Raw genomic sequence first — 72,089 nt, forward strand, 5'->3', positions numbered from 1 at the left:
CATTTTGTTGGTTAAATTTAAGGTTATATACCAACAAGTGTTTGACCACAACACACACGGCTTATTCCATCACAAACAGATCGGATGCATCAATTGTATGCCACGTATCGCACACACAACTCTAATTTGATTCGTGCTTGATGTCTCCGACATCGCTCGCACAGTTCATATTATTTGCCACGTATCACTATGCTGGCCTCTACTCGCGTCCCTCGTCAAGCTCTACTCGCCGTTAGGCGCCATAGCGCGCTATGCTCGCCGTTAGGCGCCGCAGCACGCTCTACTCGCCTTTAGGCGCCACGGCGCGCTCTGCTTGCATCCGTCGGCGCGTGATACGTCCCAACGTATCTACAATTTTTTATTGTTTCATGCTATTATATTATCTTTTTTGGATGTTTAATGGGCTTTAATATGCTCTTTTATATTATTTTTTAGACTAACCTATTAACCGGAGGCCTAGTGCCAGTTTCTGTTTTTTTGCCTATTTTAGAGTTTTGCAGAAAAGGAATACCAAACGGAGTCCAAACGAAATGAAACCATCACGATGGTCTTTCTTGGACCGAAAGCAATCCAGAAGAATTGGAGTTGAAGTCAGAAACGCCACGAGGTGTCCAAGAGACAGGAGGGCGCGCCAAGGGGGGTAGGCACGCCCCCACCCTCGTAGGCCCCTCGTAGCTCCACCGACGTACTTCTTTCGCCTAATATACTCTTATACCCTAGAAACATTAGGGGGAGCCATGAAACCACTTTTCCACCGCCGCAACCTTCTATACCAGTGATATCCCATCTTGCAGCCTTTTCCGGCGATCTGCCGGAGGGGGAATTGATCACGGAGGGCTTCCACATCAACACCATTGCCTCTCCGATTAAGCGTGAGTAGTTTACCACAGACCTTCGGGTCCATAGTTATTAGCTAGATGGCTTCTTCTCTCTCTTTGATTCTCAATAAAAAATTCTCCTCGATATTCTTGGAGATCTACTCGATGTAATATTCTTTTGCGGTGTGTTTGCCGAGATCCGATGAATTGTGGATTTATGAACAAGATTATCTATGAATATTATTTGGTTCTTCTCCGAATTCTTATATGCATGATTTGATATCTTTGCAAGTCTCTTTGAATTATCGGTTTAGTTTGGCCTACTAGATAGATCTTTCTTGCAATGGGAGAAGTGCTTAGCTTTGGGTTCAATCTTGCGGTGTCCTTTCCCAGTGACAGTAAGGGCAGCAAGGCAAGTATTGTATTGTTGCCATCGAGGATAAAAGCATGGGGTTTATATCATATTGCTTGAGTTTATCCCTCTACATCATGTCATCTTGCTTAATGCATTACTTCGTTCTTACGAACTTAATGCTCTAGATGCATGCTGGATAGCGGTCGATGTGTGGAGTAATAGTAGTAGATGCAGAATCGTTTTGGTATACTTGACACGGACGTGATGCCTATGTTCATGATCATTGCCTTAGATATCTTCATAATAATGCGCTTTTCTATCAATTGCTCGGCAGTAATTCGTTCACCCACCGTAATACATGCTATATTGAGAGAAGCCACTAGTGAAACCTATAGCCCCCGGATCTCTTTCCTATTATATTACATCTCTTTTCCATTTATATCGCATCTCGTTTACTATTTTGCAATCTTTACTTTCGAATCTATATAACAAAAAATACCAAAAATATTTACTTTACTATCTTTATTAGATCTCACTTTTGCAAGTGACCGTGAAGGGATTGACAACCCCTTTATCGCATGGGTTGCAAGGTTCTTGATTGTTTTTGCACATACTTGGTGACTTGTGTGTCATCTCCTACTGGATTGATACCTTGGTTCTAAAATTAGGGAAATACTTACGCTACTTTGCTGCATCACCCTTTCCTCTTCAAAGGAAAAACCAACGCAAGCTCAAGAGGTAGCAAGAAGGATTTCTAGCGCCGTTGCCGGGGAGACCTACGCCAAGTCAAGACAATATTTGATCTCCCGTCAACTTGCCGATTTCCGACGCTGTTGCCGGGGAAATCTATGCCAAGTCAAGACATACCAAGTAACCATCATAAACTCTTCTCCCTCGCATTATATTATTTGCCATTCGCCTCTCGTTTTCCACTCCCCCACTTCTAAAATGATTTTCGAAAACCTTTACCTTTTTTGCCCCTCTTCCTTTTGTCTCTTCTCATTTGCTTCTTGCATGCTTGTGTGTTGGTGTGCCTGTTTGCATTGATGGCTTTCCCAAAAATTGTTGATCCTCACCTTAGGAGGTTCGAAGAAATTGAAAACAATGTTAGAAGCATGTCTTTGCAAGTTGAGCAGAATAATTTATTCAAAAATGAGCTTAAAGAACAATTTTTTTATGGAGTACATGAATAGAGAGCTTGATGATATGTCTAAGGAATTTATGGTCTGAAATCTCAGTTTGCTCATCTTCAAAATTTAGTAGGCCAAATTTTGGATAAACAAGCCACCTTAGTTAATAAGATGGCCGCTAAACCAGAAGATCTACATAATAATGATGAAGATCTAAAAGTGATAATGTGACTCCTATTAAATATTTGTTTTCCAATATGAATCTTGATAAAGATGGGACTGGAGATGAGTCAACTTTAGTTAAAAGGTGTCCCAATGATTCGGAGTTTTTAGATCTAGAAGCAAAAGTTGATAAAAGTGGGATTGAGAGGTCAAAACTTTAAGTAGCAATGAACCCACTATTTTGGATTTCAAGGAATTTAATTATGATAATTGCTCCTTGATATATTGTATTTCTTTGTTGCAATCCGTGTTAAATACTCCTCATGCTTATAATCAAAATAAAGCTTTTACTAAAGATATCGTTGATGCTTTGATGCAATCTTATGAGGAAAAGCTTGAATTAGAAGTTTCTATCCCTGGAAAACTTTATGATGAGTGGGAACCTAAAATTAAGATTAAATATTATGAATGCTATGCTTTGTGTTATTTGGGTCCTAGTGTTTCCACGATTCCAAAAACTTTGTGTGATGTCCTAGGTATCCGTGAATTTGATGATTGTTTCTTTAAATTTGCATCTTGCGGATTCCACCATTAAGAAACATATGGGAATGATTAATGATGTTCTTATTATTGCAAATAGGAATTATGTGCCCGTAGATTTTATTGTTCTTGATATATATTGCAATCCTACATGTCATATTGTTCTTGGTAGACCTTTCCTTAGAATGATTGGTGCAATTATTGATATGAAAGAAGGAAAAAATAGATTCCAATTTCTGTTAAGGAAAGGCATGGAACACTTTCCTAGGAATAAAATTAAATTGCCTTATGAATATATTATGAGAGCCACTTATGGATTGCATACCGAAGATGGCAATACCTAGATCTATATCTATTTTTATGCCTAGCTAGGGGCGTTAAACGATAGCGCTTGTTGGGAGGCAACCCAATTTTATTTTTATTCTTTGCTTTTTGCTCCTGTTTAGTAATAAATAATTCATCTAGCCTTTGTTTAGATGTGGTTTTATGTTTTAATTAGTGTTTGTGCCAAGTGGAACCTTTGGGAAGACTTGGGTGAAGTCTTTGCGATCTTTCTGTAAAAAACAGAAACGTTTTCCCTTATGAGAATAGCTCTAATGTTTTACAGAAGAGTGATTTTAGGTTAATTAGTTTTGCAGATGATTAATAGACAAATTCCTCACGTCCAACAATTTATTTCAGAATTGTTAGAGTTACAGAAGTAGTCGAAAGTTACAGATTGCTACAGACTATTTTGTTTTTGACAGATTCTGTTTTTCGTGTGTTTTTTGCTTATTTTGATGATGTATCTTTAATGATATCTTCCAAGTGATGATTTCTCCATTTGGTATCCTTTTCAGTTGGCATTTCTTTGTCTTTTGGTTTCGGGTTTTGAAAGTCTTGAGCATGCATGTTTACTTCATGTATTTCATTTGGCATGCTTTCTTTCTTTGACTCAATATATAGCGGAAACTCCACCTAGTCTCAATTTGGATGAGATGTGCATGAAATTCATTTTCATATCTATATGCACATATTTATGTGGAGTTTGTCCTATGTATTGGTGTTTCTAACTATTTGGCCCCGATGAGTTTGGGTACCGTTTAGTTTGTGTTGTTCTTCTAGGAACATTTGGAGATGCATTGGATGCTCGGCTCACTCACAAGGAAGGTGTTGTCACCATGTGCATATTGGAGTCAAGCTAGGATGATCAATGAACTACTATCTACCTTCAATTGGTATCTACTACATCCTTCCAATGATATGTCGGTAACAAGTATCTATTCATGCTTTCTCCTCTTGCATTCAACCTTGTGTAGGTTGCATCTTGGCATGATATTCATTTCATATCTTGTGATATTTGTTTCCTTTCTCAAAGCATCCCAACGATGATCTCTTGTTGCTAGTTGTGATGCCTTTGATGGATGTGTGTTTGGACTTCATTTATATACAATAAGACCATATCTAGCCAAGTGCTATGCTTTCAAGCAAATATCTTATTGGTATATTTATGACTTCCTTGTGGATATCTTGTTCCTTCGTGTTGTAACTATTTCGGGTGTACATCCTTCTTTGTAGATATATATATCATCATGATTTTGTCTCAATAGAACCTTATACACTTGAGAGAAATTACATCTCTAGTTGATATCCTTTCTTTCACGTCCACCTTGTCTTTCTTATGTTATTTCTTTGGTGGCTCTGTGAAAGCTTTTGCCTTGAGTGCGTGTCCTCTATCGTTGCATCTTGTTGCACTCTTGTGTGGTGAAGATTATTTTCCTCTTTCTTATCTTTATGAGGTTTTTTCCATCTTAATTGGTATCCCTCGTCTTGATGAGCCTCCCCTCGTTTATCTTCACCACGGGTTGTCACAAGCATAGGTTCTCTTTTGCTTATTAGTAAGCTTGTGAACCCATTTGCCAGTTGTGTGTGGGAATGATAGGCCTTCCACCGTGTGCCTCATTCTTTCAAGACTATGTTGATGCTTAATGCTCATCCTAATTTTAGTCTTCTCAACTGCTTCGCCATGACTCACACACATCATTTTGGTTGAGCCTATTCTTAAGTTGCCTCTTTTACATGTTGCTCAACCATGTGCTTGTTGCAAGCGCTAGGCTTTGTTTCCTATATGCTCACTTGCACTGGATGTGAGTTTCTATTGATTCTGGGGGAGCTATGATCCTATTTTGTGCACTTTGTATTCAAATACAAAAATTCTTATGTGTGCACAAATCATGGGGAGCTTGTCTAGTTTCTTTAGAACACTCCTTTGTGCTTTTCATAATATGTTTATTCTTGTGGCATGTAGGATCATTGGTCTAGTTGGTTCAATTGATATCCGTTGATTGCTTGCTTCAATTGGTATCTTCTGATTGCTTGTGTCTCTCTTTGTTATGTCTTTGTGGCATATATTTCTGTTGCAATCTTTGGGCATCAATATAGTTTGTCTTCCTCCAAGTATTGGCAGTTGGATATGTGTATTGCATTCCACTCTCTTGTTGAGAAATACACAATTTATGGAGGACCACAATTTATATTAGCCTTCTAAGCTTTTCGCCCATTTTGGCGATCGATGCCAATGGGGGACAACTTTCAGAGAGTTTTGTGGAGTAGCTTTGGTTTTTGTTTCCTTAGCATTTGCATCTCATTTGCATGCATTATTGGTTGGTGCATTGCATGGTGATACATAATTCCTTGTATAAACTCTCTTGAAAGTGATTGTCATCAATTACCAAAATGGGGGAGATTGAAAGGACATGCGGTGCCCCCATGTGTGGTTTTGGTAATTGATGACAATATCTATGGACTAATGGTTTCCTTGAGTTATATTTGAAGGGTTTGCCCATAGGCTTTTCTTGGAGTCCATTTGTTGGTTTCAATGAGAGTTTGTGATGACCAAGGTGCTATTAAGGAATTATCCAAAGATTGGTCATATGAGTGTTGAGCTTATTGCAAGCATGACTTGAAGAAGAAGGTTGTGTGATCATTCATGTTTACCTTCAAGACATCATCCAAATGAAGAGAGTTGCAAAGATTCAAGGTTGATCAAGACTAAGTCAAGAGTGAATCAAGTTGATCAACTCACAAAGCGTAGAAGATGTACCGAGAGGGATCAAGTGATCCCATGGTATGGTAAGCATTGTCCATTGCACTTTATGTACTAACCCATGGTCTATGTGAGAGCTGTATGTGGGGTTAGGTACGTATCCATGGGCTTGTGTCAAGAGGAAGATATCATACAACCCATGGAAAGGATGACATCAAGTGGTGATCGTCATTAAGATTGTCGTGTGCAAGTTCAAGTGGAGCATCACGAAGAGATCAAGTGCTTGAATCTTGCCATCCATTGTGGTGTCAATGGACTTGTGAAGATGTGCCGAAGAGTGGCTCACCCATAGTGAACTATGGGGGAGCAATCATCTAGTCTTCATCGAGCCAACGCAATCAAGAAAGGTGGTCCAACTTGAGGGAGTCAAGATCGTCTTCATCTAGCTCAAGCGGACCATGTGCAAGGCAAATGTTTGCCCTTGATAGGTTTTCTATTTTACCGGTCTCGTGGTGGTAGTTGAGAGACCGAGTTATAGGATCGTTTGTCGTACTATCAAGGGGGGCTCTCAAGTTGATAGCTTGATCGTATCGTTAGTAGAGAGCTCAAACCATTGCATACTTGCATCATGTTTCTTGGTTCTTGTTTGGTTATCTTTGTGAGTCTTTGAGCTTATGGTCATCTTGATGACAAGCTTGAGTTCATCGAATATGGAGTTCGCATGCGACTTCTATGATGTTTTCGGTGTTGGAGGTTTTACCGGTCTTATCCGATGAAGGGTTCTCACCATTTTCTTATGGGACTTTTCTCATTTTCTTATTCTTGATATTTCTATCAATATTTTGTTAGCCCATGTCGTTAGCTTTCCAACAAACTTGGTTTCGTTGAATTCGGAGTCCGTTTGCAAAAGTTGTGCCTGTTTTGGTAAAGGCTGCAGTGGTACTTCCGTGACTAGAGCGGATGTAATTTTTTACCACCGCTCCAGAGCGGTACTACCGCGGCTCCTGAGCGGTAGTACCGCTCTAGAGCAGTACTACCGTGGCTCCTAAGCGGTAGTACCGCTCCGGACCAAAATCTCGTGTTTTGCTCAGTGGAAGTAGGCACAGAAGTATTTTTCTAGTACCGCTCGCAAGCAGTAGTACCGCTACCATTTGCGGTAGTACCGTGAGGACGAGCGGTAGTACCGCTCCAGCGGTTCTACTGGCCTTTTGCCTCCTCGCTGGTGTTTTTCAAAGGGGTTATACCGCCCTAGCGGTAGTACCACTCCTTGGAGCGGTAGTACCGCTCTGTGCGGGCTGTGAGCATAACGGTTGGATTTTTTCCCACCTATAAAAGGGGGTCTTCTTCCCCATTGAACCTAATCCCTTTGAGCTCGTGTTCTTCCTCCATTGTTGACCTTCTTCGAGCTTGCTAACTCTCAATCCCTCCATGGATTCTTGCTAGTTTTTGAGGGAAAAGAGAGAGGAGATCTAGATCCACGTTTCCACCAATCACTTTCTCGTCTAAGTGAGGGGAACCCCTTGGATCTAGATCTTGGAGTTCTTCGTGTTCTTCTTTCGTTCTTCCTCTCATTTTCCTCCCTAGCATTAGTTGCTTTGGTGGGATTTGGGAGAGAAGGACTTGGGCACTCCGTGTGCCCTTGCCATTGCATTTGGTGCATCGGTTTGAGTTTTCCTCGGTGATACGTGGAAGTGATGTTTGAGAAGCTTATTACTCTTGGGTGTTTGGGCACCCTAGAGCTTGTTCCTCTTGGGTGCCTTGGCGCCCTAGATGGTTGGTGGTGTTCGGAGCTCAATCATTGTGGTGTAAAGCTCCGGGCAAGCGTCGGGGTCTCCAATTAGGTTGTGGAGATCGCCCCGAGCAATTTTACGGGTTCCGGTGACCGCCCCCAAGGGTTTCCGAAGTGTACGGGTTCGGTGACCGGCCCCAAGGGTTGCCATTTGTACGGGTTCGGTGACCGCCCTCAAGGGTCCCTTAGTGGAATCACGGCATCTGGCATTGTGCGAGGGCGTGAGGAGATTACGGTGGCCCTAGTAGCTTCTTGGGGAGCATTGTGCCTCCACACCGCTCCAAATGGAGATTAGCATCCGCAAGGGTGTGAACTTCGGAATACATCATCGTCTCTGCGTGCCTCGATTATCTCTTACTCGAGCCCTTTACTTATGCACTTTACTTGGTGATATCCATATTGTTCTTTGTCGTATATCTTGCTATCTCATAGTTGCTTATCTTGCTTAGCATAAGTTGTTGGTGCACATAGGTGAGCCTAGTTGTTTTAGGTTTTGTGCTTGACAAATTAACCGCTAGGTTTATTCCGCATTTGTTCAAGCCTAAACCGTAATTATTTTAAAGCGCCTATTCACTCCCCCTCTAGGCGACATCCACGATCTTTCATTTGTTTCGATAACTAATAATATTTTGCAATAAGTATGTGAGTTCTTTATGACTAATGTTGAATCCATGGATTATACGCACTCTCACCCTTCCACCATTGCTAGCCTCTCTAGTACCGCACAATTTTCGCTGGTACCATACACCCACCATTACCTTCCTCAAAACAGCCACCATACCTACCTATTATGGCATTTCCATAGCCATTCTGAGATATATTGCCATGCAACTTTCCATCATTCCCTTTATTATGACACGCTCCATCATTGTCATATTGCCTTGCATGATCATGTAGTTGACATCGTATTTGTGGCAAAGCCACCGTTCATAATTTTTCATACATGTCACTCTTGAATCATTGCACATCCCGGTACACCACCGGAGGCATTCACATAGAGTCATATTTCGTTCTAAGTATTGAGTTGTAATTCTTGAGTTGTAAGTAAATAAAAGTGTGATGATCTTCATTATTAGAGAATTGTCCCAATGAGGAAAGGATGATGGAGACTATGATTCCCCACAATTCGGGATGAGACTCCGGACTAAAAAAAAGAGGCCATAAAAAAGAGAAAAGGCCGAAAAAAAGAGAAAGACAAAGAGAGAAGGGGCAATGCTACAATCCTTTTACCACACTTGTGCTTCAAAGTATCACCATAATCTTCATGATAGAGAGTCTCCTATGTTGTCACTTTTATACTAGTGGGAATTTTTCATTATAGAACTTGGGTTGTATATTCTAATGAGGGGCTTCCTCAAAAATTCCCTAGGTCTTCATGAGCAAGCAAGTTGGATGCACACCCACTTAGTTTCTTTTTTATCTTTCATACACTTATAACTCTAGTGCATCCGTTGCATGGCAATCCCTACTCACTCACTTTGATATCTATTGATGGGCATCTTCATAGCCCGTTGATATGCCTAGTTGATGTGAGACTATCTTCCTCCTTTTGTCTTCTCCACAACCACCATTCTGTTCCACCTATAGTGCTATGTCCATGGATCGCGCTCATGTATTGCGTGAAGATTGAAAAAGTTTGAGAACATCAAAAGTATGAAACAATTGCTTGGCTTGTCATCGGGGTTGTGCATGATTAAATACTTTGTGTGATGAAGATAGAACATAACCAGACTATATTTTTTTGTAGGGATAGCCTTCTTTGGCTATGTTATTTAGAGGACATGATTGCTTTGTTAGTATGCTTGAAGTATTATTATTTTTATTTTAATATTAAACTTTTGTCTTGAATCTTTCGGATATGAACATTCATGCCACAATAAAGAAAATTACATTGATAAATATGTTAGGTAGCATTCCACATCAAAAATTCTATTTTTATCATTTACCTACTCGAGGACGAGTAGGAATTAAGCTTGGGGATGCTTGATACATCTCCAACGTATCTATAATTTTTGATTCTTCCATGCTATTACATTGTCTGTTTTGGATGTTTAATGGGATTTAATATGCTCTTTTATGTTATTTTTGGGATTAACCTATTAACTGGAGGCCCATTGCCAGTTTTTTTTGCCTATTTTAGAGTTTTGCTGAAAATGAATACCAAACGGAGTCCAAACGGAATGAAACCTTCGCGATGATCTATCTTGGACCGAAAGCAATCCAGAAGACTTGGAGTTGAAGTCAGAAACGCTATGAGGCGTCCACAAGGCAGGAGGGCGTGCCTAGGGCGGTAGGCGCGCCTCCCACCCTCGTGGGCCCCTCGTAGCTTCATCGACGTACTTCTTTCGCCTATATATACTCTTATACCCTAGAAACATCAGGGGGAGTCACGGAACCACTTTTCCACCGCCGCAACCTTCTGTACCCGTGAGATCTCATCTTTGGGCCTTTTCCGGCAATCTGCTGGAGGGGGAATCAATCATGGAGGGACTCTATCAACACCATTGCCTCTCCAATGAAGCATGAGTAGTTTAACACAGACCTTTGGGTCCATAGTTATTAGCTAGATGGATTCTTTTCTCTCTTTGATTCTCAATACAAAATTCTCCTCGATGTTCATGGAGATCTATTGGATGTAATATTCTTTTGCGGTGTGTTTGCCGAGATATGATGAATTATGGATTTATGAATAAGATTATCTATGAATATTATTTGGTTCTTTTCTGAATTCTTATATGCATGATTTGATATCTTTGCAAGCCTCTTTGAATTATCGGTTTAGTTTGGCCTACTAGAGAGATCTGTCTTGCAATGGGAGAAGTGCTTAGCTTTGGGTTCAATCTTGCGGTGTCCTTTCCCAGTGACAGTAAGGGCAGCAAGGCACGTATTGTATTGTTGCCATCGAGGATAAAAACATGGGGTTTATATCATATTGCTTGAGTTTATCCCTCTACATCATGTCATCTTGCTTAATGCATTACTTCGTTCTTATGAACTTAATACTCTGGATGCATGCTGGATAGCGGTCGATGTGTGGAGTAATAGTAGTAGATGCAGAATTGTTTCGGTCTACTTGACACGGACGTGATGCCTATGTTCATGATCATTGCCTTAGATATCTTCATAATAATGCGCTTTTCTATCAATTGCTCGGCAGTAATTCGTTCACCCATTGTAATACATGATAACTTTAGAGAAGCCACTAGTCAAACCTATGGCCCCCGGGTCTCTTTCCTATTATATTACATCTCTTTTCCATTATATCGCATCTCGTTTACTATTTTGCAATCTTTACTTTCCAATTTATATAACAAAAAATACCAAAAATATTTACTTTACTATATTTATTAGATCTCACTTTTGCGAGTGAGCGTGAAGGGATTGACCGTGAAGGGGTTGCAAGGTTCTTGATTGTTTGTGCAGGTACTAGGTGACGTATGCATCGTCTCCTACTGGATTGATACCTTGGTTCTCAAAACTAAGGGAAATACTTATGCTACTTTGCTGCATCACCCTTTCCTATTCAAGGGAAAAACCAACGCAAGCTCAAGAGGTAACAGCGCGCTCTGCTCGCGTCCGTCGGCGCGCTTGGCTTTTGCTTGCGTGTTCAACTGCGATATGCTTATATATAGTTGTTCGCCATTGAGGCGACCACAGAGCTCTCTGCTCACGTCCCTCCGCACGTGCTCTAAAAGTGGTTGGGCCTACGCAGGATCACGTCGGGGGGCCCATATGCATGCGGTTGTGCCGCACGCGTCACCACACAATGCAGTTACGTGCGGCACAATGGAGTTACGTGTTGCAAATTATAACTGCCATCAGGGTGTGCCGATATTCCAGGTCGTCCGACTTCCCCTTTAATTCCCGCGACCATTATAACCTTAGTCTCTTCAACCTTTCGATCGCGCCCCACAACACAATAAGCACACCCACAACGACACATAGAGAGGGGATGTCTAGCGGCGCTCCAATGGAGTTCGGCGAGCATAAAGTGGAGACCCAAGCGAGTGTGACAGATCTCTCGGTGGTGTACACCATTGACCTAGCTGTGGTGGACGACTACATCAACACCGTTGAGAAGTTGCTTGCTCGAGACAAGTGCAAGGTAGTCGGCATCGACCTCTAGTACACCGCCAGTCATCCCAACAAAGATCAGAAGGTTGTCGTCGCCCAGTTGTGCGTGCTCCATCATGTCCTCATCTACCACTACTGCGTGGCCACAGAGCCTTCTGACCATTTCGCCAAGTTTGTCAACAGCACCGACTACAACTTCACTACGGTGAAAACCACCAATGATGTAAAAGCGCTCAGGGTTACGGCCTTGGCCTGAAAGAACCTTGTCGAAAGCCGTGAGCTATATAGGGTCTAGGGCAGCACGAAGGACTCCCTGGTTGAACTCACCTCAGCCATCATCGACCCATACTATGAAAAGATAAAGCATGATGCCAACAGAACACGTCCCGTATCTTGGCATGGGGCCTGGATGTGGCAACTGGATGAACCTCACCTCAGGATAGCCAAGAGCGTGTACACATGCTACGAGATGCACAGGCGGATCATTGACATGAGGAAGTGCTTTGTTACCCAAATCAACGAGGTCGGATCGAGCCACAAGTAGAGCAAGCATCACAAGAAGTGGATGATGATCAGATGATCGTTTATCCTAGTTAATCATGCATGTAATATATAGTTTACTTTGGTGTGTGGAAATGTCATGTGTGTAGTAGCCACCTATGTAATTATGCATGCAATAGTTTACTTTGGTGTCTGCAAATGCCATGGTTGTATTAGCCACCTAAGTAATTGGATGTTTAATTTGGTTATGCAACCATGTCCTTATGAGTGTGTATACATATGTTGTTGTTCTGTATGCAATCCAGTCGCACAACATACACGTCTATTTAGTAGCAATCATTTGTGTTATTATCGGTCTTTGCACACATTTCTGATTACAGACCTGTTTGTCGCGTATCACACACATCTTATTATATTGAACCGTTTCTATTCTCTTGTCTCAATGCAAACAGTTCATCCGAGTGAACCGCATGTCGTATATCGCACACACCTTGATCTGGCTGACCGTTTCTTTTGTGTTGCCTAATCACGAATAGTTCATCTGAGTGAATTGTATACTATATATCGCACACACCTTCATACGGATGCCCGTTTATTTTGTTCCTCCTCATCGCAAACAGTTAGTAGAACTGAACCGCATGCCATGCATTGCACACGCAACTAAAATCTGAACCGTGTTTGATGCATCCATCATCGCAAACATTTTGCACCTTTTTTATGGCGGTTTTACACCACCATTTGCGATTATTGCATCGCACACAGTTTCGTCAAAGGGTCTCTGATCATAGTGTCGCGTTAGCAGCATCCTGCAGTAGTGAGTAGTCAATAAATGAGAGAATTGCATAAGGAGCGGCCGACAGCTGGGACCCAGCAGCTCGAGCAGTATTAGTTTTTTGAGGTGTAAGCGGTGTTTTTCTTGAGCGATGTTTTTGTTGTTATTCAGAGGAGCAAGGTATCAACTGGGCGGGCTATGGCCCATCTAGCCCAGGCTATAATTTTCTGTCGACCAAATATCCAGCTCATATATTAATTTTTCGAGGTGAAAATGGCTAGCCCAGCTATACTTTTTTGCGGAATACCCAACCCAGGTCAACTTGTTATTGTCTGCCCCGCTGGGCTGTAAATCTTTCCTAGGAAGGATGCATTAGGCCTGACAAGAAAATGGGTTTAAGAAATAATAAATAGGACATAATTATAAAAATCAGGCTGTAAATATACAAAAACACACCAAACTGTAATTAGTTTCAAAAATATTATTTTTTGAATTTGAAAATTTTAATTTCATTACTTATTGCGCATGCAATATTTTGTCAGATTTTTACGTTAGATTTTTGGTTGGGTTCTGTTTTGAGCGGTTGGTTGAAATTATTAATCGTTGTCTTGGCAAGAAAATGGGCTGTAATTTTAACAGACTATAAATGGGTTGTAGTAAATTCCATTAGAATTCAAAAATGGGTTGTGCATTCTTACAAATCGCAAATGGGCTATATGTTCTCTACCACAGATGTGATGCTCACTTGTCGGCCTACTATTTTTTTGAGAGTTATAGTCAATGACGTGTACGAAAGGCTTGTGGGCCTACTAAGGCATACGGAAGGCTTTGTCAACTTGTAATCAAGACACGATTCTAGCAGTAGTGGTCGTTGGAAGTCCATCCAATGGCTGTAGTGCTTCTTCAATCTCGGATATCCTTGCTTCAGCCGCCCAAACCACTGTCAGTGGTACCGCCTGCTGCCGCCTCCCGTGGTCGGCTACGTTGCCGCGCAGGCTTCACCGGCCCACCCTACTCCCAAACACCGTCCAGGCCATTCATCTACTCACCAACACCTCCTATTCTTCTCCGGCGATGGCAGCCCAACACCGTAGCTGAACTAGTGAACCCTTGTACTCCCCTCTGCGTGGGCATCCACTACTGTGTCTTTGCTGGCTCCAAGTCATTCCCTTCTTAGGACTCACCATCATTCACTGCGTTCGTTCTCTCGGTGCGGCATGGTCAACTTTGTCAACAAACGACAGCCATCAGAAGAGGCCTGTACATGGAGTGGCCGACAATAGGGACCCACATGGCCCATGGCCCCATGCAGCAAGTGCCCCCATATTATGCGAAAACAAATGGTTTCTCCCCCTCATAGATTTGATCCACCAGCTACATCTTCGCACGCAAGGAAGTGCTTCCTTTATTACATAGAAATAAAAAGTTTCCTCTCCTTGACAGCTGGGACCCACCAGCTTTATTATGATCCATTTCGTGAAAATATATATTGTACCGATGATGATAAATTGTTTTCTTTTTATTCTAACTCGAACAAGAAGAAATTAAGAAAACCAGAAAACATCTTCGCACGCAAGGAAGTGCCACCTTATTACGCAAAAAAAAGTTGATTCCCCATGCTAGCTGGGACCCACCAGATTTGGAGGCTAACTTGTGGGCCTACTAAGTTAACGTGTACGCATGGCCTTGTCAACTAAGTCAATAAACGATTCTAGGTGCACAGACCGCTGTATGTTAATCCAACGACCAAGCTGCGTCTTCAACCTCATACCCCGGCAGGTCACCTGACCATCGAGCTATGGGCAGGAAGAACAAGCCATTCATGGGACATAGGTCCTTTCTTGACGAACTATTGGACAAACCCTGCCCGATCCATAACGCTCCACACACAGTCCCAACCCATAGCCTCCGGGCATGCTGGGTACTCCGACAGGTAGCAAAAAGTGGTGAGGCCATCCTCACCGCAACTCTAGAAGGATACTCATCGATGAAGGACAACTTTAACGTCCTAATAGTCTTCGAGACTTTGTCTTCTAACAACCGGTGCAAACGGGCACTCCGCGACCTCGCCGGAGTCCATCATGTTACTGCACTGAGCCCATGGAATGACACGGTGATAACCTTTACGGCCGAAGAAGAACCAAAGGCTCGGTCAGTGTCGGTGTCAAAACTGGCGGATCTCGGGTAGGGGGTCCCGAACTGTGCGTCTAATGCTAATGGTAACAGGAGGCGGGGGACACGATGTTTACCCAGGTTCAGGCCCTCTCGATGGAGGTAATACCCTACTCCCTGCTTGATTGATCTTGATGATATGAGTATTACAAGAGTTTATCTACCACAAGATCGTAGAGGCTAAACCCTAAAAGCTAGGCTATGATCATGATTGTTGTTCTACGGACTAAACCCTCCGGTTTATATAGACACCGGAGGGCGCTAGGGTTACACAGAGTCGGTTACAGAGAAGGAGATCTACATATCCGAATTGCCAAGCTTGTCTTCCACGCAAAGGAGAGTCCCATTCGAACACGGGGCGAAGTCTTCAATCTTGTATCTTCATAGTCCAACAATCTGGCCAAAGTATATAGTCCGGCTGTCCGAGGACCCCTTAATCCAGGACTCCCTTAGCAGCCCCTGAACTAGGCTTCAATGATGATGAGTCTGCCGCGCAGATTGTCTTCGGCATTGCAAGGCTGGTTCCTTCTCCGAATACTCCATAGAAGATTTCAAACACAAAAATCGTGTCTGGCTCTGCAAAGCAAATTCCACATACCACCGTAGAGAGCACAATATTCCACAAATCTAATCTGCTGACAGCTTTTTATAACATGATATCACGCCATGGCCCAGTATTTATTCAAAGCGTTTTTCACAACCAGCTACTGCACATAATGCGAGGTGGTTTCCTTGACACGTCTTGTCGAAGCAGAGATTGTGTCCCCTTATCGCGGGATTCTCATCAATACGGGCATGGGTAACCCAACTGTGCCATCAATCGTGGAACTTGGGGAATAAGCGATTTTAACGGGCAAGTGGGAAGGCGCACAGTTTCTATCGCCTTTATAAAGAGATAGGGATTCTCCTTTTTCACCCACGCCTTCTTCTTCCTTCGCTCATCCATTCTCGCACGCTCGAGCTCCAGCGCCCCAGTTCTCACCTTCTCCGTACAGCCATTCCAAACATGTCCGGAGCGGGAGGCAAGTCGATGGCGGACATTACGAAGCACCGGGAGGCCGGATACTTGGCCGCAGACATCGCGCATCGGCTCCCGGATGCAGGGCAGATCGTTTTGACTCCGGAACCCCACGAGAGGGTTGTGTTCCTCGCCCACTTCATCCGCGGACTGGGATTCCTCCTCCACCTATTTGTCCGTGGGCTCATGTTTTACTATGGGCTAGACTTTCATGATCTGGCCCCTAATTTCATCCTCAACATCTCGGTGTTTATCGTCGTGTGCGAGGCTTTCCTCCGCATCAAGCCCCACTTCGGCCTGTGGCTGAAGATCTTCAACGTGAAGCCAAAGATAGTGGTCGACCAGCAAGCGGAGTGCGAAGGCGCCATGGTGGGCAAGATGCCCAACGTCACCTGGCTTGAAGGCTCCTATGTGGAGACCGTGAAGGGGTGTCAATCGGGGCGGTTCTACATCACCGAGCTGCGCGACTCCAACTGGGCGGCGGCCCCCGAATTTAGATCCGGCATCCCCATGCGGCTTACCTCTTGGAAAAGGAAGGTCTTAGCCTGGGGTGCACCTACGGAGCTGACTGAACTCCAGAACTGCATCAAAAACATGATAGGCAAGAAGATCAAGCTTGTCAATGTGGTCCAGGTCATGCTCTTCCGCCGGATCCTCCCATGTCAAAGACGGACATTCAACCTATGGGAGTTTGATTCGGCCAAACACTAGAGGATGCGAGAGCTCTTCGACACGATGCACAAAGACGTCGGTAAGGTCTTGTTCAAGGCCGCCAAAGTACCTCCTCCCACAACCAAGGACCGCGGACTCAGCGCAAAGCGCCCCACCAATCCGGTAAGCTCTCTATATTTCACAAGATGTGCCTTTCCTCAGTATGTTCATGGGAGGAATCTAAGCCATCATACTGATTTAACAGGACTATGTGGCGACAACGGAGTGGATCGACTGTGCAGCTCCATTGCCTGAAGATCCAGCAACTACTCTCCTGACGGAGATGCTGTTTCCGGCACCCTATGAGGTGCCGGAGAAGAAGGCCAAGAAGAAGGCCACTGGGACCAGGAAAGGTCTTCGGTGCAAGGTTGTGTCGGACTCATCGTCCGAAGACACCGAGGAGCACTCCTCCAATGACAACGAGGAGGAGGAACAGGAAAACCCTCTCCCCCAAACCGAGGGGGAGAAGAAAAGGAAGGCTGCCCCTTTTGGGGAGGCCGAAGGGTCCAAGAAGGGAAGGACCATCCCTCCGGACAACTCCACAAGAGCCGCCTACAGCAACGAGGAGTGGCTACCCAGGGCCAAGCCCCTGGCGAAGTCGTAAGTATCCGGATACCATAATACTTATTGCATGTTTTAGCTTTATGGCTTCTTATCATGTCAAAATATGTCTGTGCAGTCCGTCCAAAGCCCGCATCGACTTATCCTCCTCGGATGGGTCCTTGATCTCGTCGGAGATGAACAGCTATTCGCTCCCGACGGCCTCCACTCCCCGGCCCGCGGATGACACTGAGGTGTTATCTCAGAGGATACCGGGCCCGGGAGATATAGTTCTGGAGGCGCCCCAAGGCGAAACCCCCGATGCCGGGCTCATGGGGGGGGAAGATCCCCATGGATTCTGATGAGGGGGGTCGTAGCAAGCTTGGCCCCCAGCCGGATACTGCGCCAGAACCTCTACTGGTTCCGGATTCAGGCAGGCAGCCCCTCGCCAAGGGGGCAAGACGCCTGTGCCGATGACCTCTGTCCATCCAGAGGCATCGGATAACTTGGTGGAAGTGCTTCAGAGTGCTTCCCTTGATGAATGACACCGTACTCTTATGAGTACGGTGATTGCGAAGGTTCAGTCCGCCAAAAGCGGATTGACCGAAGCCTGCACCAGCCTCCTGACAGGCTTTGAGGTAAGTAATTTAAATTATGAGAAAGTATCACAGTATAGACAATAGCCCCTGATGCTCTGTTTGGTGTTTGGAAAGAAAGGTCGAACAAAGGATCAAATATTATTCCGAGGAGTCTAATCATATTATGTCTATGTGAATAAGTAGGCGTCGCTGCTGGCCGCCGCCACCGCCACTGCGGAGGTCTCCGGACTGAGGCAGAACCTGGGGCGGGCGGAAGAAGAGCTCGGCCTCGTGAAGAGGCAGCTCGAGGAGAACAAAGGTAAGTGATACCCCGTCCGAATGTTATATAAAGGAAAAAATCGTTGATGCTAATAGAAGCATGATGAATTTTAATACGGGCCACGACCGAAGTGGTGGCCCTTAAGAAGGCGCTGTCTGAGGCCGAAGACAAAGTGGCCAACGAGCGCACCGAGCGCGAAAAACAAGAGGCTCGGGTTGATGAGGTCCAGCAAGAGCTCCAGGATTTCGTCAAAAAATTCGAGTCCTTGGAGCGTGACTCCAAGACGCAAGAGTCGGAGCTTGCGAAGGCCCGCTAGACCGTGCAAGACACCAAGGTCGAAGCCCAGAAGGCCCTCCAGGAAATTGAGGCGGCCAAGAAGATAGCTGTGGGTAAGGCTTTCATTATGCAAAGCAAGCATGTGAAGGAGACTTTCCTTTTACTTACCCGAATTTGGAGCTCTCCAGGTGCATTCGCCGATCTGCTGCACAGTATCTCTGATGCCGCAAAGTTCTACCGAGCTGAGGAAGGGAGCTCGACGGATAAACTGTTTTGGTCCCAGTATATTGGGGCCGAACATCCGATGCACTTGAGCGACTAGCTGAAGCAACTGGTCGAACTTCACAAGGCGGCCGAACTGGCCATGGAGGACTTCATAGTCCAGTTGTGGCCTGGCGAGCCCCTGCCCAGCAGCTACTTTGGCCTTGTCAAGCGGATGCTAAATGCCTGTCCGCGGCTTGAAGTCATTAAGCGGTCCGTCTACATTGAGGGTGCGCGCAGGGCCTTGGCCCGTGCGAAAGTGCACTGGGGGAAGATGGACGCCGAGAAGCTGGTGACAGAGGGGCCGCCGAAGGGCAAGGAGCATCACCACACTGAACAGTACTATGATAATGTCATTAAAGGTGCCCGCCTTGTGGTGGATGAATGTACTAAGGATGTAATATTTGAATGAATGTACTCATGTCATCCTGTAATATGAAAACCAGTTCATGTGCGCTATATGGCGCTTGTTAATTTAAAATATTACATTCTGTGAGGCCGTTTATAAAATCTTGAGAGTTGGCCAGTCGTCGGCTTCTGCCCCCATGTATCTAGTACTGGGGTGTTCGGGATGAATATAAACACTCTTTATCCAAATGTTTGGTCCTTTTAAGGAGGTGTTTAGGCAGTCGGACTATACGGCTTTATCGCTCTCACTTGGCCATAGAAGTCTACAATTTTAAATTTTGGCGAAGCCCCTAGTATCTGGAAGGCCGGACTTGGGGAGCTATACACACCTAAATCGGACGAGGCCGATTCCTCGCCTGAAGCGGAAAAATCTTTAAGGATTTGAGACCTCTCGAACAGCGACCAGCTCTCGCCTTATCATGACAGTCAGTTTTCGGCTTTCTCTACTGAGGTGCTCGTCCGGAAGAACCGGGACACAATCGCAGTAGTTCTCCCTGCGCTACCTTAGCCGATATAGCGGAATGTAAGGTACCAAAACAAAGGAGCCGGGCAAACCCAGCTATTGACCCAAGAGATGATTCGGAGCTGATGCATATAATGGTATAAGTTCGGGGTGCCGCACTGTCGAAAGTGTTCGGACTTTTCTTGCCATGTTATGGGGTACATTGAGGCCCCTGGTAAACTGAACGTACCAAAGTGTACGGGTGCGGTTTGTAGTAAATAAGCCGCCAAGGAAAAATATAAATAAAGTGTAATAATAGGCTAATGCTGTATATTTTTTCATTATTATTTAAATAATACGTCAAAGTGTATGTATACAAGTAGTGCGATAAGCAAAAAGCGACTATTTGACATGTCGTAGCCAAGGGTAAGCTACACGTGGGTATGTAAAACAGGTATAACGATCGATATCAGAGACCACCTGAGTATTCCCTTATATGCCCCAGCTTCTTGTCTTCTTGGGTTTTCCTTCCGGTGATAAGTCCGATGATCCGGATACCTGAAAGGGCTTCCAGAAAGTAGGGTCCTGAAAGAAAGAAAATGATGAAGGAATACGTGCCCTGGGGCGGTTGAGCCGCGTTGTGGACCGCGTCGTAGCCGTGCCTCCGTCCATGCCCATGGTATTTTGAGTGCATAATTATGTACGTGTGGCACAAATTTTGCTGCTTGGTTGGGACTAGGACGGAGGCCGAATTGCTAGTTAAGCTCTGGGCGTGCCGGACGATCCTGTTGCAGGGTACTCTGGACTCGCTTGACAGTGTCCGGGGTCTTTATCGCTGGATTGGCGGTCTGCCTAAGGAGGCTGCTTTGTACTTCTGCTGCGAGGGCCACGGTGTGCTCCTCCGTAGGGAGCAAGCGTTCTGTGTTTCCATCTTGAGCTTGAGGTATGCGTAGTCTACCGCATTGAATCGAGCAAATGCGGTTCATCCTAGTAGGGCATGATAACCACTACGAAAGGGGACGATATCGAAGATTAACTCCTCGCTTCGGAAATTGTCCGGAGATCCGAAGACCATTTCTAGTGTGATTGAGCCCGTGCAACAGACCTCCACACCTGGTATGACACCCTTCAAGGTGGTTTTTGTGGGCTTGATCCTTGAGGGATCGATGCCCATTTTGCACACTATTTCCTAATAGAGCAGGTTTAGGCTGCTGCCACCGTCCATGAGGACTCACGTGAGATGGAATCCGTCGATGATGGGGTCAAGGACCAATGCAGCCGAACCGCCATGACGGATGCTGGTAGGATGGTCCATGCGATCGAAGTGATCGGACAAGAGGACCATGGATTGAACTTTGGGGTGACTGGCTCCATCGCATAGACATCCCTTAGTGCATGCTTCCGTTCCCGCTTGGGAATATGGGTTGCGTATATCATATTCACCATTTTCACCTGGGGAGGGAATTTCTTCTGTCCTCCTATGTTCGGCGGCCGGGGCTCCTTGTCGTCATCGCTGTGCAGCCCCTTTTCCTTGTTTTCAGCATTCAACTTGCCGTCCTGTTTAAACACCCAGCATTCTCTGTTGGTGTGGTTGGTTGGTTCATCGGGGGTGCCATGAATTTGACATGAGCGATCAAGTATGCGGTCCAAACTGGACGAGCCCAAATTGTTTCTTTTGAATAGATTATTCCGCTGTCTGGATTTAGAGCCTCTGAATCCGGCATTCAATGTCATGTCTTCAGCGTTGTCTCCATTGTTGCGACGCTTGTGTCTATTGCATCGTGGCTTGCCGTTGCTATCTCTGGCGTCTGAATCGCCGGAGTTTTTGGGTGTGATGTTGCTACGAGCCAGCCAGCTGTCCTCGCCCATGCAAAAGTGGGTCATGAGTGTCGTGAGGGCTGCCATGGATTTTGGCTTCTCTTGGCCGAGGTGTCGGGCAAGCCATTCGTCACGGATGTTATGCTTGAAGGCTGCTAAGGCTTCGGCATCCGGACAGTCAACAATTTGGTTCTTTTTGGTTAGGAACCGAGTCCAGAATTTCCTGGCTGACTCTCCGGGCTGTTGGGTTATGTGACTTAGGTCATCAGCATCCGGTGGTCGCACGTAAGTGCCCTGGAAGTTCTCAAGGAATGCGTCTTCCAGGTCCTCCCAACTGCCAATGGATCTTGATGGCAAGCTATTCAGCCAATGCCGAGCCGGTCCTTTGAGCTTAAGTGGTAGGTACTTTATGGCATGTAAGTCATCGCCGCGGGCCATGTGAATGTGTAGGAGAAAATCTTCAATCCATACCGCGGGGTCTGTTGTGCCATCATATGATTCAATGTTTATGGGTTTAAACCCTTATGGGAATTCATGATCCATAACTTCATCAGTGAAGCATAGGGGGTGTGCGGTGCCTCTATATCGGGCAACATCCCGACGTAGTTCAAATGAATCTGGTCTGTTGTATTCGTCCTGGCCGGACTTTTGTATATTGTATCCGGTGTGACGGTCATCGTCACGTGTTGTGGCGCGCCCCCGTGATCTGTAGATCGATCTTGACCGTCCTGCTTTGTTTTCCAATACATCTCGCAGGTCCTTCGTGTAGCCCCGGGCCTTAGTATTATTGTTTGATTGGCGACAGGGTGCGGTCTGGACATCGGGCTAGTATGCCACCTTGTCCCAGCCACGAGGTGGCCGGTCAGCCGCATCATGCGCTGGTAGTGTGGGTTTTAACGCTTCCTCCTCGAGTTGAGGTAGCAACCTGCACTTCGGGTACCTTTTTGTAGGGCGCTCGAGTCCATATTCCTTGGCAGCCAGGACCTCGGTCCATCTATCAGTTAGCATATCTTGATCAGCTTGAAGCTATTGCTGCTTTTTCTTCAGGATTTTTGCAGTGCACTTGAAGCGCTCCTGCTCGACGGGATCCTCAGGCACGATGAATTCTTCATAGCTAAGTCTCACTTCGTCTTCAGAGAGAGGCATGTAGTTATCATCCTCTGATTCTCCATCTGTTGCCTGTTCTTTAGGGCTAGCTTGCCCATCCTCTTGCTCGGCCTACTTGAAGCCTGGCTGGGCAGGATTGTTATCGTCTTCGGCAACATCCGGATTGTTATTTCTTGTGCCGGTATCACTACTTTTGCTATGGCGGGGCTTGGAGCGGCGCCTATGACGTCGGTGCCTAGATTGCTTCTCCATGGGGTTATCTTCCGTTGCCTCCTCGGCATTGTTTTCTTTGGGGGTGTCGACCATATATATATCATATGATGAGGTGGCTGTCCAGCGCCCTATAGGCGGTGGTTCCTTTTCTTCTCCTGCATTGTCGTCCATACCGTCAATGTCTTCGGAGTTGAAGTCAAGCACGTCGGTTAAGTCTTTGACAGTGTCTATTAATTGGGTGGTGGGTGGGAAACAAATTTCTTTGTCGTCCGCTTCCCACTCGAGCCGGACATAGTTCGGCCAAGAATCTCTCGACAAGGAAAGAGACCTTAATGAGTTTAGCACATCACCTAGGGGCGAGTGCTGAAAATATCCGCGGAGGTGAACTCCATGAACGGTGCCCAATCGGATTCGATAGGCATGGACGTACGCGGTTCGGATCCTGTAGCTGAAGACGAGTCCGGGGGTCTGATGACATCATCCTCACAAGAGGTGGGATCAGTGTTCGGCTCCAACACTGACGAGTGTGCGGCCTCCGTGGCGGGGTCCATCCACCCGTCCTCGGAGGGCGCGATCTACTCCAGATTGATTCCCGGGGCCGCCGCAGGTGCGATCTCCCGAACACTATCTGATGGCAGATCTAAGTCATGCTCGTCACGACTGTTCGGCGTACCTGACATAGGCTCGAATCCGTCGAACATCAAGTCTCCATGGATGTCGGCAGTATAGTTCAAGCTTCCAAACCTGACCTAGTGGCCAGGGGCGTAGCTATCGATCTGCTCCACCCGCAGTATGAAGCCGCCGAATACGAAGATCTGTCCGGGAAGGAAAAACTCCCCTTGGACCGCGTCATTGAAGATGATTGAAGGAGCCATCAAGCCTTACCGTGACGACACAGTGGAACTCGCAATGAAAGCACCAATGTCGGTGTCAAAACCGGCGGATCTCGGGTAGGGGGTCCCGAACTGTGCGTCTAAGGCTAATGGTAACAGGAGGCGGGGGACACGATGTTTACCCAGGTTCGGGCCCTCTCGATGGAGGTAATACCCTACTTCCTTCTTGATTGATCTTGATGATATGAGTATTACAAGAGTTGATCTACCACGAGATCGTAGAGGCTAAACCCTAGAAGCTAGCCTATGATCATGACTGTTGTTCTACGGACTAAACCCTTCGGTTTATATAGACACCGGAGGGGGCTAGGGTTACACAAAGTCGGTTACAGAGAAGGAGATCTACATATCTGAATTGCCAAGCTTGCCTTCCACGCAAAGGAGAGTCCCATCCGGACACGGGGCGAAGTCTTCAATCTTTTATCTTCATAGTCCAACAATCCGGCCAAAGTATATAGTTCGGTTATTCGAGGACCCCTTAATCCAGGACTCCCTCAGTCAGTCCGAGCACCTGCCGCCTTGGTACTAAACACCATCGTTGATGGTTTCTGGGTTACTAAAGTGCTCATGGACGGTGATAGCGGACTTAACATCATCTATGAGGACACGCTCGACAAGATGCAGATGGATAGGTCACGCATCGAGCAAAGCAACACCACCTTTCGAGGTATTATCCCCAGTCGAGAGGCACACAGCTCGGGAAAAATCAAACTGGATGTGGTGTTCGGCACGCCTGAGAACTATAGATCTGAAGAGTTACTTTGTCATGTGGTCCCCTCCAACAGTGGGTATCACGCTATCCTCGGCCGGGACGCTTTCTCATGATTTCGAGCTATACCCTGTGATAGGTACATGAAGCTCAAAATGCCCGGCCGTAATGGAGTTATCACAATCTCGAGTGACCCGGACAAAGCCCTTTCTGCCGAAAACAAAACCGCATCCTTGGGCCTCGAAGCACTATCTAAGGCCCTAGCAGCTGAAGAATTAACCACCTTACGAGCTACGGTGGATAGGGACAATGTGATCCTTGATAAGAGATCCAAGTCCACCTCTTTCAAGCTAGCCGAAGAAATAGTAAAATTCCAAGTGCACCCGACGAACCCTAATAAAACAGCATCTATCGGAGCACAGCTGGATCCGGCAGTGGACGCCGCCCTACGCGCATTCCTCCACGAGAATTGGGATATTTTCGCCTGGCATCCTTCAGACATGCCCGACATCCCACGAAGACTGGCCGAACACAGTCTCAATGTAATCAAGGGATTTAAACCCGTGAATCAGACACTACGGCAATTATCCGAACCCAAGCGTCAGGCCATGGGAGAAGAGCTAGCCAAGTTATTAGAGGCTGGGTTTATTAGGGAAATCAAACATCCGGATTGGTTAGCCAACCTGGTCATGGTACCTAAAAAGGAAAAATCGTGGCGCCCGTGTGTCGACTTTAAGGACCTCAACAAGGCTTGCCCTAAAGATCCCTTCCCATTTCCCCACATCGACCAAATCATCGACGCAACTGCAGGACACGATTCTTTGTGTTTCCTCGATGCCTATTCTGGATACCATCATATTAAAATGAAGGAGTCGGACCAGGCTGCAACCGCATTCATCACCCCTTACGGTCCCTTCTGCTTCAATACTATGCCCTTCGGACTAAAAAACGCCAGGGCTACCTACCAACGCATCCTTCAAACATGCATGGAAAAGAAAATAGGCAAAACAGTCGAAGCATACGTGGACGACGTGGTCATCAAGACAAAACACGTCAAGTCACTGGTGGACGACCTCCGCCTCACCTTCGACAATCTCCGAACATATGACATCCGGCTTAATTTGGAAAATGTGTCTTCGGAGTTCCAGCCAGAAAGTTGTTGGGGTTCATTATTTCCCATAGAGGAATTGAGGCAAACCCAACCAAAATCTGAGTTCTGCCACAATTGGCCATACCAACAGACCTAAAGCAGGTCTAGAAATTAGTTGGGTGCATCGCGGCTTTAAGACGATTTATCTCCAAATTAGGAGAAAAAGCATTGCCACTATACAAGCTACTATGCCGCACTGACAACTTCAAATGGACGGACACAGCCAGAACCGGATTGTAAGAAATCGAGGCCCTTCTCGCAAGCAACCCAATCTTGGCGGCACCTAGCGTTGGAGAGCCTATGTTATTATACACTTCGGCAAATAACTAAATATTCAATGTCGTCCTTGTCGTCGAGCGAGGGGAGGAGGGACATAAATTCCCCACCCAAAAACCAGTTTACTATGTATCGGAGGTCCTTACACCTTGCAAATACTGATACCCGCACTATCAGAAGATAGCGTACACAGTCTTCATGGCATCCCGCAAACTTCGACACTACTGTCAAGAGTGTTCGGTCACAGTGGAATCTGAAGTGCCCCTGAATGACATCATTAATAACAGGGACACCACTGGCCGCATAGCCAAATGGGTCATCGAGCTATTACCATTCGAAATCACATACAAGCCACGCCGGGCTATTAAATTCCAGGTATTGGCCGACTTCATAGCCAAATGGACGGAAGCCGAACTCCCTAAAGAGTACAGCTCATAATCTAATTGGATTATGTACTTTGATGGCTCCAAAATGCTGGTCGGACCGGGGGCTGGTGTAATCCTCACATCCCATACTGCGGACACAATCCACTACCAACTGCAAATTATGTATCCGGACTCTAATAATGCAGCCGAATACGAGGCGCTACTACACGGTCTTCGCATGGCTGTCTCCATGGGTATACAACTCTTGGAGGTGCGCGGTGATTCGAACCTCACAATTTCCCAAGTCAGTGGAGAGTTTGATGCAAAGGACCCAAAAATAGTGGCATATCGAAATGCCATATTAATACTATCAGCTCGGTTCGACGGACTCGAGTTCCATCATGTCACCCGAGAAAGTAATCAAGAAGCCGACATACTCACTCATATGGGCGCTAAGCGCGACCCCGTGCCACCCAAAACCTTCGTGGAAAGGCTCTTTAAGCCATCAGTGGTGTGGCAAGGTGAGAATGGAGAAGGCAATGCGGACCTGATCACACCCCCAACAGCCAAACACAACACAGAAAACGTCGGGCGTACGGATATCGAGATAACACCCTCTGCTCATGAGATCATGGCAGTTATCGCTCCCTAGACCAAACCATTCCTGGCGTACCTTAATAGGCGAGAGCTCCCCGATGATCAAAATGAGGCGCGATGTACAGTTCAGCGCTCTAAAGCCTTTAAGGGCATGAGGGTGAACTATATAAAAGAAGTACTACCGGAGTTCTTCAAAGGTGTATCTCCGAAGAAGAGGGAAGGCAGCTCTTGGCAGAAATACATGCCGGTCTCGGCGGTCAACACGCTGCAGCCCGCGCCCTTGTAAGCAAGGCGTCTCGGACATGCTTTTTATGGCCTATGGCTCGAGTTGATGCTCAAGACCTTGTCCAACGCTGTGTGGGCTGTCACCTTCTTGCCAATCAAAGCCACATGCCTCCCACCGCATTAAGAACAATCCCCATTACTTGGCCCTTTGCGGTCTGGGGGCTTGACATGGTTGGACCCCTTAAAGGGGGAAGCCACAAAAAGAAATACTTGCTAGTCATGGTGGACAAATTCACTAAATGGATAGAGGCCAAACCAGTAAAAAAACAGCTAAGGCCGGACTAGTGATTGCCTTTATATCTAGCGTGGTCCACCGTTATGGTGTCCCGCACAGTATCATCACTGATAGTGGCTCTAACTTCACAGTTGATGAGGTGAAAGCTTTGTGCTCTAAGTTGGGCATTAAACTCGAATATGCATCTGTATACCACCCTCAAACAAACGGCCAAGTCGAACGGGCCAATGGTTTGATCATGAGTGGTATTAAGCCCAGACTAGTGCGCTCTTTACGAAAATCAGATAAGCACTGGGCTGAGGAACTCGATTCTGTACACTGGGGACTCCGGACCACGCCCAATCCAACGACCGGATACACACCTTTATTTATGGTGTACGGTGCAAAAGCTGTACTGCCATGCGATATTATTCATGACTCACCTAGAGTGCGCATGTATGAATAGAAAGAGACCAAACTAGATCGGCAGGACAACCTAGATGGACTTGAAGAGGACCACGACGTTGCCAAGGCCCGTTCCGCATTCTATCAACAATAGGCCAGGTGTTACCAAAGCAGAGAAGTGAGGGCTAAAACATACAATGTCGGAGAACTTGTTCTATGCCTCCCTGAGAAGGAAAAGGACAAGCTCAAACCTAAATGGGAGGGCCCCTTCATAATAGATGAAGTCCTTATTGGAGGAGCCTATCGCCTTCGCAATGCCGAGGACAATCGCCTTGAGCCGAGCCCGTGGAATGCCGCCCGCCTTCGAAGATTTTACGCATAATTCGGCCTCCTTATGTCCCATTTTAAACTAGGTTTTTTTCTATTTTTTCTCCCATTTTACTTTTTTTCCTTCTCTCCTTAGATTGTATGTATGGATAAACCGCATTGTTGGGAGTACGCATCTTTAAATGTATACACCCCACCATACATGGGGGCTTCTTTTAAAAGAAGCATTTTATTGAAAAGATTATAAGCTCCTTTTGTCCGTACATCTGTTGCTTCTGCCATTGTATGCACCTTAATGACTTAAGTTTTTGCCAAGCTGGGTTGCCTTGCTCCTGTGCTTATACCCTACGTTCCCGATTGTTCGGCTAGGGTGTAAAGGGAGCACCGCTGTGATTGTTATAACCGGGTTATCCGGACATGTACCTCAGACGGGTGAAGACGAAAGCTAGAGTTCTTAAGGGAATAACTGGTCGGTACATATACAACAGGTTGTTTCCGGCAAAAGTTGTGAAATTGGTTGTTTGTACTTCAGATACAAGCCCAACCCAAGGAAAGGAACCCCTAACAGAACTATTTTTCTTGGAAGATGTTTCTTACGTTAAACAGTAATATAACATAACTCCACCGAGTGCATTTTGTCTGTTCGAGCAATATGACCGGATTGCCTGGTTTCTGGCAATACTAAATGTTTCCTAGTCAAACATAGTATACGAAAACACTCCATCTTTTTGGTTCGGAGCTAGAAGCTGAAGGTCTACGATGACAAAATTTTCATATAATTCGGCAGGAGATAAGTTCGATCATAAAGTACATGGGTACATCGAATCGAATGCTCACTCCCTTTCTAAGCCATCTAGTAGGCTTCTAATTTACAATCTTGTTGCGAAAATTTTGCCGCTGTCATTACTTGGTCATATACCAGGCTTACAAGAATTTCCTTCCCGTCAGGTCCCCACGGTCCAACTCTGGCCATATGGTTCAGGTCAAGACCGGTATAGCATGTCTTCACCATGGCCCATGCCTCTCGAGCGCCTTCATGACATGCGGACGTCTTCCACAGCTCGAAATGATGCCGGGCATCCTTGAATAGATCAGCCAACACCTCCATACTTTCTGGAGGGATGTCGGAAGGCCATAAGGCTCTAGCCATATTCTTCATAGCCTTCCGAGCACGCTCGTGCAGTTTTGGCAGCTCCTTCAGAATGTCGCTTTGCAGGACGTGCATTTCCTCTTCGGGGCGGCCGGTCAACATACATGTATCAACTGAACTATAACACTCCGGTGAGTCCGTCCCAGATAGCTCGGATGTATGCACCTATAGTGCTTCGGGCGGTAAACTCCGACTCGGTCAAAGTAGGGGCGCGCAAGGCTTCTTTCAAGTGACGATGATTCATCTCACTTTCGACTTCGAAGTTAGTAACAGACATCTCATCCGGCTCTCCGTGAGGTGAATGAGACTGTGCTGCATCAGCATGCGCCACCGTCCTACCTCGTATCTTGGATGCCGTACTAGCCGCGGCTCGGCAGGCTGGGATCTTGTTCACGGTTCGCCGTATACCCCTCCTGCGATGATAGAAGAAGGATGCAAATGACAATTCGGCTTCACGCCTGAATATTATATAAGAGGAATATACCTTTTCAGTGATGGAGCAGGTTCAGTGGTGTTTTCGTTTTCCTTCCATTTTGCATGACCATTCGTGAAGGTGCTGACCTTCTCTTGGTAGCCCGCCCCTGAGTACGGCTCAGTGAGCGCCGATCCTGCGAAACATGGTTCAATGCGGAGGATAAAGTGACACGCAGAAATATTTCTCTCCCCTGAGTATATAATTTTTGAATACTTACCTTCACGAAAGGTAGAGGTCGGGATAGTTAGCCGCAATGGCCACCTCCGAGCCATCAAGGCTTGCCTTATAGTATACTCCATCTTCAAACTCCACAAATATGTCTAGATCCTCATGGAATCTGGGGTCCTCATTGCGATCGTGATCCTCTGGCTGAGGGGTGGGGCAGTTAATGTTCTTGACAATTTTCCTCCATGACTATGTAAAAAGAAACCAGGGTGTTCGGTTAATGCATCTCAACCAGTTAAAAGGTACTGAGCGGTTAGAAAACTTACCCATTCAATGGGATTGTACATGCAGAAGAACTCTCGGCAATTTAAACGAAGGAAGTCTTCTTCTTATCCTCTATAGAGGTCGGCCAGTGCTGCTGGCAATGCAGCTTGGCTATCCAGACCCTTTCGCCTGTAGCGGGATGCGTCGTGCTCCCCATTATAGTTCCATATGGGAGTTACCCTAGATTGAAGTGGCTCGATGCATCACTATATCGCAATAGCCATAACTTCCACTATGGAGAGTTCGGAATGGGTCAGTACCTTGACCTTGTCTACCAATCTCATCACTTCCGCACTATCTTCTTGAGCAGGGACTTGGGACGCCAGCTATATTGCTTCTTCAATGGGGCGCTGGAAAATTCTGGCAGTCCGCGCTGAACAGGGTCCGGAAGGGGTACATCATTGATATAGAACCATTCCAAAGACCATTCGGCGGATCCCTTCTTCGGAGTCCCGACCGGGTAGCCGGATCCAGCTATGTGCCAAACTTCGACGCCGCCCACTTCCAAAATAGACCAACCGCCCTGATGGCGGGGGACGAGGCAGAAGACCTTTTTCCATAGTTCAAAGTGAGCCTCGCAACCTAAAAACAATCATAAAGGGCAATGAAACCAGAGATATGTAAAATTGAACCTGGTGTGAGGTTGTGCGGCTGGATCCCATAGTGGTCTAGTAGGCCCCTAAGGAACGGGTGGATTGGGAATCCCATGCCCCTAAAAAGGAATGAGGTGAAGCACACGCTCTCCCCTTGGCTAGGATTGGCGAAATTCTCCGCCAATGCATCAATACCTATAGTAGTTAAGCCTGCCCGTACGGAGACTAGATCCAAGGGAGGGAGATATCCTTGCGTTTGAAGCCGACTGAGCTGGAGGTGGGATATGGAGCAACTATGCCAGTCCCCTTCTTGCGGGCCATGAGGGCGCGAGGAGGAGCTAGGGGCACTCTCCATGGTCTGAATTTTTTCGTGGCTTGCTCTGTTGCTTTTGGTGCAATGCAGGATGGCATTTTGAAGATCTCGCCTCGTTTTATAGGTGCGGCTTGTACCTGTCAGGAATATTAAAATACAGGGATAACAGACCGTCACATTCACTCGGACGCATGGAAATCGAGGCAATGGCAGGGAGGAATCATAAAGACTGGGCACGGAAGCCGATGTCGGACTATCGTCAATCTGGAGTATAATGGGGAACCTGCCTTGCAAAGCCAAAGACTTGTGTCCGCATAATACATCAACATTCAAGGAAAGTTCCGGGGCTACTGAGGGTGTCCTGGATTCGGGGGTCCTCAGGTGTCCGGCCTAGGAGTTTGGGCCGGGTTGCATGGGTTGTACAGGATCAAGCTGAAGATCATCTACCGTATCCGAATGGGACTTCTCAATCCGTGGACGGCAAGAATAGAGTTCGGAGGTTTCCTTCCCTGATAAACCAACCTTGTACAAACCGTAGACCCCTCCGGTGTGTATATAAACTGGAGGGGTTAGTCTGTGGAAGGTGACTTTTCATCATCATCGGAGTCTTCATAAGCTAGACATATAGGGTTAGCCATTACAATCTCGAGGTAGATCAACTCTTGTAATATTCATACTCGTCGAATATAATCAAGCAGGAGTAGGGTTTTATGTCACACCCAATATGCGACCCTATCCAAAAGGAACTCGAAGGTCCCACCAAGGATAGACCCGCATATTGAAACGCTTTTGCAAGGTGGACATCATTACATCAACATTACATAATAGATGGGGATACATACAAGAGGCATACAATGCCACACGAATACAACATCACAATACATTAGAGCATCATCCGACTACGGATGAAACACAAACAGAAACTCAAACGACATCCACCCTGCTAGCCCAGGCTGCCGACCTGGAACCTATCCCCTGACCGAAGCAGAAGAAGAACTCAACGCAAGCAAGCATCGCTCTCGCGTCATGATCATCGCACAACCTGTACCTACAACTGTTGTTGTAGTAATCTGTGAGCCACGAGGACTCAGCAATCCCATTACCATGGGTATCAAGACTAGCAAAGCTTAATAGGAAAGGAAGGGGCAAAGTGGTGAGGTTGCAGCAGCGACTAAGCATATATGGTGGCTAACATACGCAAATAAGAGCGAGAAGAGAGCAAGCGGAACGGTCGTGAAACTAGCAATGATCAAGAAGTGATCCTGAACTCCTACTTACGTCAAACATAACACAGAAACCGTGTTCACTTCCCGAACTCCGCCGAAAAGAGACCATCAGGGCTACACACGCGGTTGATGCGTTTTAATCCGGATCTGGTGTCAAGTTATCTACAACCGGACATTAACAAATTCCCATCTGCCTATAACCGCAGGCACGGCTTTCAAAAGATTATACCCTGCAGGGGTGTCCCAACTTAGCCCATGATAAGCTCTCGCGATCAACGAAGGATATACCTTCTCCCAAGAAGACCTGATCAGACTCGGAATCCCGGTTTACAAGACATTTCGACAATGGTAAAACAAGACCAGCAAAGCCGCCCGATGCACCGACAAATCCCGATAGGAGCTGCACATATCTCGTTCTCAGGGCAACACCGGATGAGACTAGCTACGAGTAAAACCAACCCTCAAGTTGCCCCGAGGTGGCCCCGCAGGCAGCTCAGTTCGGACCAACACTTAGACAAGCACTGGCCCAGGGGGGGGGCTAAAATAAAGATGACCCTCGGGTTGGCTGACCCAAGGGAAAGGTATAGGTGGTGGTGAGGCAAATGGTAAAACCAAGGTTGGGCCTTGCTGGAGGAGTTTTATTCAAAGAGAACTGTCAAGGGGGTCCCATAAATCACCCGACCGCGTAAGGAACGCAAAATCCGGGAACATAACACCGGTATGACGGAAACTAGGGCGGCAAGAGTGGAACAAAACACCAGGCAAAAGGCCGAGTCTTCCACCCTTTACCAAGTATATAGATGCATTAATAATAATATTGTGATATCCCAACCAAAATCCTGTCCACCATGGGGCAATCTTCAACTTCACCTGCAACTAGCAACGCTATAAGAGGGGCTGAGCAAAAGCGGTAACATAGCCAAACAACGGTTTGCATAGGAAAGGTGTCAAAGGTTAGAGGTTCATGGCAATATGGGAGGCTTGATAAACAGGTGATAGGTAGCGCAGCAAAGCGATAGAACGAAGCAACTAGCATAGCAATGATAGTAGTGAGATCCATGGTAGCGGTCATCTTGCCTGAAATTCCGCAAGGAAGAAGAATGAGTCCATGAAGAAGATGAAGCCACGAAGACGAACCAAGCGTAGACGAACGAATCCTCACGGTCGCAACGATACGGGAACTATCAAGAAGAAGCACACAACATGGTAAACACACCACACAAGAACAAGAAATGATGCACAACAAGCATGATGCATGACAAAGCTACATGAAGCTACTCATGGCAAGAGATGATGCAAACAAGAGCAACACATCAAGGCAAGTTTAAATGAGGCCGGGAACAACATATAACAATTCCGGTAAGTCCTCATATGCACATTTCGAAATTGGTCCAGATCTGAATAAACTTTATGCTCAAGTTGTTAAACAGCAAGTTAAGATGCACAAAGATGATCTACACGAGATTCTAGTCAAGTTACATATAAAGTTCATTTAGTTCGGAGCTACGGCCTAGAAGATATGAGCAAAACAAGTTAAACATGACATTGATGCAAAATGCACCCAAACATCAAGCAAACACCTCAAAACATGGATGTAACATGATAATATGAAACTATATGTAAAATCAAGCAAGTTTCATATAGAGCACACTCAAAACGGAGCAACGGTTCAACACACACACACACTATACAAGTTATAGCAACAATCTGTCCAAAACAGCAACTAGGCATATTGCAAGCATCAAAACAACATGCTACAGCATCTCAATATGAAAAAAAAGGCATGGTCATGATGTACAGGTAAAGCATAACAAAACACGAACACTGAGCTATCTCCAGAAATCACTAGAACATGCTCAAACACACGTGGCAAGGTTGCAAATAATAACAATTCAGACTTTGCAGAAAATAATATCAGGTTGCAATGTTTAGAACTATCAAAAAACATGTTACAGGAACTTATAATAGCAAAACAAGACATGGCATGATTCTACTCAAAGCATAGATCAGAAGTCCCTTAGTGACCATAAGCCAAAAAGGATCAAAAAATATGATGGCACCCACGTAAACATAGCAAGTTATAATACAGATTCAAACATGGCAGAAACAGAATTATGAAGGCATGTAGATGAGCTTGTACCACTCACCACAGAGCAAAACATGGCATGGCAAGGCAACCAACAGTAAGAAGGCATGTTTGTGAAACAAATCAAGGTAAGAACAAGTTCATAGCATGCAAGGCTCAACTACAACAACCTTGGCAAAATTGAATAACATGTAAAGAATCTGCCAGGAAACATTTTGTAGCAAAAGTAGAGCACGAAAATGACATGCTAGACTACTCCATAATTGCATCCCAGGGCATGAATGGATAGAGCATAACCATATGTTCAAAACATCCTTACTGAAGTATCTCAAAATATGCATGGATCTCTCTGTAGCATATGTTTACATGGCATCAAAATAACAGCAGAACAGGGACTAAAATCAGCAATATCACGAAGCCTAGTTTGCATGCTTGTGCTAGTCACCAAATTGATCACAAAAATACATGGTAAGCACCTCTGTAAATAAGACATAGCATAGATCAAACCACATGTAGACATCAACCTCATAGAATGCACACATCAATCATGGCAAAAATAACAAATGAGCTCGTTCTGTTAACAGACAGCAGACAACATCATGAAGCACTCTTGCAACGAAGATTCAGGCATCAAGATGAGCTCAAATGAATATGATGCAATGAAATGAAATGATGTACTCGTTGAGGCGAACAATTTGATATATTACACACACGAAACAAAGCTACGGATGCAGAGATACGATGCGATGAACATGGCATGAGAATGACAAAAAAGTATGGTACTTGGAGAAAAACGGAGGGGGGGGGGGGTAAAGTCAACCTTCGGGATTGGATCTGGATCGGGACGGCGCGGTTAACCGTTGGAGTACCAAACGACCTCCAAATGGCGTGAAACTTGACAGGCGGTCTACCGGTGGTATACCAAGGCCGCTGGGCAAACCTCGGGCCATTCCGAGAAAGTTTAACACCCACTCACAACGAGAGACAAAAGGGGAACGCCGGAGGACATGGGAATGCCGGATCGCAAAACGGACAACGGGGAAAAGGCTCGGATGCATGAGACGAACACGTACGCGATGCAATGCAATGCACATGATGACACAATGCGAATGATGACATGGAAAAATACAACACGCAAGCAAATGACATGGCAACAACGACGAATAACTGACAGACACCTGGCGCATCAAATCCAGGGCGTTACAACAATCCTCCACTAACAAGAGATCTCGTCCCGAGATCTTAGGACCGAGACGGAAGGGAAAAAGGGATGAGGTGAAGCAAGAACTGGAGAGAAGAAGCAAAGAATCAAGAGCATTTGAGAAGAAGAGAGGAACGGCGAGAATGACGAGAATCGAAAGCTCACTGAATCAGATAGACTATGAAACCACTCCGGTTAGAACGAGATAAGAAATGAATAAGACTGAAAGGATTTAGGCAGCACTCCAGTTGAAACATGGAGGAATAGAACACGAACTTGAGAGGATGGAATGATACTTGACGAGATGAACAATGCAATGCCTCCGGAAGAATTGAAAAAATTGAATGAAAAGAACGGAGAAGAAAATGACAACTTGTGCCACTAATGAAATAGAAAGCAACCTTAGAAGAAAAGGTTGAATGGAGTTGTTGAGAAAATCAACAACGAAAGAATAAGCTTAATGTGGACTTATGGATAACATCTCAAAATCATAAGGTGATAACCTGCCACAACCGGAAATGATTGGATAGCTGAGAATAACGAAGAAATGTAAAACTCCACTTCAAAAGAATATGGAGAATTAATTGCACTTCGAGACGCGAGAAGAAAAGATGCTTGAACTCCACCGACAAAATCTTGATGAACATTTGAAGAATGAATTAAATCATGAAGAACCACCATGAAGAACTCCGGTAACAAAAGGATGATGAGATTGAATGAAGGATGAACGAATAAGATGAGCCTTGCGATGATTTAGATGGAGGTTCCGACGAAATGGATTAGGAAATTCGAACTCCGGAAAAGAAAAGATGAAAAACACTTGGAACTAGAATTTATTCATGAAGAACAAACTCCGAAGAAAGGGATTAATCACTTGGATGAAATAAGAATAAGATTAATTGTATGCTTATCCTTCATCAAATTAAATTGATGACCAACAATGGATTTTTGCATATTACTTATTCTTCTTGAAAAGGATTGAGAAGGAACATAGCACAAAACTTGAGAAAGTCTTCATGAACCACCGGTAGGATTGAAAGAACGAATGAATTAAAATGATGATCAAGGAAAAAGAATCTTGAACGAACCACCGTAAGAATTCGAAAATGACTGATAAACGAGAATGAATCACCAGGAAGAATTAGAAGAACAAATAAGCTAGAGGGGATTTAGATGCAAAAGGACAAAGAGATCATGAACTGATAAATAATACTTGACAGATGCACCAGGATAACTCGATAACAGTAGCCGAAATGTGAGGATGAAGAATTCTCCTGGAATGATGGCCTCCGGTGAAAAGAAATGGAAAAACAACTCTTGACAAACTCCGGATGGTTGAGAAAAGTAATTTTTGACAAATGGAATAATTTGAGAGGATAATATGAAAACTCTTCTTCGATCTTCAAATGACGACGAGAAACAACACCAAAATTACTGAGATACTCCGGGAGAATGAAAAGGAGAGAGGTTGAGCCAACAATGAAATGATTTGAAATTGATCTTGGAAAAACATCTGACTGATGGAATCCATACTTACGTCACACTTGAAAAGAATTTGGGAATAACTCTGGGGGAATTAGAAGAGGCAGGTAAGATCCTGGGAAAAGACCTGTGGGTTAGGGCCCACTAATAGAAAAACACCGTTGAAAAGGATTGTTGAACAGATAAATGATGCACCGGAATAATTGAAATATTTGAATGAGGTGACAACCTCGAATTAGTTGGAACACAGACGAATCTCCTGAGATGTCTTGAACACTCCGGAAGGATAAACTGACGAGAGGCGAACGAGCAAGGATAACACTTGATCCGAGGGAAAGAATATGATCAACACCGAATACTTGAATTAATTCCACCGGAAAAGAAAAGAGATGAAGAATGTCCACCGAGATGCGAATTTACCGGTTGAAATAAATGAGGAAAGACTGAAAAAGCTCTGCACGAATGAAATTGATGGTCGTTACAGACTCAAACTCCGGGAAGAAAAAGGGTGGGAGGGCGGGAAAACAAAGGCAACTTGGAAGGGGAAACCGACGAATATCTTGAAGAGAAAAACACCGGTTGAAATAACTGAGGAAAAAAGCAAGGACTTCGCACGAGTAGGATGGATACTCGATTACGGACTCCGGTTCCGAGAAGAAAAGGGTGGGCGGGTGGGAAAAGAAAACAACTAAGGATTGAACTCAAAGATGAAGAGACTCGAGTCAACTTGACGAGAAATGCACCGGATCAAAAGAGCTGAGAACCAACGATCGAAAAACCAACTGCGTGATCCTAAAGAAAAATTTGAAGGGGAAGAGGAGTAATTCAAAACACCTACGTCAAAATTCCTTACTAGAGCGACGAAGGGGCTAAGGAGTAAAAATAATTCCTACTCTCCGTTATAACTAGACTTCGAAAATAGTTTTTTTTTCTTGACTCAACAACGGCCAAACTACACGATCAATCAAGGGGGCTCCTAGGGTCGGTCGAGGCTCTGATACCAACTTGTCACGCCCAATATGCGACCCTATCCAAAAGGAACTCGAAGGTCCCACCATGGATAGACCCGCATATTGAAACGCTTTTGCAAGGTGGACATCATTACATCAACATTACATAATAGATGGGGATACATACAAGAGGCATACAATGCCACACGAATACAACATCACAATACATTAGAGCATCATCCGACTATGGATGAAACACAAATAGAAACTCAAACGACATCCACCTTGCTACCCCAGGCTGCCGACCTGGAACCTATCCCCTGACCGAAGTAGAAGAAGAACTCAACGCAAGCAAGCATCGCTCTCGCGTCATGATCATCGCACAACCTCTACCTGCAACTGTTGTTGTAGTAATCTGTGAGCCACGAGGACTCAGCAATCCCATTACCATGGGTATCAAGACTAGCAAAGCTTAATAGGAAAGGAAGGGGCAAAGTGGTGAGGTTGCAGCAGCGACTAAGCATATATGGTGGCTAACATACGCAAATAGGAGCGAGAAGAGAGCAAGCGGAACGGTCGTGAAACCAGCAATGATCAAGAAGTGATCCTGGACTCCTACTTACGTCAAACATAACACAGAAACCGTGTTCACTTCCCGGACTCCGCCGAAAAGAGACCATCACGGCTACACACGCGGTTGATGCGTTTTAATTCGGATCTGGTGTCAAGTTATCTACAACCGGACATTAACAAATTCCCATCTGCCTATAACCGCAGGCACGACTTTCGAAAGATTATACCCTGCAGGGGTGTCCCAACTTAGCCCATGATAAGCTCTCGCGATCAATGAAGGATATACCTTCTCCTAGGAAGACCCGATCAGACTCGGAATCCCGGTTTACAAGACATTTCGACAATGGTAAAACAAGACCAGCAAAGCCGCCCGATGCGCCGACAAATCCCGATAGGAGTTGCACATATCTCGTTCTCAGGGCAACACTGGATGAGACTAGCTACGAGTAAAACCAACCCTCAAGTTGCCCGAGGTGGCCCCGTAGGCAGCTCAGTTCGGACCAACACTTAGACAAGCACTGGCCCGGGGGGGGGGGGCTAAAATAAAGATGACCCTCGGGTTGGCCAACCCAAGGGAAAGGTATAGGTGGTGGTGAGGCAAATGGTAAAACCAAGGTTGGGCCTTGCTGGAGGAGTTTTATTCAAAGCGAACTGTCAAGGGGGTCCCATAAATCACCCGACCGCGTAAGGAACGCAAAATCCGGGAACATAACACCGGTATGATGGAAACTAGGGCAGCAAGAGTGGAACAAAACACCAGGCAAAAGGCCGAGTCTTCCACCCTTTACCAAGTATATAGATGCATTAATAATAATATAAGAGATATTGTGATATCCCAACCAAAATCCTGTCCACCATGGGGCAATCTTCAACTTCACCTGCAACTAGCAACGCTATAAGAGGGGCTGAGCAAAAGCGGTAACATAGCCAAACAACGGTTTGCATAGGAAAGGTGTCAAAGGTTAGAGGTTCATGGCAATATGGGAGGCTTGATAAACAGGTGATAGGTAGCGCAGCAAAGCGATAGAACGAAGCAACTAGCATAGAAATTATAGTAGTGAGATCCAGGGTAGCGGTCTTCTTGCTTGAAATCCCGCAAGGAAGAAGAACGAGTCCATGAAGAAGATGAAGCCACGAAGACGAACCAAGCGTAGACGAACGAATCCTCACGATCGCAACGATACGGGAACTATCGAGAAGAAGCACACAACATGGTAAACACACCACACAAGAACAAGACATGATGCACAACAAGCATGATGCATGACAAAGCTACATGAAGCTACTCATGGCAAGAGATGATGCAAACAAGAGCAACACATCAAGGCAAGTTTAAATGAGGCCGGGAACAACATATAACAATTCCGGTAAGTCCTCATATGCACATTTCGAAATTGGTCCAGATCTGAATAAACTTTATGTTCAAGTTTTTAAACAGCAAGTTAAGATGCACAAAGATGATCTACACGAGATTCTAGTCAAATTACATATAAAGTTCATTTAGTTCGGAGCTACGGCCTAGAAGATATGAGCAAAACAAGTTAAACATGGCATTGATGCAAAATGCACCCAAACATCAAGCAAACACCTCAAAACATGGATGTAACATGATAATATGAAACTACATGCAAAATCAAGCAAGTTTCATATAGAGCACACTCAAAACGGAGCAACGGTTCAACACACACACTATACAAGTTATAGCAACAATCTGTCCAAAACAGCAACTAGGCATATTGCAAGCATCAGAACAACATGCTACAGCATCTCAATATGAAAACAAAAGGCATGGGCATAATGTACAGGTAAAGCATAACAAAACATGAACACTGAGCTATCTCCAGAAATCACTAGAACATGCTCAAACACAGATGGCAAGGTTGCATATAATAACAATTCAGACTTTGCAGAAAATAACATCAGGTTGCAATGTTTAGAGCTATCAAAAAACATGTTACAGGAACTTATAATAGCAAAACAAGACATGGCATGATTCTACTCAAAGCATAGATCAAAAGTCCCTTAGTGACCATAAGCCAAAAAGGATCAGAAAACATGATGGCACCCACGTAAACATAGCAAGTTATAATACAGATTCAAACATGGCAGAAACAGAATTATGAAGGCATGTAGATGAGCTTATACCACTCACCATAGAGCAAAACATGGCATGGCAAGGGAACCAACAGTAAGAAGGCATGTTTGTGAAACAAATGAAGGTAAGAACAAGTTCATAGCATGCAAGGATCAACTAAAACAACCTTGGCAAAATTGAATAACATGTAAACAATCTGCCAGGAAACATTTTGTAGCAAAAGTAGAGCACGAAAATGACATGCTAGACTACTCCATAATTGCAACCAGGGGCATTAATGGATAGAGCATAACCATATGTTCAAAACATCCTTACTGAAGTATCTCAAAATATGCATGGATCTCTCTGTAGCATCATGTTTACATGGCATCAAAATAACAACAGAACAGGGACTAAAATCAGCAATATCACGAAGCCTAGTTTGCATACTTGTGCTAGTCACCACATTGATCACAAAAATACATGGTAAGCACCTCTGTAAAGAAGACATAGCATAGATCAAAACACATGTAGACATCAACCTCATAGGATGCACACATCAATCATGGCAAAAATAACAAATGAGCTCGTTCTGTTAACAGACAGCAGACAACATCATGAAGCACTCTCGCAACAAAGATTCAGGCATCAAGATGAGCTCAAATGAATATGATGCAATGGAATGAAATGATGTACTCGTTGAGGCGAACAGTTTGACATATTACACACGAAACGGAGCTACGGATGCAGAGATACGATGCGATGAACATGGCATGATAATGACAAAAAAATATGGGACTTAGAGAAAAACGGAGGGGGGGGGTAAAGTCAACCTTCGGGATTAGATCTGGATCGGGACGGCGCGGTTAACCGTTGGAGTACCAAACGACCTCCAAATGGCGCGAAACTTGACAGGCGGTCTACCGGTGGTATACCAAGGCCGCTTGGCAAACCTCGGACCATTCCGAGAAAGTTTAACACCCACTCACAACGAGAGACAAAAGGGGAACGCCGGAGGACATAGGAATGCCGGATCGCAAAACGGACAACGGGGAAAAGGCTCAGATGCATGAGACGAACACGTATGCGATGCAATGCAATGCACACGATGACACAATGCAAATGATGACATGGCAAAATACAACACGCAAGCAAATGACATGGCAACAACGACGAATAACTGGCAGACACCTGGCGCATCGAATCTGGGGCGTTACATTTTACCTCCATCAAGAGGGCCCGGACCTAGGTAAACACTGCGTCCCCTGGCTTCCTGCTACCATCGATCCCTAGACGCACAACTTGGGCCCCCCTACCCGAGATCTACTGGGTTTAACATCGACAGTAGGGATGGCCAAGCAACGGATGCACTAGAGCTATAAGTGTATGATAGCTCAAAAAGAAACTAATTGGGTCTGCATCCAACTTGCTTGCTAAATGAAGACCTGGGGCAATTTGAGGAACCTCATCATTGGAATATACAAGCCAAGTTCTATAATGAAAAAAATTCCCACTAGTATATGAAAGTGACAAAATAGGAGACTCTCTCTCATGAAGAATATGGTGCTATTTCAAAGAACAAGTGTGTAAAAAGAATAGCAACATTGTCCCTTCTCTCTTTTTCTCTCTTTTTCTTGTTTGGGCTTCTTTGGCCTCTTTCATTTTTATAAAGTCCGGAGACTCGTCCAAACTTGTGAGGGAATGATAGTTTCCATCATCCTTTCCTCACATGGGACAATGCTCTAATAATGATGATCATCACACTTTTATTTACTTACAACTCAAGAATTACAACTTGATACCAGAACAAAATATGACTATATGAATGCCTCCGGCGGTGTACCGGTATGTGCAATGATAAAGGGAGACATGTATAAAAATTTATGAACGGTGGCCTTGCCCCAAATACTATGCCAACTACATGATCATGCAAAGCAATATGACAATGATGGTATGGGTCATAATAAAATGGAACGGTGGAAGTTGCATGGCAATATATCTTGGAATGGCTATGGAAATGCCATAATAGGTAGGTATGGCAGCTGTTTTTGAGGAAGGTATATGGTGGGTTTAACACACCGACGAAAGTTGTGCGGTACTAGAGAGGCTAGCATTGGTGGAAGGGTGAGAGTACGTATAATCCATGGACTCAACATTGGTCATATGGAATTGACTTACTTAATGCAAAAATTTATTAGTCATCGAAACAAAGTACTACATGCATGCTTCTAGGCGGATAGATTGGTAGGAAAAGACCATTGCTCGTGCCCGACCGCCACTCATAAGGAAGGCAATCAAAAAATAAATCATGCTCCGACTTCATCACATAACAGTTCACCATACGTACATGCTACAGGAATCACAAACTTTAACACAAGTATTTCTACCAATCCACAATTACACACTAGCATGACTCTAATATCACCATATTTATATCTCAAAACAAATGCAAGGAATAAAACTTCTCATAGTAATCAATGCTCTTTATATGAAAGTTTTTATCATGTACATCTTGGATGCCCATCATATTAGGACTAAATTCATAATCTAAGAAAATTACCATGCTGTTTAAAGACTTTTAAAATAGTATAAGTGAAGCATGAGAGTTAAAAAATTTCTATAAAATAATGCCATCGTTGTGCTCTAAAAAGATATAAGTGAAGCAGTAGAGCAAACTGGCTAGCTCAAAAGATATAAGTGAAGCACATAGAGTATTCTAATAAATTCATGATTCATGCGTGTCCCTCTCAAAAGGTGTGTACAGCAACGATGATTGTGGAAAACTAAAAGGCAAAGACTCATATCATACAAGACACTCCAAGAAAAACACATATCATGTGGTGAATAAAATATAGCCTTAAGTAAATTTATCGATGGATTGAAGACAAAAGAGGGGATGCTATCCGGGGAATACCCAAGCTTAGATGCTTGGTTATCCTTGAATATTACCTTGGGGTGCCTTGGGCATCCCCAAGATTAGGCTCTTGCCACTCCTTATTCCGTAGTCCATCAAATCTTTACCCAAAACTTGAAAAGTTCACAACACAAAACTCAACAATAACTTGTAAGGTCCCTTAGTATAACAAAATAAATAACCACTTGGGCACTGTTGTGAACTCATTCTATATTTATATTGGTGTAATAACTACTGTATTCCAACTCCTCCATGGTTTATACCCCCCATACTACCCATAGATTCATCAAAATAAGCAAACAACTCATAGAAAACAGAATCTGTCAAAAACAGAACAGTCTATACCAATCTGGAAACTTTGTATACTTATTTAACTCCAAAACTTCTAAAAAATTAGGACAATCTGTGAAATATGTAAATGAATATTGTGTAAGAACTTCATATCAAAAGCATGTTTCTGTGATATTTTAAAATTTTGGTAATGAGCGCGAAAGTTTATGTATTTCAGCAAGATCAAATCAACTATCACCATAGACCATCCCAAAGCTCTTACTTGGCTCAGACACTAATTAAAACACCAAAGCACAATTACTACAAAAGTAATAATTTGTATTTTCATAAAAACAAAAAATAAAAATATTGGATTGTCTCCCAACAAGCACTTTTCTAAAGCCTTTTAGCTAGGCATTGGTAATTTTAATGATGCTCACATGAAAGATAGTAATTGAAACACGAATAGAGAATTATGTAGCATGTGAAAAACAATTTTAAGTCTAACATACTTCCTATGCATAGGCATCTTATAGGGAAAATATTTATCAAGACAAGCAAAAACTAGCATATGCAAGGAAGAAGAAAGAAACAATAGCAATCTCAACATAATGAGAGGTAATTTACTAACATGCAAATTTCTACAACCATAATTTCATCTCTCATAATAATTACATGTAGGTTCATAATCAAAATCAACAATATAACTATCACATAAAATATTATCTTCATGATCCACATGCTTGCAAAGTTGACACTCTTCCAAAGTAGTGGGATTATCATCAAACAAAGCCATGACTTCTCCAAACCCACTTTTATCAAAAATTTCATTAGATTGATCATACTCCAAAGTAGTAGGTAACCATTTCCTAAAGTTGACACTCTTTCAAACCCACTTTCAATATTATTGCAAACATATTCATCATGAGGCTTAAATAAATTTTCAAGATCATAAGAAGAATCACCCCAATCATGATCATTACAATAAGTAATGGACATAGCAAAATTAGCATGCCCAAGCTTAGGGTTTTGCATATTATTAGCACAATTTACATTAACAAAATTTATCATAATATCATTGAAATCATGCTTTTCATTAAAGGAGCTATCGTGAATCACTTCATAAATTTCATCACAGTTTTCAGATTCATGAATTTCAAGCAAATCTCCATAAAGATAATCCAGTGCACTCAACTCACTAGTAGTTGGTTCATCATAATTGGATCGTATAAAAGATTAGCAAGTGGATGAGGATCCATAAACTTTTTGGTTCCTGATTTTCAATAAATAGACAATTATATCAAGCAAACAAGCAAATAGACCAAGTAAAACATAAAGGCAAACGAAAAGAAGGTAAATAAAATGGCAAATATTTTTGTGTTTTTATGAAATGTTTTAGAAGTGGGCGAGAGGAAAATGGCAAATAATGTAAGTGTAAGAGATGAGAGTTTATGATGGGTACTTGGTAGGCTTGACGTAGAACCTCCCCGACAATGGTGCTAGAAATTCTTCCTGCTACTTCTTGAGCTTGTGTTGATTTTTACCTTGAAGAGGAAAGGGTGATGTAGCAAAGTAGAGATAAGTATTTCCCTCAGTTAAGAACCAAGGTATCAATCCAGTAGGAGGCACAAGCAAGTCTCCAATCTATGCACCTGCACAAACTAACAAACACTTGCACACAACGCGAAAAAGGAGTTGTCAATCCCTTCATGGTCACCAACAAGAGTGGGATATGATAGAGATATGTATAAAAGATAAAAAATAGCAAACTAAAGTAAATATTAATAAATTGAAGCATGGTATTTTTGGGTTTTTTGGTTTATAGATATGAAAATATATGATGGAAAATAGACCCAGGAGCCATAGGTTTCACTAGAGGCTTCTCTTTTGAAAGAAAACATACGTTGGGTAAACAAATTACTATCGAGCAACTGATAGAAAAGCGCATAGTTAAGACGATACTAAGGCAATGATCATGAATATAGGCATCACGTCTGTGACAAGTAGACCGACTCTTGCATGCATCTACTATTATTACTCCACACATCGACCGCTGTCCAGCATGCATCTAGAGTATTAAGTTCATAAGAATAGTGTAAAGCTTTAAGTAAGATGACATGGTTTAGAGAGATAAACTCAAGCAATATGATATATACCCCATCTTTTTATCCTTGATGGCAACAATACAATACGTGCCTCACTACCCCTACTATGTCGCTAGGTGAGGACACCGCAAGATTGAACCCAAAACTAAGCACCTCTCCAATTACAAGAAAAACCAATCTAGTTGGCCAGACCAAACTGATAATTCGAAGAGAAATACAAAGATATTTAATCATCCATAAAGGAGTTCAGAGAAAACTCAAATAATATTCATAGATAACCTGATCATAAATCCACAATTCATCGGATCTCAACAACCACACCACAGAAGAAGATCGAATAAAACTCCAAGAACATCGAGGAGAACATTGTATTAAGATCAAAGAGAGAGAGAGAAGAAGCCATCTAGCTACTAGCTATGGACCGGTAAGTCTATGGTAAAGTACTCACGCTTCATCGGAAGTGCGGCAAGGTTGATGTAGAGGCCCTTCATTGTCGATCCCCCTCCGGCAGGATGCCGGAAAAGGCCCCAAGATGGGATCTCACGGGAACAGAAGCTTGTGGCAGCGGAAAATTATTTTGGTGGATGCCTCTGATGTTGGGGTAATATCTTGGAATTTATAGTGCAAAGATTAGGCTGGAGGGTTGATAACCCACAAATATAGGGGATCACAACGGTTTTTGAGGGTAGAGTATTCAACCCAAATTTATTGATTCGACACAAGGGGGGCCAAAGAATATTTGCAAGTATTAGCAGCTGAGTTGTCAATTCAACCACGCATGGAGATTAATTATCTGCAGCAAAGTGATTAGTAGTAAAGTAATATGATAGTTTTGATCGTAGTAGCGACAACAATAGTAACGGTAACAGTGATTGCAATGATTTTGTAACAAGTGGAACGGTAACAGCAACAATAGTAACTTAGCAGGAACAATATAAGAGAAATTCATAGACATTGGATCAATCGATTCATTGGATGATATTCAGCATATAACAATCATAAGCTAGGGCAATAAAAAACTACCTCTAGTTCATAAATAAAATGTAGGTATGTGTTCCGTAAATAGACATGCGTGCTTATGGAAAAGAACTTGCATGACATCTTTTGTCCTACCCTCTCGTGGCAGCGGGGTCCATATGGAAACTAAGGGATATTAAGGCCTCCTTTTAATAGAGAACCAGAACAAAGAATTAACACATAGTGAATACATGAACTCCTCAAACTACGGTCATCACCGGAAAATATCTCGGCTACTATCACTCCGGGGTTTACACATCATAACACGTAATAGGTGAATATAACTTGCAACATTGGATCTAGAACATAGATATAATCGTGATAACATAAACGGTTCAGATCTGAAATCATGGCACCCTGAAAGCACAAGTGCTCCCTAGGTGGTTTTGGTAATTAATGTCAACATATCTCTTGTTGCACTAACACTTTTATCTAGTATATTTCAGACAAGTTCAACATTGGAGTGGCATGGACTAAAGGATGTGGGAACTCCTTCAAGATGCTAAGGACAAAGGATTGGCTCAAGCTCAAAAGCTCAAGACTCTTCATTTTACATTTTAGTGATCCAAGATCACATTGAGTCTATAGGAAAAGCCAATACTATCAAGGAGGGATGAGGTGTTGCTTAATGAGCCTCTTGCTTCAAGTGCTTAGTGATATGCTCCAAATACCCTCAACTACTTTCTCACATCCTCATATGACCTAAACCTAAAGCCAAAATCGGTCACCGATTCTTTCTATTCGGCGCCACCGAGTTCAAATGTCATAGCCACTGCCACAAACCCTAGGCAAATCAGTCTCACCGATAGGGATCTCGGTCTCATAGAGATGGGATTGTAATCTCTCTGTGTATGTCAATTATCAAAATCGGTCTCACCGAGTTTGAGCAATCGGTACTACCGAGATTACAATGCGAACTTCATGGTTGACTCATTAGCAAAATTGGTCCCACCGAGTTTGAGTAATCGGTCCAACTGAGTTTGTCTGACCAACTCTCTGGTTAGCTAATTACCAAAATTGGTCTCACCGAGATTACATTATGCCCTAACCCTAACCATATTGGTCCTACCGAGTTGCATTTCGGTCCCACCGAAAATCCTAACGGTCACTAAATTTGCTGAATCGGTCTGACCGAGTTTGTTGATTCGGTCCCACCGAGTTTGGTAAATTGTGTGTAACAGTTAGATTTTGTGTGGAGGCTATATATACCCCTCCACATCCTCTTCATTCGTGGAGAGATCCATCAGAATGAAACTACACTTCCAGCATCCTATCTCTGAGAGAGAACTACCTACTCATGTGTTGAGGCCAAGATATTCCATTCCTACCATATGAATCTTGATCTCTAGCCTTCCCCAAATTTCTTTCCACTCAAATCTTCTTTCCACCAGATCCAAATTCTATGAGAGAGTTGAGTGTTGGGGAGACTATCATTTGAAGCACAAGAGCAAGGAGTTCATCATCAACGCACCATTTGTTACTTCTTGGAGAGTGGTGTCTCCTAGATTGGCTAGGTGTCACTTGGGAGCCTCCGACAAGATTGTGGAGTTGAACCAAGGAGTTTGTAAGGGCAAGGAGATCGCCTACTTCGTGAAGATCTACCGCTAGTGAGGAAAGTCTTTCATGGGCGACAGCCATGGTGGGATAGACAAGGTTGCTTCTTAGGGACCCTTCGTGGCTGGAGCCCTCCGTGGACTCGCGCAACCGTCACCCTTCGTGGGTTGAAGTCTCCATCAATGTGGATGTACGATAGCACCACCTATCGGAACCACGCCAAAAACATACGTGTCTCCAATTGCGTTTGAATCCTCCAAAACCCTTCCCTTTACATTCTTGCAAGTTGCATGCTTTACTTTCCTCTTCTCATATACTCTTTGCATGCTTGCTTGCTATATGTTGTGAATGTTAAACTTGTGCCTAAACTCCACTTAAACTTAAGAGCTTAAAAACTGCAACTTTGGTACTTAGTGTCTAATCACCCCCCTCTAGACACCTCTTCTCAAGGTCCTACAAGTCGTATCAGAGCATTGGTCTCCATTGCCTTGGTTTAATCACCATTGGAGGAAGATGGATGAGTCTACTTTGGGGAGTCTTAGACATAGAGTGCCTATTCTTGATGGAGAGTATTTTCATGAGTGGAAAAATGAGATGCTTGTAACTTTCAATCAATATCATTTGAACAAGTATATTGTTAGCCCTTGTGCACCTCATGTTGATCCTATGCATCCTACTCTTGATGAGGCAATTGACATGGTTAGGAATCTTAGAACTGCCAAATTTATTATTAGAGGATTGCCTAGAAACTTTATTGGATGTTTGCCTACTCTTGAGTGTGCCTACACTATATGGAAATTTCTTGATGAACGATTTCCAAATTATTCCTTGAAAAATCTAGATGAAATTCTCCATAAGTCTATTGCTTTGAGTAAGATGAATACTAGTGATCCTATGTTTGGTGATCGTCTATTTGAACTTACAAACCTTATGCGTGCCAAAGGAGATGTTGGAATTATTAGTGATATTATTTCCGAAGCTATACAAATTCATAGACAAGATCATTGTCAAACTCACTCTAACGAATCACCCTCTCTAGGATTTGATCCACAACATGATGATGTTGAACATGGATACTATGATGAGGATGATGATAGTGACTTCGATCTTGATGGTGCAATGAGACATTTTGGTCTTATGGCAAATCTCCGGGGATATATGTCAGGAGGAAAGGAATGGGTTCACATGACCGGAGATAAAGACATGTTTCGTGAGCTTGCTGAAAACGATGGTCCTCCAAAGTATGTCACTTTCGGTGACAACTCAAAGGGTAAGGTGGTTAGCCTCGGTAAGGTGGCCATATCACATGATAGCTCCATACAAAATGTTATGCTCGTCGAATCTCTTGGTTACAACTTACTTTCAGTATCTAGACTTGTTGATTTCGGTTTCAATGTCCTATTTACTGAAGTAGATTGCCAAGTGTTTCGTCGAGACAATCATAAAATGGTCTTTACCGGTATACATAGAGGTGATCTATACATTGTTGATTTCACTAAAAAGGCTCAACCTAAAACTTGCTTCATTGCTAAATCCTCAAAAGGTTGGTTATGGCATAGACGATTGGGTCATGTTGGCATGAGAAACCTTGACAAGCTTATTAAAGGAAATCATATCCTTGGTGTTAACGATGTCATATTTGATAACGATAGACTTTGCAGCGCTTGTCAAGCAGGTAAACAGGTTGGAGGAAGGCATCCTGTGAAGAACATCATGACCACAAGGAGGCCACTCGAGCTACTTCACATGGATCTTTTTGGTCCCAACTCTTACAAGAGTCTCGGAGGAAATTCTTTTGGTCTAGTTATAGTTGATGATTTTTCAAGATTTACGTGGGCGTTCTTTCTCGATGATAAATGGCAGGTCCAAAAGATCTTCAAAAACTTCGCTAGGAAGGCCCAAAACCAATTTGAAGTGAAGATCAAGAAGGTTCGCAGCGACAACGGAACGGAGTTCAAGAACGCAAATGTGGACACCTTTCTTGACGAAGAAGGGATTTCACATGAGTTCTCGGCTACGTACACACCTCAACAAAATGGAGTTGTTGAGAGGAAGAACCGGACGCTCATCGAAATGGCGAGAACGATGCTTGATGAGTACAAGACGCCGAAGCACTTTTGGGCAGAAGCGGTTGAGACAGCTTGTCATGCAACAAATCGCTTGTATCTTCACAAGCTACTCGGCAAGACAGCATACGAGCTCCTCACCGGTAACAAACCCCGAGTTGGATACTTTCGAGTATTCGGCTCAAAGTGCTACATTCTTGATAAGTATCATTGTTCTAAATTTGCTCCTAAGTCTCTTGAAGGTTTCCTACTAGGTTATGGCTCAAACTCTCGCACTTACCGTGTCTACAACAATTTTACCCGAAAGGTTGAAGAGACGGTAGATGTGAAGTTTGATGAATCTAACGGCTCGCAAGTAGGGCAATTGCCAATTGATGTAGGAGACAAAGATCATTCGGAAGCAATCCAAGACTTGTCTATTGGCAAGGTCCGTCCAACGGAGGTGAAGGAGAGTACCTCATCCGTCCAAGTGGAAGCTTCTAATTCACGACAAGGTGAACCAAGAGTTGATATGGAAGCATCCACAAGTGGGACACACCAAGATAAAGAAAAGGAGGAAGTGCATCAAGACGAACGTCAACAACCTCCTTCTCCACCACGACAAGAGAACGACAACGCCAACAATGAAGAAGGCCAAGAAGAAGAACAAGATGAAGAAGAAGTTCAACCAAGATCCAAGCAAAAGCTTTCACGAGTTCGAGCAAGAATTGCTAAAGACCATCCCGTCGAGCAAATCTACAATGATATTCAAACCGAGAGAATCACTCGCTCTAAAACTCGTTTAGCTAACTTTTGTGAAAACTATTCTTTCATCTCTAGCATTGAACCTATGAAGGTCGAAGAAGCATTGGAAGATCCGGATTGGATAAATGCTATGCATGAAGAGCTACACAACTTTGAGAGGAACCAAGTTTGGACATTGGTTGAGAAGCCCGACAACAACCACAACATCATCGGTACCAAATGGGTGTTTCGCAACAAGCAAGATGAAGATGGACAAGTAGTTCGCAACAAAGCATGTCTCGTCGCCCAAGGCTACACACAAGTCAAAGGTATGGACTATGGTGAGACTTATGCTCCCGTGGCTAGACTTCAGTCCATTCGCATCTTACTTGCCTATGCTAATCACCTTGATATCACCTTGTACCAAATGGACATTAAAAGTACTTTTCTAAATGGTGAAATAGAGGAGGAAGTTTATGTTAAGCAACCTCCCGGCTTCGTCAATCCTAAGAAACCAAATCATGTTTACAAACTTCACAAAGCCCTTTATGGTCTTAAACAAGCTCCTAGAGCGTGGTATAAATGCTTGACCAAGTTCCTTATTGAAAAAGGCTTTGAAATTGGGAAAATTGATTCTACTCTTTTTACTAAAAGGGTTAATGTAGAACTCTTTGTGTGCCAAATTTATGTTGATGTTATTATATTTGGTTCAACTAACCCTCATTTTAGTGAAAAGTTTGGGAAGCTAATGTCGGAGAAGTTTGAGATGTCTATGATGAGTGAACTCAAATTCTTTCTTGGGTTGCAAATCAAGCAAACTAAGGAAGGTACTTTTGTTTCTCAAACAAAGTACACCAAGGACTTATTCAAGAAGTTCAATAGGCAAGAATGCAAAGGTATGACTACACCCATGCCTACTAATGGACATCTTGACTTAACCAAAGATGGTGAACCGGTTGATCAAAAGATTGATCGCTCTATGATTGGTTCATTGTTATATCTATGTGCTTCACGTCCCGATATTATGCTAAGTGTGTGCATGTGTGCACGATATCAAGCTGCTCCTAAAGAATGTCATCTTAAGGCCGTGAAAAGGATAGTGAGATACTTAATTCATACACCAAATTTTGGCATTTGGTATCCTAAGAGGGCCTCTTCGATCTTGTTGGCTACTCCGACTCGGACTATGACGGAGACAAGGTTGATAAACTTCGGGTACTTGTCAGTTTCTTGGTAGATCTCTTGTGTCTTGGTCCTCCAAGAAACAAAACTTGGTATCCTTATCCACTGCCGAAGCGGAATACATTGCCGCTGGTTCATGTTGTGCTCAATTACTTTGGATGACCCAAACTCTTAAAGATTATGGGATATATGTGAAACATGTTCCATTGCTTTGTGACAATGAAAGTGCTATCAAAATTGGTCATAATCCTGTGCAACATTCTCGAACTAAGCATATTGAAGTTCGTCATCATTTCATTCGAGATCATGTTGCTAAGGGTGACATTGATCTTTAGCATGTTCACACCGAAAAGCAATTAGCGGATATATTCACTAAACCTCTTGATGAGAAAGTGTTTTGCAGGTTAAGAGGAGAATTGAACATCATTGATGCTTCAAACTTGGAGTAGAAACTCCATTGGATACATGCAAGACATGAGCTTATGACTAATCCTTGATATCTCTCTTATGATGAAAATCTTGTGTCTTGGATATATTTGTATCTTGCATGTTATCTAACCCATGTAGGTACTTGGATGAATCTAATTCCATGAGGTTGTAACCTACTCATATCTTGAGCAATCTCTACATCACCAAGTCTCTACACAAAGGTGGTTGAAGCCAAGGACGCACGAAACCATTCAAACATATCCTTTGACAAATTCTATGTTGAGCTTCATGATTGTCATTTTTGGATACACAAGTGCTCTTCCTTGCAAGAACTAACCCATGTAGGTACATGGACTCAAATTCCAAGTGGTCCTCCCAATTCTTGATGAGCTACATCAATCGTGAGCAAGCCACACAAGTTCAACTACATGGACATCACCACCAACCAAGGTATGTTATTCCATCTTAGAGAAGCTTTACTCCAAGCGATGAGCTAAAGCAACTCGACAAGATGTGAATACATGAAGATGCTTAAACAAAAAATGGCAACCCCATTTTGATCTTAAACGATGAGTATGACCTATGATCAAGTGATCTCACTTGACTCCTAAGTCAATATACTCTAACATAGGTGAATATGTCGCCGACCATCTCTAGATGAAGTTCTCTTGTGTTCTTTTCTGTGTTTTTGCATTTGTCTCATGCATATTTGTTTCCCCTTTTAAAAAAACTTCATCTAGATTTCTTTCTGTTTGCTCTGCATTTTCTGCATCCAATTCATTGCATATCATTCAGTAAATTCCTTGCAAATCTTTGTGAAATCTTAAATCTAGTGAGCTGAGGTGACAAGTGTTTTCTCTGTGATGAACTCGGTTCCACCGATTTGTTATTTTCGGTCCAACCGAATTCTTTTGGTACAACCGAAGCATACCACTCGGTGCCACTGACTTCACAACAGGAAAATCAGTTTGCCACTTATTCTGTGATTCTTCTGATCCAGCTCCACTTAATGAATCTTGTCCTCTACAAGCATCACATTTTTATCAGTTGCCTTGTGCTGTGACTCAAGGACCAAACCCAATCGACAGATTCCAGAAAACCCTTCTTGGAAATTGATGTCAAAGGGGGAGAGAGAGATCACATCAAAGCTTATCATTTAGAGAGAGATCACATCAGAGAATATATCACCTCCTCAGGGGGAGAAAGAGATCTCCAGGGGGAGAGAATACTCAAGTAGAAAGTATTTCTCAAGGATCCCAGATGCTTGGTGTTCAAGAGGAGAGATGCCACATGTCTTACTAAGGGGAAAGACATGTTCATATGTGCTTATTTGCATTAGTTTGCATTAGCTCTGTTCATTTATATCTTTCAGCTCTGATTGTTTGTTCCCTATCTTCTCCTAGTATCCCATGCTAGATTCAGGGGGAGCAAGACATCTAAGGGAAAGAAATCATTTAAATTTCATTGCATATCTTTACTCTTGGGGACATGTCTAACCCAATGTGGTACTTAGTACTCACTCTTTACATGTCATCCCAGTCTTGGTACTCTTGTGGGTTCTTCTGTCTGCTCTGGCTAGTAGATGTATCTGTGTTATCTAACTTTGTTTACGCAGATTCACTCCATCCTAAGCCAACTCAAGACTACAAGGTAAGTATATGCATCACAATCATGTCTATGAGGAATTCTTGCTGATGTACATACTGTTTGCAAGAAGGACTCATGAGCATGAAGGTATTTTCTTTAATATTCTTTGCTCTGATGCATATGGCCAAGATACATGTAACACATTGCCTGCTCTATCATGGTTATGCTCTCACATGCTTCTATATTCCATATTCACATGATTGCATACATGTAGGGGAGCCTATGCTTGTTACATGTCTTTCCAAATTTTTACTTGCTATTCTTTATACCTTTACCTAAAAGCTTTGATGTATGTTGTCATCAATTACCAAAAAGGGGGAGATTGAAAGCACAAGTGCTCCCTAGGTGGTTTTGGTAATTAATGTCAACATATCTCTTGTTGGACTAACACTTTTATCTAGTATATTTCAGACAAGTTCAACATTGGAGTGGCATGGACTAAAGGATGTGGGAACTCCTTCAAGATGCTAAGGACAAAGGATTGGCTCAAGCTCAAAAGCACAAGACTCTTCATTTTACATTTTAGTGATCCAAGATCACATTGAGTCTATAGGAAAAGCCAATACTATCAAGGAGGGATGAGGTGTTGCTTAATGAGCCTCTTGCTTCAAGTGCTTAGTGATATGCTCCAAATACCCTCAACTACTTACTCACATCCTCATATGACCTAAACCTAAAGCCAAAATCGGTCACACCGATTCTTTCTATCCGGCGCCACCGAGTTCAGATGTCATAGCCACTGCCACAAACCCTAGGCAAATCGGTCTCACCGATAGGGATCTCGGTCTCACCGAGATGGGATTGTAATCTCTCTGTGTATGTCCACTATCAAAATCGGTCTCACCGAGTTTGAGCAATCGGTACTACCAAGATTACAATGCAAACTTCCTGGTTAACTCACTACCAAAATCAGTCCCACCCAGTTTGAGTAATCGGTCAAACCGAGTTTGCCTGACCAACTCTCTGGTTAGCTAATTACCAAAATCAGTCTCACCGAGTTTGTGTAATCGGTCTCACCGAGATTATGTTATGCCCTAACCCTAACCATATCGGTCCTACCAAGTTGCAGTTTGGTCCCACCGAAAATCCTAACGGTCACTAAATTTGCTGAATCGGTGTGACCGAGTTTGTTGATTCGGTCCCACCGAGTTTGGTAAATTGTGTGTAACAGTTAGATTTTGTGTGGAGGCTATACATACCCCTCCACCTCCTCTTCATTCGTGGAGAGATCCATCAGAATGAACCTACACTTCCAGCATCCTATCTCTGAGAGAGAACTACCTACTCATGTGTTGAGGCCAAGATATTCCATTCCTACAATAGGAATCTTGATCTCTAGCCTTCCCCAAGTTGCTTTCCACTCAAATCTTCTTTCCTCAAGATCCAAATTCTATGAGAGAGAGTTGAGTGTTGGGGAGACTATCATTTGAAGCACAAGAGCAAGGAGTTCATCATCAATGCACCATTTGTTACTTCTTGGAGAGTGGTGTCTCCTAGATTGGCTAGGTGTCACTTGGGAGCCTCCGACAAGATTGTGGAGTTGAACCAAGGAGTTTGTAAGGGCAAGGAGATCGCCTACTTCGTGAAGATCTACCGCTAGTGAGGCAAGTCCTTCGTGGGCGACGGCCATGGTGGGATAGACAAGGTTGCTTCTTCGTGGACCGTTCGTGGGTGGAGCCCTCCATGGACTCGCGCAACCGTTACCCTTCGTGGGTTGAAGTCTCCATCAACGTGGATGTACGATAGCACCACCTACCGGAACCACGCCAAAAACATCCGTGTCTCCAATTGCATTCGAATCCTCCAAAACCCTTCCCTTTACATTCTTGCAAGTTGCATGCTTTACTTTCTGCTGCTCATATACTCTTTGCATGCTTGCTTGCTATATGTTGTGAATGTTAAACTTGTGCCTAAACTCCACTTAAACTTAAAGAGCTTAAAAACTGCAACTTTGGTACTTACTGTCTAATCACCCCCCTCTAGACACCTCTTCTCAAGGTCCTACACACCCGGGCCCAAAGTGAGAAGCATTCAGCATGGCAAAGTCATATCAACATCAATATCAGAACATAGTGTATACTAGGGATCAAGCCCTAACAAAACTAACTTGGTTACATGACGAATCTCATCCAACTCCTCACCAACTAGCGACCCTATGAAGGAATTACTCACTCCTGGTGGGGAGCATCATGGAATTGGCGATGAGGAAGGGTTGTTGATGACGAAGATCGAAGACCCCCCTCTCCGGAGCCCAAAACGGACTCTAGATCTGGCCTCCCGATGATGAACAGGAGGTGGCGGTTGCTCTGTATCGTGAAATGAGATAATTCTTCCTCCCGGATTTTTTTCTGGAAAAATAGGTATTTATGGACTTGGATTCAGGGTCTGCGGGGCCACCAAGTGGGCACAACCCCCACCTGGGCGCGCCTAAGGGGGCATGCCCAGGTGGGTTGTGATCACCCGGGGGGGCCCTCCAGTGCTTCTTGGCTCCATTATTTTCCTTTTGTTGTATAAAAATTCTCCAAAAATTTCGTTCCAATCTGAGAACTTTTATTTCTGCACAAAAACAACACCATGGTAGTTCTACTGGAAACAACGTTAGTCCGGGTTAGTTTCACTCATACCATTCAAATTGGAGTTCAAAACAAGAGGAAAAGCGTTAGGAAAAGTAGATACGATGGAGATGCATCAAGGGTCAACAAGGGGCACACAAGCCTGGGGCGCGCCCCTAGGGCTTGAGGCCACCCCGTAGGTCTTCTAGCCTCCTCTCCAAGTCTCCTATGTCTCTTCTGGTCCAAGAAAAATCATCATGAAAGTTTTATTCCTTTTGGACTCATTTAATATTCCTTTTCTGTAAACTCAATAACAAGGAAAAAATAAAAACTGGCACTGGGCTCTAGGTTAATAGGTTAGTCCAAAAAATAATATAAATTGCATATTAATGCATATAAAACATCAAAAACATATAATATAAATCATGGAACAATAAAAACTTATAGATGCATTGGAGACGTATCAGTTAGTCATGACCTTCGCTGAAAACTTGGGTGCTACTTAAGCATATATATGTAAACAAGAACAAAAGTGTTCTTAAAAGTATTTCTTTAACACTTTCAGTTTGTCAACTGAATTTCTTTAGGACTAGCAATGGGTTATTCTTGGGGAAGTTGATACGTCTCCAAAGTATCGAATTTTCCTAACGGTTTTGCTCTTGTTTCGGACTCTAATTTGCATGATTCCAATGAAACTAACCTGGACTGGCGTTGTTTTCAGCAGAACTACCATGGTGTTTTTTTTGTGCAGAAATAAAAGTTCTCGGATTCAGATGAATTTTTTTGGAGAATTAGTTTGGAATAAATAAAAATACTAGAACCAAGACCCACCAGAGGGGGGCCCTGGCTGCCACAAGACACCAGCGTGCGCCACCCCCTTTAGGCGCGCCCTGGTGGGTGGTGCGGCCCTTGGGCCTCTGCTGACCCTAACTTTGACGCTATAAACTCCTTTTTTTTCTAGAAAAATAGGAGAGGTAGTTTCGTCACGTTTTACGATACGGAGCCGCCGCCACCTCCTCTCCTTCATCGGGAGGCCAGATCTAGAGCCCATTTGGGGCTCGGGAGAGGGGGATGTTCGGTCTTCGTCATCACCAATTCCATGATGCTCCCCACCGGGAGTGAGTAATTCCTTTGTAGACTTGCTTGTCGGTGTGGAGTTTGATGAGATTCATCATGTAATTGAGTTTGGTTTGTTAGGGCTTGATCCCTAGTATCCACTATGTTCTGAGATTGATGTTGCTATGACTTTGACATGCTTAATGCTTGTCACTAGGGCCCGAGTGCCATGATTTCATATATGAACCGTTACATTTTCACCATTATATCTATGTTCTAGATTCGATCTTGCAAGTCATATGCACTTATTACCTATTTATGATCCGTAAACCCCAGGGTGATAGTAATTGGGATACTTTCCGGTGATGAACATAGTTTGAGGAGTTCATGTATTCACTATGTGTTAATGCTTTGTCACGGTTCTCTATTAAAAGGAGGCCTTAATATCCCTTAGTTCAATTATGGACCCCGCTGCCACGGGAGGGTAGGACAAAAGATGACATGCAAGTTCTTTTCCATAAGCACATACGACTATTTACGGAATACATGCCTACATTATATTTATGAACTGGAGCTAGTTTCGTGTCGCCCTAGGTTATGACTGTTATATGATGAATATCATCCAACGAATCCACTGATCCAATGCCTATGAGTTTTCCACATATTGTTGTTGCTAAGTGACTATTGCTATCGCTACTGTTAGAACTGCTATGAAACTGTTACTGATGTTACTGTTACTGCTACTATCGTCACGACTACTATCAAACTATCATATTATTGTGCTACTGATCACTTTGCTGCAGATACTAAATCTCCAGGTGTGGTTGAGTTGACAACTCAACTGCTAATACTTGCAAATATTCTTTGGCTCCCCTTGTGTCAAATCAATGAATTTGGGTTGAATACTCTACCCTCGAAAACTGTTGCGATCTCCTATACTTGTGGGTCATCACCCGTGCATTGCATCGAACACCAAGAAGCATTTTTTTTACAAAACACCTATTGTGTTTACCCATGCGGGAGTAATCCCATGTGTAAAAACTAACGATATGTCGAGAAACAGGAGAGATAAGGTGAGGAGGAGTGGGGCGTGGTGGTGATTGGATGTCGGACTGAGCGGAGGCATGGAGATTGATGGCGTTAGCAGCGGCGACGATGCCAGATTGTTCCAGAGGCTTCCTTTTTTAATTTCTCGACAATGAGGTTGTGGGAGATAAGGATGAACCAGGGAAGGCCTTATCTGTAAATGTGGAGAAAGTTGGTATCTTTTTCAAAAATTACCATAGTTTGCTTTCTATCCGTCACATACAGATCAGATGGTCTATATTGCAAGATGGCAGGCACACCATCATCAACAACTCGGTTTTTTATAAAAGTAGAAGAGATGAACCTATTTATATTGTGTATGTGCCACTGAAGAAAAAAACTTTATTTATAAATAACGCGGCACCGTTCATGCGTGGTTCCCGAGCCTCCATTAAGTGAGTAACTACTAGACGCGTCAAATTATCACATGGGATGCATCTTCGTACAGAAATGAGCTCCACCGTGTCACGTGTGTGGTTGGGGAAGACGCAAAGAGTACTACTATGTGCGTGGGTGCATGCACCTCTTCTCTTCGAGCATGGTTATTAAAAGTATAGCCAACTACTCTACCATGCAGTTATTAAATGGGCAAAGAGTATAGGCAGTAATAATGACTAATGAGCCATCAAATCATGAGGCCCACTGAGGGAGTCCTGGATTAGGGGGTGTCCGGATGGCCGGACTCAGACCTTTGGCCGGACTCCCAGACTATGAAGATACAAGATTGAAGACTCCGTCCCGTGTCCGGATGGGACTTTCCTTGGCGTGGAAGGCAAGCTTGGCAATACAATATGAAGATCCCCTCCCATTGTAACCGACTCTGTGTAACCCTAGCCCTCTCCGGTGTCTATATAAACCGGAGAGTTTTAGTCCGTAGGACGAACAACAATCATACCATAGGCTAGATTCTAGTGTTGAGCCACTCTGGTCTCGTGGTAGATCTACTCTTGTACTACCCATATCATCAATATTAATCAAGTAGGAGTAGGGTTTTACCTCCATCGAGAGGGCCCGAACCTGGGTAAAAACATCGTGTCCCTTGTCTCCTGTTACCATCCGCCTAGACGCACAGTTCGAGACCCCCTACCCGAGATCCGCCGGTTTTGACACTGACATTGGTGCTTTCATTGGGAGTTCCTCTGTGTCGTCGCCTTCAGGCCCGATGGCTTCTTCGCTTGTCAATCGCGATGCGGTCCTGGATGAGACTTTTCTCCCTGGACAGATCTTCGTATTCGGCGGCTTCGCACTGCCGGCCGACTCGTTCGGCCATCTGGAGCAGATCGAAAGCTACGCCCCTGGCCATCAGGTCAGGTTTGGAAGCTTGAACTACACGGCCGACATCCGCGGGGACTTGATCTTCGACGGATTCGAGCCACGACCGGGCGCGCCGCACTGTCACGATGGGCATGAATTAGCTGTGTCATCGGACAACGCCCAGAGTGTCGCTCAGGTGTCCGCTCCTACCATTAGCTCGGAGCCCACTACACCAGTCGGGGACGGACGGTTGGACGCCGCCCCGGAAACTGCAATCTCTACGGCGATAGAGTCGGATACCAGCCTAGTCCCTCGCAAGGCCCGTGACTCCAAGGTGTCGGACTCTGATCCGGACTCCGTAAATCCCGCACCTCTTCCGATTAAGCCCGGTTGGGCTCCGGTCATGGAGTTCACCGCCGCGGATGTCTTTCAGCACTCACCTTTCGGCAACATCCTGAATTCGTTAAAGTCTCACTCTTTGTCAGGAGAGCCCAGGCCGGACTACGGCCAACGCGGTTGGGATGCGGACGACGAAGAAATTCGTAGCCCACCCACCACCCACTTTGTAGCCACTGTCGATGATTTAACCGACATGCTCGACTTCGACTCCGAAGACATCGACGGCATGGACGCCGATGAAGGAGACGATCAAGAACCAGTGCCTATAGGGAACTGGAAAGCCACCTCGTCATATGACATATACATGGTGGACACCCCTAAAGCGGGGGATGGGGAGGAGAAAACAGAGGATGATCCCTCCAAGAAGTAACCCAAGCGCCGACGTCAGCGGCGCCGCTCTAAGTCCCGCCAAAGAAAAAACGGCGATTCCGGCACCGGAGATAACAATACGCCGAACAGTGCCGAGGACAACCCCCTCCAGCAGGATTCAGTGCAGGAGGACGAAGGAGCCAACCCTCATGAGAGAGCGGCTGACAAAGAAGACGAGGACGACAATTACATGCCTCCCTCCGAAGACGAGGCAAGCCTCGACAACGACGAATTCGTCGTGCCAGAGGATCCCGTCGAACAAGAGCGTTTCAAACGCAGACTCGTAGCCACGGCAAGCAGCCTCAAGAAGAAACAACATCAGCTTAGAGCTGACCAAGACTTGCTAGCTGACAGATGGACCGAAGTCCTGGCGGCCGAAGAGTATAAACTAGAACGCCCATCCAAGAGCTACCCGAAGCGCAGGCTGCTACCCCAACTTGAGGAGGAAGCAACTAAACCTACATCACCAGCGTACGATGCGCCCGATCGGCCACCCCGTGGTCACGATAGAGAGGCCTTCAGGCCCTCAACCCAGGCCGCCCCCCGACACCGCTCAAAACGTACTAGAGTACGGGGAGACGCAACAGACCTGCGAGACATCTTGGAGAATAAGGCAAGGCAAACAAGATCGATCTACGGATCGCATGGGCGCCTCGCTTCACGTGACGCTAGCCGTCACGCTGGACATAATAAGTACGGCTCGGCCGAATACAACAGACCAAGCTCGTTCGAGCTGCGTCGCGATATAGCCCAGTATAGGGGCGCCGCACACCCACTATGCTTCAAAGACGAAGTAATGGATCATCAAATCCCCGAGGGCTTCAAGCCCGTAAACATCGAATCATACGATGGCACAACAGATCCTGCGGTATGGATCGAGGATTATCTCCATCACATCCACATGGCCCGTGGTGATGATCTACACGCCATCAAATACCTCCCGCTCAAGCTTAAAGGACCAGCTCGACATTGGCTTAATAGCCTGCCAGCAGAATCAATCAGTTGTTGGGAGGACCTGGAATCTGCATTCCTTGACAACTTCCAGGGCACGTATGTGTGACCACCAGACGCCGATGACCTAAACCACATAATCCAGTAGCCAGAGGAATCGGCCAGACAATTCTAGACACGGTTCCTGACCAAGAAAAACCAAATAGTCGACTGTCCGGACGTCAAGGCCCTCGCAGCCTTTAGGCACAATATCTGAGACGAATGGCTTGCCCGGCACCTAGGACAGGAAAAGCCGAAGTCTATGGCAGCCCTCACAACACTCATGACCCGCTTCTGCGCGGGAGAAGACAGCTGGCTAGCTCGTAGCAACAACATAACCAAGAGCCCCGGCAATGCGGATACCAAGGATAACAACGGCAGGTCACGTCGCAACAAGCATAAACGCCGCATTAACGGTGACAATACTGAAGATACGACAGTCAATGCGAGATTCAGAGGCTCTAAACCGGGTCAGCGGAAGAAGCCATTCAAAAGAAACCCTCAGGGCCCATCCAACTTAGACCGGATACTCGATCGCTCGTGCCAGATACACAGCACACCCGAACAACCAGCTAATCACACCAACAAGGATTGTTGGGTGTTCAAGCAGGCAGGGAAGTTAAGTGCCGAGACCAGAGACAAGGGGCTACATAGCGATGACGAGGAGGGGCCTCGGCCGCCGAACAACAAAGGACAGAAGGGATTTCCCCCGCAAGTTCGGACGGTGAATATGATATACGCAACCCACATCCCCAAAAGGGAGCGGAAGCATGCTCTCAAGGACGTCTACGCGCTGGAGCCAGTCGCCCCAAACTTCAACCCATGGTCCTCCTGCCCGATCACCTTCGATCGACGGGACCATCCCACCAGCATCCGTCACGGTGGATTCGCCGCACTGGTCCTAGACCCAATTATCGACGGATTCCACCTTACCAGAGTCCTAATGGACGGCGGCAGTAGCCTGAACCTGCTTTACCAGGACACAGTGCGAAAAATGGGCATCGATCCTTCAAGGATTAAACCCACAAATACAACCTTCAAAGGTGTCATACCAGGGGTAGAGGCCAGCTGTACAGGCTCGGTCACACTCGAGGTGGTCTTCGGATCCCCGGATAACTTCCGGAGCGAGGAGTTAATCTTCGACATAGTCCCATTCCGCAGCGACTATCATGCCCTGCTCGGGCAAACCACATTTGCAAAATTCAATGCGATGCCGCACTACGCATATCTCAAGCTCAAGATGCCAGGACCTCGCGGAGTCATCACGGTAAACGGAAACACCGAACGCTCTCTCCGAACAGAGGAGCACACGACGGCCCTGGCAGCAGAAGTACAGAGTAGCCTCTCAGGGCAGTTCTCCAATCCAGGCGCCAAACGTCCGGACAACGTCAAGCGAGCCCGAAGTAACCTACAACAAATCTGGCTGGCATGTTCCGAGCAAGCATAGCAGTGCGGCCCCAACCCCGGCCCCCGTCAAATGGCGATACTGGTACCACGCGTACATAATTACGCCTTACAGATACCATGGGCATAAGGGGAGGGTCACAACAACGGCACGCCCAGAATGCGGCTCAACCACACTAAGGGGCTCCCTATTTCGTCGGTTTCCTTTTCACTCACTTTCAGGACCCAACTATTCGGAAGGCCTGTCCGGCAATACTCTCGCCGAACCAACGATGCAATAGCCAAGGAGGAAGCAAGCCACGTCAAAAGTCCAGGTGGTCTCTATAACAAGTTTAATACCTGTTTCTCTTACAATCCTGTAGCTTGCCCCTGAAGGGCAATATGTCAAATACTCCCATCTCTTGCTTACCGCACTTTTTGTATCGTTCTGCTTTTGCAGCAGCCCTTTTTCGCAGCAGCCCTTTTTCGCAGCAGCCCTGTTTCTCTTACAGTCCTGTAGCTTGCCCCTGAAGGGGAATATGTCAAATACTCCCATCTCTTGCTTACCGCACTTTTTGTATCGTTCTGCTTTCGCAGCAGCCCTTTTTTAATGAACAATATATAGCTCTTACCTATTATTGTACTTATCTATTTTTATATGCAAATATGTTCAGTCATGACACTATGCAACCGTACACTTTGGTACGGATAATACACCAGGGGCTTACAACACCCCATAACATGGTGTGAGAAGACCGAACACTCTAACAAGTGCGGCACCCCGAACTTATAGCACTATATGCATCGTCTCCGAATCATGTCTTTGGCCAATAGTTGGGTTTGCCCCGCTCCCATGTTTTCGTACCTTACGTTCCGCATTGTTGGCTAAGGTAGCACTGGGAGAACTACTGCAATTGTGCCCCAGTTGAGCTGGGTTAACACCTCAGTAGAGAAAGCTAAAACTTAATGTCATCATAGTGCGAGAGACCGGTCGCTGTTCACGAGGTTTCTTCGAGTCCTTAAAGACTTATGCCGCTTCGAGCGAGGAACCGGACTTATCCGGCCTAGGCGTGGATAGCGCCCCGAACTCGGTCTTCCGAATACTAGGGGCTTCGCTGAAATTTAAAATTATAGAATTCTATGGCTAAGTGAGAGTGATAAAGCATTATAAGTCCGACGGCCTGGTTCGTTGTGCTGAACGCCTCCCTAGATGGACCCAAGAATGGGAACAAGAGCACTCAGGTTTATCCCGAACACCCCAGCGCTCGTGGCATGGGGGTCGAAGCTGACGACTTGCATCTCTCAGATTTGATAAACGGCCGCACAGAAGGTAATATTTTAAATTAACAAGCGTTGCTTAACGCATATGAACAAAGCTTCATCGTACAGGATAACAAATGTGAGTTTACTCAAAAATTACATCTTTGGAGCACTCATCCGCTATGCGGGGGGCACCCTTCAGAACGCCACTATAATACATCTCGGGCGTATGATACTCCTTGCCCGGCGGTGGCGCGTCCGTCAACAGCTTCTCCGCGTCTAGCTTGCCCCGGTGCACCTTAGCACGGGCAAGGGCCCGACGGGCACCTTCAATACAAACGGAGCGCTTGACGACCTCAATCCATAGACACGCGTCCACCAGCCGCCGCACCAGACCGAAGTAGCTCCCAGGCATGACTTCTCCAGGCCACAGCCGAGCTATGAGGCCCTTCATGGCCTGTTCGGCCACCTTGTGGAGCTCGACCAGCTGCTTCAGCTGGTCACTCAGGGGCACCGGATGTTCGGCCTCAGCATACTGAGACCAGAACACTTTCTTCGTCGAGCTCCCCTCTTTGGCTCGGTAGTATGCGGCAGCATCAGACACACTACAGGGCAGATCGGCGAACGCTCCTGGAGAGCTCCGGATTCGGGTAAGTAGCAGATAATTAACTTTTATATTTTTGCTTTGCATAAAGAATGCCTTACCTGCCGCTATCTTCTTCATCGCCTCGATCTCCTGAAGGGACTTCTGGGCTTCGGCCTTAGCGGTCTTGGCACTCTCAAGAGCCAAGGCAAGCTCGGACTCTCGAGTCTTCGAGTCACGCTCCAAACTCTTGTGTTTTTTCACGAGAGCCTGGAGCTCTTGCCGCACCTCCGCCACCTACGCCTCCTGCTTCTCTCGCTCGGTGCGCTCCAAGGCCACACTCTTTTCAGCCTTCGAAACCGCCTCTTTCAGGGTCGCCACCTCGGTCGTGGCTCCTGCAACATTAACGTTGGTCCTGTTATTATTATGCAACCAAGTATTTCTATATACATTTACAGGAGGTACTATGTACCCTCTTTATCCTCGAGCTGCTTCTTGGCACAGCTGAGCTCGCTCTCGGACCGCTCGAGGCTTTCCTTGAAGGCATTGACCTCCGCAGTCAGTGCGGCAGAGGTCAGCAGCGCAGCCTGCATACCCATATTGACATATTTCTATTAGACTCCTGCGTATATCTTTTGAGATCCTCAGTTCGGCTTTTCTTTCTGAACACCGAACTGAGCATCAGGGGCTACTATCTATGTGGTAACATTTTTATATATGTTTCTGAACACATACCTCAAAGCCCGTTAACAGGCTTGTGCAGGCTTCCGTCAGCCCGCTCTTGGTGGATTGAACCTTCTGAATCACCGCACTCATAATAGTGCGGTGTTCTTCGTCGTTGAAGGCACCGTTAAGAGCCTCCAGCCAATTGTTCGGTGCCTCCGGGTGGACGGAAGTCGCCGGCGTCGCAGGCTTGCCCTTCTTATGAAGGCGCCGCCTGTCGGGCTCTAGAACCACTGATGGTTCCGGGCAGTGTCCGGCCCGGCGCCGGACATAGATTCCTCTAGGGCTTTACCCCCTTTGGACTGGGAGTCCGGAAGGTCGCCTTGTGGCGCTTCCAGGACCACCTCCTCCTAGTTTTGTCCCCTACGGGACTCCACCTCAGCATCGTCTGTAGGGAGAGGGGAGGAGGCCGTCGGAAGTGAAGCGCTATTCACATCCGACGAAATCAGAGATCCGCTCGACGAATCGCCAAGCTGAGCTCTGGGTGGACTGCATGATTAGCTTCGGTGTTAGAAGCTATCAAATAATAAAGGAGTGCAATAATTCATTCGGGTAGCCGGACACATATAATTTTGCCAGGGGCTTGACCCTGGATGGCCAGTCCTCCCCGCCGTCTTCGGCGTCGGGGGCGTAGTCCGGCAGAAGGGACTTCCCCTTCTTGGACCCTCCGGCTTCCCCAGTTGGGGCGGCCTTTCTCTTCTTTCCTCCCCCCGTTGGAGGGGGAGAGGCATCTTCTTCTTCCTCCTCCTCGTCTTCGAAGGCGGAGGGTGCGTTGGGGCCGTCGGGCAAATCCGACGACACCGGGCGCCGGGAACTCTTTCGGGTCCCCGTGGCCTTCTCCTTGGCCTTCTCCTCCGGCACCACGTGGGGTGCCGGAACCAGTAGCTTCACTAAGTCTGCGTCTACTGGGCCTTCGGGCAAAGGGGCCGGACAGTTGAACTATCCGGATGTCCTCTTACGGTCCTGTCAAAGGAACGGGAGTTTAGATCCCACATAAAGTCACACTATGAAATTCGGGTATCCCGTAAGGGACTAAAGGTAAGCTTACTTTGGAGGCTTGACGTTTGGCGCAGAACCCGCGATCCTTGGTGACGGGAGGGGAGACCTCGGAACTCTTGAAAAGCACCTTCCGGGCGTCCTCGTGCTTTGTTTCGAAGAGCCGGGATAGAGTCTGGTGCCGGGCCGGGTCGAACTCCCACAAATTGAAGTCCCGTCATTGACACGGGAGGATCCAGCGGAAGAGCATGACCTGGACCACGTTGACAAGCTTGACCTTCTTGGTTACCAGGTCTCGGACACAGGTTTCGAGTCCGGTCACCTCTTCCGGATTGCCCCACGGCAGGCCCGTCTCTTTCCAAGATGTGTGCCGGGTGGGGATGTCGGATCGAAATTCAGGGGTCGCTGCCCATTTAGGGTCACGCGGCTCGGTGATATAAAACCACCCAGATTGCCACCCTTTGATGGTTTCCACGAAGGCACCCTCGAGCCTCGAGCCAGGTGACATTGGCTATCTTGCCCACCATGGCGCCTCCGCATTCCGCCTGTCGGCTTTGCAAGACCTTCGGCTTGACGCTGAAGATCTTCAACCATAGGCCAAAGTGGGACTGGATGCGGAAGAAGGCCTCGCACATGACGATAAACGCCAAGATATTGAGGATGAAGTTCGGGGCCAGATCGTGGAAGTCCAGGCCGTAGTAGAACATGAGCCCTCGGACGAATGGGTGAAGAGGAAAACCCAGTCCGTGGAGGAAATGGGGAAGAAAAACAACCCTCTCATGGGGCCTGGGGGTGGGGATGAGTTGCCCCGCATCTGTGAGGCGGTGCGCGATGTCATTAGACAAGTATCCGGCCTTCCTCAGGTTTTTGATTTGTCCCTCCGTGACGGAGGAGGCCATCCATCTACCTCCCGCTCCAGACATGGTTGGATAAGGTTGAGGTGGGAAGTGCGGGCTTGGGCGCTGGAGCTCGAGCGCGCAGGGACGGATAAGCAGAGGAGGAAGAGGGCGTGAATGGAAAAGGCGGATTCTTATCCCCTTATATGGGCGACCAAAACTACGAGCCCCCCACCGACCTGATAAAACTCGCTTATCTCCCAAGCGCCACGGTAAATGGCACGGTTGGGTTACCCACACCCGTATTGATGAGAATCCCGGAATAAGGGGACACGATCTCTGCTTTGACAAGACGTGCCAAGGAAACCGCCTCGCTAAACGCGCTGAGGTGGAACAATAAAATGAATAAAGAGCCTAACTGTGGCATGATGTCACACCACGAAATACGTCAGCAGATCCGATTGATACAAATATTATTCTCTCTACGAAGGAATGTGGAACTTATTTTGCAGAGCCGGACACTACCCTGGTGTTCAACATCTTCTATGAAATATTCGGACGAGGAACCCGCCTTGCAATGCCAAAGACAACTTGCGTGCCGGACTCGTCGTCATTGAAGCCTGGTTCAGGGGCTACTGAGGGAGTCCTGAATTAGGGGGTGTCCGGATGGCTGGACTAAGACCTTTGGACGGACTCCCGGACTATGAAGATACAAGATTGAAGACTCCGTCCCATGTCCGGATGGGACTTTCCTTGGCGTGGAAGGCAAGCTTGGCGATACGATATGAAGATCTCCTCCCATTGTAACCAACTCTGTGTAACCCTAGCCCTCTCCGGTGTCTATATAAACCGGAGAGTTTTAGTCCGTAGGACGAACAACAATCATACCATAGGCTAGATTCTAGGGTTTAGCCACTCCGATCTCGTGGTAGATCTACTATTGTACTACCCATATCATCAATATTAATCAAGCAGGAGTAGGGTTTTACCTCCATCGAGAGGGCCCGAACCTGGGTAAAAACATCATGTCCCTTGTCTCCTGTTACCATCCGCCTAGACACACAGTTCAGGACCCCCTACCCGAGATCCGCCGGTTTTGACACCGACACCCACCTTTCCCTAAGTTTGACAGAGGAAGCAGCCATCATTTCACTCCTCGTTGAATATCGATCCGCTGCTACCTCCGCATATAAATAAAATTCCGCTACTACCTCTATAGAAAATATCATTCACTGATACAATAAGCCTGACTCTAAGGCTGGTGAATATTTTTTTACTTTGTATCTTCCTCTTTTTCTCTCATTTACTCATTTTACATAGGAGCACGTGTAGAGGATGAGCATTCATTTCGATGGAACTTCTTCATGGGGTTTAAGACTAAGCAGCTCCAAATATTATTCCTGCTTCCCACCACTCTAAATCGTGCCATCTATGATACATACTTGTATGATACTCCCATTGCAACAATGAGGTCCACTAGGTCTAGCACGTCCTGTAAGAAGAAACTGTCATGCAAAACTTACATTCTTGTTGCCTTCTTCCTCATACAGTACTACTGCTAGTACTACTACTCATTCTCCTATAAACCTTGCGCTTGGAACTTAACCTTGCGCTTGGATCTTCGCCTCTTTGGGAAGTCGAACAATGATGGTACTACAGTATATGGTTCTGGCTATCTGACACCAAATAAATTGTTGCAAGTCCACCATGTGGGCGAGGGGCGATGGATAGTGCGTACTACTATGTCTGTTTCAATATGGACTACATACGGAGCAAAATGAGTGAATCTACACTCCAAAGTACGTCTATATACATCAATATTTGGAGTATGTAGTTCATATTGAAATCTTCTATTAGACATATATTTCAAGCAATACGATAGTCTCTCTAACGAAGGTAGGGACGAGGAGTATACGTCTAATGGACCATGTGACATATGTGGTAAGAAATTCAAACTAATAAAAATATACGTCTAACAGAGGGAGTAGTAAAATCTTCCCCTAGTCCTGCGAGCCACCACACATGTGGGCGAGGGAGCGGGCGTAGGCGTAGTAAGCAAGGTTATCCTTGTCCTACGACTCTGCGAGCCACTGCGCGCGTGGGTGTGGGAGCGGGCGTAGGCGTAGTACGCAAGCTTCTCCTCGTCCTGTGACTCTGCGAGTCACCGTGCCCGAGGGCGAGGGAGCGGGCGTAGGCATAGTAAGCATACTTCTCCTCGTCCTACAACTCTGTGAGCCATCGCGTCCATGCGTGGGGGAGAGGGCATACTAAGCAAGCTTCTCCCCGTTCTGTGTGTTGACAAGACACGTTAAAAGTAGTACATAAGTACCTGCTTTTCAGCCTACTAGTATATGGTTCAATTTGAAATCTCCCTAACCAAAATAGATGTTGAGTTATGGAATAAATTAGTCATTAACATAGTTCACAAAAGTACTGAACATGTGATGGTGAACAGAGGAAGTATGATACCATTAGTACTATAGTTCTTTTGGAAGGGTTGTAGTAGTCCCTCCCATTCACATGTTAGTATTTCAAGCTTCAATAAAAAACATTGCATGCAAGGATTAAGAGAAAACTCAGCAATGCATGTACTCCCTCAATCCATATAGGGTTTACAATGCGTTTTATTGGCTAACTTTGACCACGTGTTAGTGCAATAATATGACATGCAACTTACACAAATCATATCATCAAATTCATACATGGTCATTTTACTGCCAACACATGCATGCGTTGCAATTAGTACCTACATGATACAGTATTATACACTCACTATCTAGTAGTACTTGTTCATTGCTTGGTTTAGATTTGGAATTGAGGCCCATAAACTGGAAGGGATGGAATATTTTTTTCTAGAACCATCCCCATATGGCCATACTTGATGTTTCGGATAAGGGTTTATATGCCTTGCAGCAACAGTACCGTCCAATCTTCACATGTGGTGTTTTTCCTTGAAAATTATTATGAGAGGATTCTACGATGTGTGAACTGATGTGTTGTTCATGCGTCCAACTTGATGTTTGAGATTTGATGGCTCATTGGTAGCATTCCTTGCGGTTGTGCACTCATAATTTGGTGCATGGCACGTGCACCTGGATGCCGGATGTCCAACATGTCGAGGAAAGGAAGTTCTATGCTCCTAGAATGGTTTCTCGCAATGCTATCGACCTTTCAACATTTGTTTATATATACTGTGCTAGTAAATATAATTTCTTAGCGAGATAAAAAATTATACTAGTAGAATGCTACGAAGTTATCAGCTTTTCTTTCATGTGTCTTGCCTTGAAGGTTTTCTTGTTATAACATTGCAACAAATACAAAGGAAACCAACATGCATGCTAATGCATATCAATGATTCACATATGAGACCCAATATTTACTTCACAACTTCAGACAAAGTTGTGAGAAGGTGTATAAATAAAGAAAAAATGATCGATTAGGTCCCTAAGCATGCTTTCATTTCCTGGCCACGGTGGACATGTTGGTAGCCATTTTCAAGCGGCTTGTCGATGCCCGCCAAGACATGTAGCAGTTGGATGCATGCACCATCCCATCATTTTGTGCAGTTGCACTAAAATGGAGCTGAGCATCAGTGTTAACAATGATATTTAATAAGTGTGATTGCAATAATAGTGGCACTATTGATGAAACATTGAAAGTACGCCGGCCCAGCTACAATATGTTTTATGGAAAGAACTAGAGAATATCCACATGTAGCGACATGGGAAGACGGGAAATGGAGCAAGGATGATTCCACAGGAAGCTGTACCTGAGGGTCATCGGGATGTAACCAGGAGGGTGGAGGCGGGCGTGATTTGCCCATACTGCAGCCGCAAGCAAGGGGCAAAGGCACAACCACTCCAGAGCTTGCT

This window comes from Triticum dicoccoides, chromosome 2B, assembly GCF_002162155.2.
Source record: "Triticum dicoccoides isolate Atlit2015 ecotype Zavitan chromosome 2B, WEW_v2.0, whole genome shotgun sequence".
Classification (NCBI taxonomy): domain Eukaryota; kingdom Viridiplantae; phylum Streptophyta; class Magnoliopsida; order Poales; family Poaceae; genus Triticum; species Triticum dicoccoides.